Here is a 64,884-nt window from a genome sequence, read left to right as displayed (position 1 = left end):
AAGTCCAAACGCAAACTCAGGGCTTCCCTGGTGGCACAGTGGTTAAGATCCCGCCTGCCAATGCAGGAGACACGGGTTCGAGCCCTGGTTTGGGAAGATCCCACGTGCCGCGGAGCAACTAAGCCCATGCTCCACAGCTACTGAGCCTGCGCTCTAGAGCCCACGAGCCACAACTACTGAGACCCACGTGCCTAGAGCCCATGCTCTGCAACAAGAGAAGCCACTGCAATGAGAAGCCCGCACACCGCAACGAAGAGTAGTCCCCTAGAGAAAGCCTGCGCGCAGCAACAAAGACCCAATGCAGCCAAAAATATAATTAATTAATTAATTAAAAGAAAAACCCAAAGAACAAATGCAAACTCACTTTTAGAAAAGAGAGGGGAAGATTTGAGCCTGGGAGAAGAGCAATAGGGCAAGTGTGCCAAATGGGAGCCCATGTATGTTTGAACATGCATACCTATGTGTCAATATATGTCCTGTGTTCCCATGTGTCCCATAAGTGTCTCTGTGCCCTCTGTGTCCAGGAGTGTCTGCACATGTACCCCTGTGTACATTCCAGGGCTCCACATGTGTGCATGTGTTCCAGAGAGTGGGCAACCAACAATGCCCACCTCCATGTCTCAGAAAGTGAGGAGCCCCTTGGTCCTGAACAAGAAGGGCAATAGAGTCTGCAAGCACAGGACCCAGAAGCTTTGAGGAGCCCCCAAAGCAGCAGCAGACCATGCAGAACATCCATCTCCCTAGTAGCCATAAGTGAAATCATTCATTTATCAGGTGACTTCCCCAGATTATACCTGGGTTCTATGTCTAGCCACCCAGGGTCATGTTCACATGGAGACTTCCTAAAGGACCCCTCAGTAGGCTGAGGGATTCATAAACTCATCCATTCATTCATCTGTCATTTATTTAATAAGCATTTGCTGAGCACCTGCCATGTACCAAGTCCAGCACTAGACAAGACATATTTTCTCTTTCTCCTTTCATCTTCTTCTTGTGAACTGGTTCATGAGGCAGGAAAGGAAGATTAGGTTCAGCTGCAAGGAGCCTAAAATGCTGGTTACGGTGTTTAAAATTTTTCTCCCCAAAAATGAGCCATGAGGAGCTGTAGGAGTGTTTTCAGTCAGGAGGTAACATGGTCCAGTCATTTTTGTGGAAGAAGAGATATGAACGAAGGCAGGAGACCATTTGGGGGTGGGGGGTTGTTGCAATGGTCTAGGCAGTGGTTCTCAGACTTGACTTTGCTTCTGAGCCACCTTACAGGCAATAGCTGGGCCCCACTCCCAGAGTTACTGATTCAGTGGATCTGGCTGGGGTCCAAGAACTGGCAAGTTCTTCTAACAAGTTCCCAGATGTTGTAGGTGATGCTGGTCCAGGGACCACACTTTAAGAACTACTGGTCTATGAGGAAGAGTATGGTAGCTTAAGATGCTGACAGAGGATGGAGAGAGATGTTTAAGGATTAGAAATGAAAACACTCTATGAGGATTTAGCTTATGGAGGTGAGGGAAACGACAGGGGCTGGGATGGCTCTTCTTAATTTGAAGGATGGTGGTGCCATTTAAAGAACTATAGAACACAGGAGAAGAGGCAGGCTGGGGTTGGTGGTGGGGGGGAGGAAATGTTGAGTTCAGTTTGGGCCTTGGAAAGTCTCAGATGGATGCAACAAGGTGTCTGGAGGAAATATCCAGCTGGCAATTGCATCTATGGGTCTGGATTTTTGGTGAGAGATACAGACTGGAGATAACAAGGTTGGGAGATAACAGCAGACAGGTCATTAAAGTCTTGAGAGGGGATGAACTCACTACTGAAGAGTGTAGATAGGAAGAAAAGTCAGAAGCTGCAACTCTGGGAATGAATAACTGACCTTAAGGATGTGGGTGAAAAGAGGGGAGATAGAAAAGGAGACTGAGGGACTTCCCTGATGGTCCAGTGGTTGAGAATCCACCTTCCAATGCAGGGGACGTGGGTTTGATCCCTGGTCTGGGAACAAAGATTCCACATGCTGCGGGGCAACTAAGCCCACGCTCCACAACTATTGAGCCTGCGTGCTCTGGAGCCCACGCCACAACTAGAGAGAAGCCCGCGTGCCTCAACAAAGATCCTGCGTGCCTCAACGAAGTTCCCACATGCCACAACTAAGACCCAAAGCAGCCAAATAAATAAATAAAATTTTTTTAAAAAAAAAGAAAGAAAGAAAAGGAGACTGAGAAATGGTCAGATTAGAAGGGAGGAGAAAGAAGCAAGAAGAGGTTGTCTTAAGCTGCAGGGAAGTAGGGTGAGGAAATCCAAGGAAGCCACTGGGCAGGCAGCTCTTCCTGTCATTCTGGCCTTCCCAAGCCTACTGGAGAGAGCAGGAGAGCCCCAGAGCTAGGCACAGGCATCATCAGCCTCGCTGCTCCTGGACGTCTCCCAAAGGGGTCCACCGACCTGCATGCATTCACTGTCACACATACACCTGTCCTGGAGCCTGATGTCTAATGTCCTGTGGCTGAAGTTGAGGGTCGGGGGAAGAGGGGTCTCACCATTGACTCACATATCCACACATATAGACACACACACACACAAACATACTCCTGACCTCTGATCTGTCCTAGGCATGAGGTTGCAGAGCTGCCCAATTTTGCTTCGTGTACCACCCTAGCTGGTGGTTCCACCTTCTGGAAAGTTCTTAGTGGTGAAACCTTGCCTGCTTCCAGCCTCCTCATTCCCCCAAAGCCTCCCAGGCTGAGATGACCCAGACCTGAGTTCTGCACCTGCCGTGTGCCTTCTGGGATACCCTCCTCAAGTCTCCTCCACATACTTCCCATGGGTTAATGGTGTCACCTCTATCTCCCTTCCTCCTCTAATTTAGCTCAATATTTTTACCTTTACTTTCTCATCTTCCACTTCATTAGAAAGAGGCCTAAGAAACCATCTAGTCCTCTCTTCCTTCCCATACCTTTTTAAAAAAAAATAATTAAAAAAAAATTTTGGCCATGCCACACGGCATGTGCGATCTTAGTTCCCTGGCCAGTGATTGAACCCATGCCCCTTGCATTGGAAGCACACAGTCTTAACCACTGGACCGCAAGAGAAGTCCCCCTCCCATATTTTTTTATTGTTGTTGTTGAAGTTGCAGAAACTGAGGTCAGAGAGGAAAAATGTCTTGCCCAGAATCACACAGTCCATCGGAGTCAGGACTAAATTCTAGGCACCTGAGTCTAAGGCGATATAGAATAGTAATTCTGTACCCAGAAAGAGGCTAGAAGCAGACTACCCCAGCTGTGCCACTTAACTAGCACCTTGATCTTGGGAAAGTCATGTCACCTCTCTGTGCCTCACTTTTCTCAACTGAGAATGGGGATGATAAGGGTTTCTATCTCATAGGGCTGTTGTGAGAGTTAAATAACTCAATACTCATCAAATACTTAGCATAGAGTCTGGCACACTCTGTAATGTTTGCTGTGATTATTTCTACTCTGCCCTGGTCTGAGCATCTTCCTTTTTTTAATTTTTATTTTTATTACTTTTTTTTAGCACCTTCCATCTGCTTTCTTAATTCCCATTCCCCTTAGCATTCCTCTCATTTCCCTTTCTTTAATCCTTAGGAAGGAGGGTTGGGTTTTGAAGGAAAGAAAGATAGAGTGACTGCAGGAAGTGGAACATGCTTGAGAGCCAGCCAGTGCCTGCCATGGTAACACACAAACACACAGCCTGTGCATGTTAGTGTGATGATAGCACATGGTCCACATGATGTCAGTTACACACAGCTTCACTCAACATCCTCTGGGTATGACCAGCCCACACTCAGTCAGCCCAGGCCCTCATGGCTTCAGAAATATCTTGAGCCCTTCTCAGGTGGAACTCATGATGCCCAACCCCCGTGTCAGGCAACTCTCTCTGTCGGGCCAGTTTGTGTCTCCAACTTCCTCAGACCCTGGCTTGGCAGTGGGAGTTACCAGCTGGGGGAAGCCTGAGTGAAGTAAGCACCCTCAGAGGGGCTTTGATACAGAAACGTGCAGAAAGGCTGTGATGTCCCCCAACTCACACACACACACACACACACACACACACACACAGGTACTGACATATGTGTGCACATGAGCCAGCAGGCTTGAGTCTGCAGCTCACAAACTTCTTCCACCTTCAAGACTGCCCACCTCATCCATAATCCGGTGAGGCGGTTAGAGAAAGGACTGATATCCATTTTACAGACAGGGAAGCTGAGGCCAAGGAGGAGTAGTGCTTTGCTCAAAGGCAAAGGTGCAATAGAACCGATAGCAAACTAGGGCCCTTATGTCCCAACCTCGAATCCTTCTCTGTTTCAAGGTGACTGGGAGCTTCGAGCCTCGAAAGCGATCAGACAAACGCGGGTTGGAATCACATCCCTCTATCCTTCCCAGGGGGTTGCGCCAAAGCTACGCCTCCTCTTGGGCTGTCGCTGGGGAGCTGGGAGAAAGCGGCCCTAGCGTGTCTCTTTAATGCGCGCCCCCGGAGGCCCGGCGCGCCCCCGCCACTATAACTGGAGTGCATGGAGCAAGCTGCGTTCAGAGGAAGAAGGGCGGGCGCTGGGCGCCCATTGACCGACTTTTCCAAGTGCGATCAGCGCCCGTCCGGCCTACATCCCGCCCCCATGGACCCGCCTGGGGGCGCCCACTGCTGAGGACCCGATGCCTGTTGGGCTCCGGGCTGGGTTGCACCCCGCCACCGCAAAGTGACCCCCCGCGGGCCGTGCAGGCTCCCAGCACCTCTTCCCGCAGAGCTCGCCGTCGGGCGAGGGCTCCGCCGCCGCCACGCCTCGCGCCCCGCGCTGCCCGCCCCATGCTGGTGCACACTTACTCCGCCATGGTGAGTAGTCTCGGGCCCGGGGACACCGGGGCGTACCGGGCCGGGGATCCGGGAGCCTGAGGGCTGGACCTTCCGAACCTCCTCCTCCAACGAAATTTCGGAGGGAGGGGGCCACAGCGACTCCGCCCGCTGAGAACTGTGCGCGCCGGAGACCGCTGTCCCCAGCCCAAGGCTCCCACGCCCACGGGTCATTCAGAGATAGACCTCGGGCCTCGGGAAGCGGGCAGGACGGCAGCTGGCCCCTCGGGAGCTGAGGAGGGTCCTTTCGGGCTGGGTCCTTTCAGCTGCCGATGGGTCGCCTAACGCGCCCCTCTTCTTCCCCAGGAGCGCCCCGACGGGCTGGGCGCAGCGGCTAGCGGGGCCCGCCTGTCGTCGCTGCCCCAGGCGGCCTACGGGCCGGCGCCGCAGCTCTGCCACACGCCGACCGCCGCCGCCGCTGACTTCCAGCCGCCCTACTTCCCGCCGCCCTACCCGCAGCCGCCACTGCCCTACGGCCAGGCGTCCGACGCCGCCTCCGCCTTTCCCCACCTGGCCGGGGACCCGTACGGTGGCCTGGCGTCCCTGGTACAGCCGCAGCCTCCGCAGGCTGCCTGGGCCGCGCCCCGCGCCGCCGCCCGCGCCCACGACGAGCCGCCCGGCCTGCTGGCGCCGCCCGCCCGCGCCCTGGGCCTCGACCCGCGCCGCGACTACACCGCCGCTGTGCCGCGGCTTCTGCACGGCCTGGCAGACGGCGCGCACAGCCTGGCAGACGCGCCCCTCGGCCTTCCCGGACTGGCGGTGCCGCCGGGCCTGGAGGACCTGCAGGTGAGGCCCGAAGGATCCGGGATGGGCCAGCATCTGCTGCGGTGACTTAGAACCTGGCCGGAGGCAAAGAGTGACCAATGCAGGAACCCGGCTTTTCTCCCAGCCTGCCACTTCTTGCTCGTGACTCCCAGGATGCGTCCCACGTCCTGAGTTAGACGCTGCCTGGCCTTTCGGGCGGCCTGACACTGAGTCCGTGAGCAGGTGCCTGGATGGCGGTGACCCTTCGCCGAGTAAATGGGCAGAGGCCGAACCACTTTTGTCCCTCTCCGCTCGGCAACGTAGGGAACCTATGCCCAGTCGCGGTCTACTGGAGCAGCCTGTGCCTGGAGCGAAGCGAAGTGGAGGAGTTGCCTGTCTAAGGTTCCAAAATGCCCTTTTTGCACGGCATGGCGAGGCACCCAGGGCTCCAACTCAGCCGCAAATGGTGGAGCGCCGGTGAATCCTGGTCCCGCCCGTCGCCGGCCGCAGGCTGACGGGTGGTGCGCGTTGGGTGAAGCAGACAGGACAGGGACCGGGGACAGCAGGGGCTTGGGAAGCGAAAGGAGACTAGATCTACAAGCGCCCTTACCACCACCCTGTCCTATTTGCAGGCCATGGACGAGCCGGGAATGAGCCTTCTGGACCAGTCCGTGATCAAGAAAGGTAAGGAATGGCGTGCATCTGCCAGGGCAGAACCGGGCGAAATGGTGCAGGCCCCGGCACACAGACCCAGTTTCTTCCCCTGTGGCGCGTCCCTCCTGTGCGCCGCCAAGCTCACTCTTTACCAAGGCAAGGGCACTCTTTTGGATCTGGAGTTAATTTGCAAAACGAGTTAAACCACTTCTCTGTTTCCTAAGAGGTGTTAATGGGCGTGCGATTCCCGTGGATGTCGTCAAATGATTTCCACTTTACCAAGCCTTACCATTTCCTAGCCTGTCTGGTGCTTTCTGCCCCTCCCTTCCTAGCAGGGCCTTGGGGGCCTTGAGGTTTCCCTAGGGAATTTTTTCTCCATTTGGGAGCCTCTTTCAGCAGTTTAGGATTAGGGGAGCTGGTGTGTGACTATTGTGTCAGGCTGTGTGCAGGAGGATCAGGGCTTGGGCGTTGGTGTCCATGTGAGTTTGGGATCCTGTACATGTCTCTATGTTGCTTTCCCAGTATTTCTTGGTGTCTCTTGCTGTGAGTGTGTGACATGTGTGTGTTATGTTGGTGTAATTTCCATGTGTTTGGGGGTCAGGGTCCCTGTGGTATCCCAGAATTTGTTCTTTGGCACTGAAGATCTTTAAGCATGTAGGGTTGCTCCCTGTGCATTTTCAGGATGTTTGTGTCTCTCTGCCCTTGGAAAAGCCAGGGGTTTGAGATCTGCCCTCCAGTGGATTTTCAGGCCTGTGAGTTCTGACTGTGACAGGGAAAGGTGAGAAAGACAGATTCAGAGAGGCCCAGGGATAAATTTGGGGCAGGTGCAGAGAGGAATATGGAGGCACAGACAAGCCCGCTGTACCTGGGGCAGGCACTGCTCCCCTGGGATTGGCTCAAGTGGTTTTTCAAACAAGTGAATTCAAGCCTGGGCTCTGTTTGCCCTTCTTGAGTCCCCGGGAGGTGGTGGTGGTGGGGAGCTGGATTTCAAGAGTTGAGGCTGAGTTACCTGGGGCTGGGAGTTAGCAGGACCACCTGGTGTACGTGTGGGGAAGATGAGGAGAGAGGCCTCCCAGAACTTGGGAGAAGGGAGCTCCAGGTATTGGGGCTGTTACCTGGAGCTGGGGGTTTGGGGAGGCTGCCTGAAGCCCGGGCAGAGGTGTACACTCAGAGCCAGCTCTTTGCTGGCGGCCGCTGCCTTGCTTTAGTGGATTTTTTTGAGCCCGACAGAAGGGAGAGCTCGGTCTGCAGCGGCAACAGCCTACCGCTGTGCTGTCACCCGGAGATTCAGCCATGGTCTTGGTCCCCAGTTCTGACTCCTGCCCGGGCCCCACAGGCTACGGGGGCTCAGGCTCACTGACTCCCTCCGGGAGGCCAGGACCTTGCATTTGGGGAAGGAGCTTGGGGATTTCTGCCCTGGGGAAGGGTAGAAGGATCAGGTGGGGCTCTGAGTACCTTAAACCCCAGTCCCCTGGCCAGAGCCAGGACAAAAGACTGGCTACCAAGAAGGAACCAAAATTGCCTCGAGTTAGTTTCTCTCAAAGGACATCAGCTTTCATAAATCCCGGGTCCTAGGGGTGCGCCGGGATCCCCAAAGAACACAGTGAGTGCAGCCGGGACTGTCCCGAGTGCTGCGCACGGGCTCCGGCGGGTGGGGGGTGGACGTTGGGCGCTGGTGCTGTGCTGTTCGGGATGTCGCCGACGCGGGCGCGCACACCGGCCGGACACCAGTGTCAGCCCGTCGGTGGCCCAGTGGAGCCCGGCGACCTGAGCTGGGGACTGCGCCCTGGGGGCCCCAACCCGGACGTCGAGTCACAGCCCGGAGCAATGCAGCAAAGGGGAGGGGCGAGAGCCGCGCGGCTCCCAACGGAAGGAAGAGGCTGGTTCCTGAGTCGCGAGCTTGTCCTTCGGCTGGCGTGGCGAGCCTTTGAGGAGGAGAGAGGGTCATTGCGGCAGAGCCGATCTGCGAGGTCGGGACGTCGGGGCGGGGTGCGTGGGCGGGCGACCCAGCTGTGGCTGAGCAGGTGGCCCGGTTGGAGCCCTGCGCCCTGGAGCCTCCACGCCCCACGCGGCGGGTAATCTTCGTTCGGGCCCTCCGCAGTCACTGCGGAACTCCGGCCACGTCGCCAGCCACTTGGGCGCAGTTGATCAGCGTCCTTCTTCGCCCTCAGGCCTTCTGAAGGCATCGGGAGCCCCGGTCGAGTCCTGAAGTCCTCTGGCACCTGCCAGGGGCGGTGGAGGACCATCCCACTTAGACCCGGGCCCTGGAATTATAGAAGGTCGTTCTTGGCTAGCTGAAGCCAAGGATTCATTCCTCCAGCTCCTCCCGGCCCTGGCGGGAGGGGCAGCTGTGTCACGGGCGGTTGGAGTCCTAGGCTGTGAAAGGGAGGTGGCCTCAGCCCTACACCAGAAGCAGCCTTGCTACCGCAGGGAGGCCTCGGGTCTCGACTTCGACGGTGCGTCCAGGGAGGTTGTAAAATCTTCACTACTCCGGGCAGGGGAGGGGAGGCGAAGTCCCCGCCCCACCACACACTTCCAGGTCGGCAGCCCGTTGTAGCCAGGGCTGCGGGGGCAAGGATGGCAGATGGGGCTGAGGCTGACCCGAAGGGAAGTGGGGAGCCCTCAATTTTCTGCCCACATTTGTCACTTTCAGTTTTGTGACTTGTCCTAGGGGCACAGAAAGCAGGCGGCACTGGCCTGAGAGACAGACATGGACAGGAATATTTCCCAGCCAAGAAAGGCAGTGAACAGGGTCTGTATACCTTGTAGTGGGAGCTCAGAAGAGGAGCAGTGAGTGCCGGAACTTGGGAGGCTTCCTGAGGGAGAGACAGCAGGGGGCTCAGTAGGTGCTCAGGAGATTTGTTGAATGAACGGTTTTGAAGTCTGAGTGCATTTGGAGAGGGGGTAAGGGGTGTACAAAGGGCCGAGCTACTTTCGCTCCACCAGGAACAGCACGTGCGTATGCCCTCTCTTTGGAAAGCCAGACAGGTTTAAAAAGGTTAAACATCTCCGTGGGTTTCAGGCTATACAGTCACCGTTGGAGGGGAGTGGTTTGGGGATGGGAATTGAGATAGTCCTCCTTTCCTGCGAGGAGAGTGGGTAGTTGCCTACTTGGGGCTGGGGAATCCCTCTCTGCTGGGCTCTGTTGTCCAGTCTCAGGGCAGGGGATGATGTAAATTCTCTGCTGTCCCTGGATCTGGGGAAAGAAAAGGGAGATGGGGAGTTTCTGGGCTTCCAAGTGAATCTACAAGCAGGGCCAGGACTGGGGTGAGGTAAGTGAGGAACTCACCTGAGGCAAGATTTAGGAGGGCGCCTGAAAGCTCAGTAATCAAGATAAATAATACATCTTAGTGCACTATGTTTAAAATTTTTTAATGCAAAAAATATCCACAATAAACGAAATATCAAAATTTACGTAAAGATGGAATCTGACCCTGCACTTCTACAACCCTGCCTCACTTGCCTCCCAGGCTACCATTGGCCCCAGAATGAGACTAAAAAACTGGTGCCCATGCAGATAGACTGTGGACTGTACCTGAGGGCAGCACAGAGCAGGGCAGTGAACCGTAGCAGTTATATTTAAAAGAACCCCTCTACACAGGGAGATCAGCTCGGTGCTTCGTGACCACCTGGAGGGGTGGGATAGGGAGGGTGGGAGGGAGACGCAAAAGGGAGGGGATATGGGAACATATGTATATGTATAACTGGTTAAATTTGTTATAAAGCAAAAAATAAAAAAAAAATAAAATAATAAAAATAAAATAATAAAAAAAAAGAACCCCTCTAGGCGAGAGGGAAGAGGGGAGGGGGAAGATAGGAGTAGGGGATTAAGAGGTACAAACTTACTATGTATAAAGTAAATAAGCTACAAGGATATATTGTACAACACAGGGAACATAGCCATTATTTTATAATAACTATAAGTGGAATATATCTTTTTAAACTGTCAATCATCATGTTGTACACTTGCAACTTATATAATATTGTACATCAACTATACCTCAATTAAAAAAATAAAAATTAAAAATAAAAGAAACCCTCTAGCAGTTGGTGAGAAGGAAACTTAACCAGCAGGTCCCACTGGGGAGATGAGGGGACTCAAGTGGGCTGGGAGGAGGGTCACGACCCCTCCTGTCTGCCTTCCTCCTGCTGCCCCTTCCCCCTAGGCTTTGGACCAGTGGTACCTTAAGTGTGGTCTAAGGAACCACACGCATCAAATCCCCAGGGGTGCTTGTTAAAAAATGCAGATTTCCTGGGCACCATTTCACATCTACTGAATGAGAATCCCTGGAATTATGGCCCTGGAACCTCATTTCTTTAACTGATTGATTGAACTAAAATGTACATACCTGAAATTCACCCATTGGAAAAGTACAGTTCGATGATTTTTAGTAAATTTATAGAGTTGTGTAACCATTACTACAGTGTGTTTTAAGACATTTCCAACACCCCCCAAAATTCCTCCATTCCCAATTGTAATTAATTCCCACTCCAGGCCTTAGGCAATGACTGATCTGCTTTCTGTCTATATGTTTGCACATACTGGACATGTTATATAAATGTGCTGACTTTTGCATCTAGCTTCTTGTACTTATAATGTTTTTGAGGTTCATCTGTGTTGTAGGCTGTATCAGTAGATCATTCCTTTTTTATTGGTTAGTAGTACTCCATCGTGTGGATGTAACACATTTTGTTTATTCATTCGTCAGTTGATGGACACTGGGGTTGTTTCCACTTTTTGGCTAGGATAAATAATGCTGCTATGATCATTTACACGCATGTCTTTGTGTGGACATACGTTTTCACCGCTCTTGAACTCCTAGGAGTGGAATGTCTGGATTTTATGGTAAGTTTGTCTTTAATTTTTTAAAGAAACTCCCAAGCTGTTTTCTAAAATGGCTGTACTGTTTTATATTCCCACCAAGAAAGTGTGAGAGTTCCAGTTTCTCCACATCGTCATCTGCACTTGATATGTCTCTTTTTGATTATAGCCTTCCTGATGGTACCTCAGTATCCTTTTAATTTGCATTTCCCTAATGACTAATGATGCTGAGCACTTTTCCATGTGCTTACTAGCCATTCATATATCATTTTAAGTGAAATGTCTACTCACATATTTTGGACATTTTCTAATTGGGTTGTATATCTTACTATTGGATTATAAGAATTCTTTATGTATTCTGGATACACATCCCTGATAAGATATAGGATTTGCAAATATTTTCTTCAAGTCTATGGTTTGTCTTTTCATTTTCTTAATAGTGTCTTTTCAGGTGCAAAAGTTTTTGATTTTGATGAAAGCCAGTTTATCATTATTTTCTTTTATGGATCATGCTTTTGGTGTTATATTAAGAACTCTTTGCCTAACCCAAGGTCATGAAGATTTTTCTCCTATATTTTCTTCTAGAAAGACTCACAATTTTAACCAACTTTCCAACAGAGTCTATTGCACACTCCCCAGAATCAGTGGTCAGACCATATCTACAACCTGTGGACAGAGTGTGTAGACTTGTGTGTGTGTGAGTCTTGTCTGATAGATTGGCTAACTAGGAGCTCTGTCTGTAGGACACTCCTATGTCTGTAGGAGTGTGTACATGTGAATGGCTTCTGCGTTCATGACCAGGGGGACACCATGGGTAGACCACTTCAGCTTTAGGACTCACTGTGGTGTGGGAGACAAACGCTGGTCCCTGCTTTGCAATCTGTGCTAGTTAATTCCCACCTTCGTGACTGCTCCTGTCCCAGGCTACCTGCTTCCCTAACCCTGGCCTCCAAACCTCTGTCATTTTTGAAGGAAGAAGCTCTGAGGAAAAGGGTACAGAGAAGTGGGGAAAGCAACAATGTCTGTAATTCGTATACACAAACACATGTCCACCTGTCATGCACTACATTAGCCACACCTATGTTTGCATAAATCTGGCATATACTCTATGTTTAAATATATCAGCAGGAGCAAAAGCACTTGCAGATATCCTTATGCATGTTGCCACATTCTTGCAACAGTCGGGCAGAGCCTATGTGTATTTAGCTGGGGCTCGGTATTTGTTGTTGAGCAAGTGTGCATATGCACAGTCTCACCCTCAGTGCTCTATGGCAGGGCATGTAGTTTTTACGTATAGACGTTTGTGTGACACGTGTGCTCACATATGTCCCTGTTTGTACATGTGCAAACAGCTTCACCCAGCTTTGGTCTCTCTCCCCTCTCACAGTGCCTGGCCTCAGGGGTCCCCAGATTTTAATAAAAGCTGGATAGAGGAGGCTGCTGGGGGAGAGAAGAATTTTCTGTTCCTCTGACCATTCCCTCTGGCTAGGAGTCATGGGAGAGAGGACAGTCACTTTGCCCTTCTTGTTAATTTATTAATGCATAGTTTTAGTTTTTTAAGTCGAGCTTGAGGTATAATTTACGTATAGTACAGTTCACCCTTTTTAGATGTGCATTTCTATGAATTTTGACAAATGTAAACATATAGTCAAGATACGAAATATGTTAGAGAATGGTTCCATCACCCCAGAAAGTCCCCTCAAGGCAGAGGGACACAGGTGATGAGGGAGCCCAGCCCGTGCACAGGCCTGGGAGACACTGGGGTCGGGGGTGGCATGGCTGTTATTACTTGTCCCGTGTCAGTGTGTCTGTTGGGTCAGGACATTCTTGCTGCTCACTCTGGGGCGGAGGCTGGGACGAGGATAAGGGGAGTGAGGCAAGGTCGTGCAAGAGCAGGATCGGAGCCTGCTTCTATTTAAATTTTTGATATTTTGTCACCATGGATTTTGACATTAATTTCTACTTTTAAAAATATTGCATTAAAATACTGTTTGTCTTGATTGCTGAGTTGTTTGCTGCCTCCTTAAATTTTGCACCCAAGACAAACGCCTCACCTGCCTCACCCTAGTTTTGGCCCTGCTCTGGGGACAGGGAACTTGCCTGGGGTAGGGTGCGTGCTGCTACTCTCTCCACCTCCCCCCACCTCTTCACTTCTCCCACTCAGCCCCATCCATGACCTGTTGGCCCTTCCCTGGTGCCTGAATAGGGATGACCCAGGGAGGAAGGGCAGTTTTACCATCAATTGCTAAAAAAGGAATGAGGTTCCCTTAAAGACCCTCCCCCACCCCCACGCCGTGCATATATTGGCTGTGAGCCTTCACTCTTTCTCCCATTCCACGTTTCAAAGGCCCTTGCTTCCCTCATTTATTCCACATTCACTGACACCCCCTTGTGCCAAGACCCTGCTCTCAGGCACTCCCAATTGGTGGGGAAGACAGACGAGGAAGCAGACATGAGGTTCAGTGTGGTAAGGACAGCGACAGAGGGTGAAAAGGAGCAGGGGGTGAGGGCTTAGGAAGCTTTGCATTGGGGTGGGGGGTGCCCGGACTGAGGCTTGAGAAGGAGGAGGCCCCGCTTAGTAAAATGGAGAAGGGCGCCTGAGACAGACAGCAAGCAGTTCTGCGGGGCTTAAAGAGCCCACACGCTGGTGAGCTAGTCGTCCCGCATCCCAGGTGGTGCTTCACACGTTCCATGTGACCTGTCCTGGGTTTTTAAATTTTTGAATCAGTTGCCAACGTTTAAAAATCCAGGGACTTCCCTGGCAGTCCAGTGGTTAGGATGCTTCCATTGCAGGGCGCATGGGTTCAGTCCCTGGTCGGGGAACTAAGATCCCACAAGCTGCACAGTGCGGCCAAAAAATAATAATAATAAAATAATACGAAAGTAAAAATCCAGAGATTTCACCTAGAAATCTCAAATCCTTGTCTCACCAGCAAAAACAAAAACAAAAACAAAACAAACCAAGAGCTCCGGCAATGTTGGTGTATCCAGCATGGTAACACTCGGCCAAGTAGCAGGTCTCCCACATCTCACTTACTTATGTTAACTCCTGTGCTCCCCACTTTGAAGTCTAGAACTGTGCTGTCCACTGTGGGAGCCATGGGCCATGTGTGGCTATTGAGCACTTGAAATGTGGCTAGTCCGAATTAGGATGGGCTATAACTGTAAAATACGTGTTGAATTTTGAAGACCAAGTACAAGAAAAGAATGTAAAATAGCTCATTAAGGGATTCCCTGTTGGTGCAGTGGTTGAGAATCCGCCTGCCAATGCATGGGGCATGGATTCAAGCCCTGGTCCGGGAAGATCCCACATGCTGCGGAGAAACTAAGCCCGTGCACCACAACTACTGAGCCTGCGCTCTAGAGCCCACCAGCCACAACTACTGAAGCCCGTGCACCTAGAGCCCATGCTCCGCAACAAGAGAAGCCACCACAATGAGAAGCTCGCACACAGCAACGAAGAGCAGCCCCCGCTCGCCACAACCAGAGAAAAGCCCAAGAGCAGCAATGAAGACCCAACGCAGCTGAAAAAAAAAAAAGCTCATTAATAATTTAAAAAATATTGATTGTATGTTTCAGTGATAATATTTTTATTTTTTATTTATTTTTTAAATTTTTTAAATTTTTATTTTTATTTTTGGCTGTGTTGGGTCTTTGTTGCTGCATGTGGGCTTTCCCTAGTTGCAGTGAGCGGGGGCTACTCTTCGTTGCGGTGCGCGGGCTTCTCACTGCGGTGGCTTCTCTTGTTGTGGAGCACGGGCTCTAGGCGCACAGGCTTCAGTAGTTGTGGCTCGCAGGCTCTAGAGTGCAGACTTAGTATTTGTGGCTTAGTTGCTCCACGGCATGTGGGATCTTCCTGGACCAGGGCTCGAACTTGTGTCCCCTGCATGGGCAGGTGTATTCTTAACTACTGTGCCACCAGGGAAGTCCTGATAATATTTTTATATATAGGGTAAATAAAATATATTAAAATTGGTATCAACATGTTTCTCACTTTTTAAAAATAGGGCTACCAGAAAATATAAATTTGTATATGTGGCTTATAGTATATTTGTATTGGGCAGTGTGGGTCGAGGGCCTAAAGGGCAGATGGAGGACCAGGCAAAAGGGGTAGGCAGGGCCGGACCACAAAAGAGGGTGAAGGAGGGCATTATGACAGTTAAGAATGTGAACTTTAAAGTCCATTGTCAGAGGTCAAGACCCATGTCTGCTCCTTATTGCTGTACTATCTTAACTTCTTTGAACTTTTAGTTTCTTCATCTTGAAATGGGGACAGAAAATAGCATCTCCACAGAGTTGTTAATGTGAAGCACTTGGTATATAGTTGGCACTCACTGAAGGACAGGCAGCATCATTCTGCTCAGCTATGGAGCTGGAATTTAATTCTCAGGCACTGACGGGTTCTAGGCTGGGGAGTGACGGGTGTTTCAGAAAGATCCCTCTGGAGCAGGGGCTGTGCAGAAATGCAGGTGGGAAATGAGTGAGCGTCCCTGTACACCTGGAGAAGTGGCTGCATCCAGGGCACGTGGAGAAAAGAAAGCCCTAGTACCTGGTGATGGATGGGATGTGGTGGGAGAGGGCAGTGTGGAGGGCCTCACTGAGGTTTCTAGCTGGGCGATGGGATGGAGGGTTTGAATGTGCATCCAGAGAGGGAAAAGCTGGAGGGGCTCTGCCAGGCCAGGGACTGGGCCAGCCTTGCTTACCTCTGCCTTCCCAAGGCTTAGCACAGTTCCTGGCACACAGGTGCTCAGCAAATATTTGCCAGATGACTGGAGGGCCAAGTGCTGCCTTTGATACCATAGTCCAGGGCTTGCTACTGGTACTAAGTCTACCAGCTGTGTGATCTCAGGCACATTACTTCACCTCTCTGGGCTTCAGTCTCCTCATCTGTAAAAGGGGAATAATAAACATAGCCCCCTGGTGGGTTGTTCTGAGGATTCAGTGAGGTTATCTGTATGGTGAGTGCTCAGTGACTACTGGCCTCAGGCTCCCCACTTGATCCCCCTCCCCAGACACACAAGGCCTGCCTTTTCTACCAAGGCTCTCACTTCCTTGAAAGAAGAGAAGCCCAAGGGGAAGCAAGTGCCTCAGTCATTCTCCCTTCCCACTGAGGCTTAGCAGGAGAATGGAGGTTAGACTGCAGGAAGAACTTTCTTTTAGAGCCAAGAGTGTCCAAATGGGTGTTCAAAAATAAACTTCTCGTGCTTCCCTGGTGGCGCAGTGGTTGCGAGTCCACCTGCCGATGCAGGGGACGCGGGTTCGTGCCCCGGTCCGGGAAAAATCCCACATATTGCGGAGCGGCAGGGCCCGTGAGCCATGGCCGCTGAGCCTGCGCGTCCTGAGCCTGTGCTCCGCAACGGGAGAGGCCATAATAGTGAGAGGCCCGCGTACCGCAAAATGAATGAATGAATGAATGAATGAATGAATGAATGAATAAACAAACAAACAAACAAACAAACTTCTCAGGTTTCCTTCCCTGTCCTTCACAGATATTAGTAGATAATTAGAAAGCATTTGGGGGAGGGGGTGATAGGGTGTGTCTCTTCATTCTTGGTCTCCTTGAGCATCCCAGAATGACTTGGCAGGAAAGGGGCCAGGGCTGGAGGCCTAATGGGGCCATAACCTCCCTGTCCCTGGGATGTGGGAGTCCAAGGCCCCCAGGCCTTTCACTGATCTGGGGTTGTGGGTGAGACATGGGGATCACAAGTGAGCGGGGGTCATCCGGGATCGCTTGTGATTGCGCAGATCGGCTGGGCTCTGCTGCAGTGACCAGGAATCCTGCCTCCAGCTCATACTCCATTTCCTTATTTCCAACTCCCTCTCTGATTACACAGGGCAAAACTCCAAGACTGCTGAAGTTGTTTGAGTTTTAACAGGGAACCAGCCTGACTCAGTGAAAGAACAGGGGTTCAAGAGCCAGAGAATGTTGGGTTTAATGTCTACCACCCATTAGCTGAGTGAGCTAGAGCAAGTCACGTTACCCTCATCGTGCTTCAGTCTCTTCCCTTGTAGAGCAGGGACAGTAGAAGCTCCTTCCAAAAGGTGCTGGGACATACAGATGCAGCTGTGTGTGCACAGCATGCTGCTCATGCCACAGCTGGCTAGTGCCTGTGTCCGCTGGTCCCTGGCTCAGTGTTGTCTCTCTCTCCCTTGCTCTTGCTTCTGCTTCACAGTCCCCATCCCCTCCAAAGCCAGCAGCCTTTCGGCCCTCTCACTGGCCAAAGACAGCTTGGTTGGCGGCATCACGAACCCCAGTGAGGTCTTCTGCTCCGTGCCAGGCCGGCTCTCTCTGCTCAGCTCGACGTCCAAGTACAAGGTGACAGTGGGGGAGGTCCAGCGGCGACTCTCACCTCCCGAGTGCCTCAATGCCTCTCTCCTGGGTGGTGTCCTTCGCAGGTAGGAAGGCCAGCCCACAACTTCCTGCACAGTGTCAAAGCTAAAATGTGTGGTCGTTTCATACTTTCTCAGGGGATCGGAGGGGGCCGGCCCCACCCCAGGCCACAGGGTCATCTCCACCTCAGTCTCCCTGGGGGATTGTGCTTGCTCTCTGGGCAGGCCTAGGTCCTCAGCAGCTCCCATGGGTCTGTGGGCTTGGGGGTCGTGGGTAGAGAGGAGCCTGGGTACAGAGAAGGGATGGAGGACTCACCCACATTGGGCACGACGGACAAGGCTGGGTCTGGGGAAGGGAGAGTGCCATCTTCACCCCATCCCTCAGGAAAAGGATCCCCAGGACCTAAGGCCCATTCCCTGTGTCAGTATAGGCCTCTCTGGTGCGTGTGTTTTGGGGTGGGGAGCATGGGGTCCATGGTTTGTCTTCATAGTTGTGTCTGTCTCTCTCTGTGCATGTCCTTGTGCCTGGGTAGGGTATTTCTGCTTCAGGGCTATGAGCTTTGATATGTTGGAGGATAGTGTTTGTGTGTATGCATGTGTGTGTATATGTGGTGTAGGAGTGGCCGGGAGTATATGTTTCCGTGAGTGTGAGTTTCTTGTGTTATCTTCAGTGAGATGTGTTGGTTACAGTGTTCTACTCTGTGTGTGTATGTTGTGTGTGTGTGACTGCATGAGCACGTGGAGCTAGACATATGTGTGTTTACCGGTCTGTACCTTTGTGTGGGGCTGCACCTGTGCAGGTGTGGGAGTATCTCCTTATTCCTGGTCTCTTTGAGCATCCCAGAACGGCTTGTATGAGTCTGTGAATGTCTGTACAAATGTCCCTGGGATCCTGACTTGGTGTGAACATGTGTCTCTGACTGTGTCCCTGGGTGTTTGAGTCTGTGTGTCTGTCTCTATTGGTGTGTGTGTCTCTATTCTTGGCCCTCAGTGTGTGTTCATCTGTGTATGTGTCTATGTGCCCTTGGGCAGCTGTGTGTGTAACAGTGTCTCCCCATGTGTCTGTGTTTCCCTGTGTGTTTCAGGGTCTGTGTGTCCCTGGGTAGCTGTGTTGGTGTGCTCAGGTGGGAAAAAGGACCCTAAGATGCTGGTCCATCCTGCCCCACCTTGGGCTGTCCCTGTTATTGAGAGGATTAGGGAGAAGCGAGGGGTTCCTGGAGCTGCGTGCTAGGCCCCCCATTCCCATCTTGGCTGCAAAACCAGTGAGATTAGGAGGAGATTTGGATCAGGTAAATAGAGACCCCAGAGTGTCCCCAGGACCAGACCCAAGCCTCAGCAGGGTTGGTGGAGGCAGCAAGGCCATGTTGGGTCACTTAGCATACATGCTTCATCTTGTCTTCATAGTGTGTGTCTGTCTTTCTGTGTGCACGGCAAGGGCCAAGTCCAAGAATGGGGGCCGGTGCCTGCGGGAACGGCTGGAGAAGATTGGGCTCAATTTGCCAGCTGGTCGTCGCAAGGCCGCCAATGTGACGCTGCTGACTTCACTAGTAGAGGGTGAGGCCTGAGGGGACCTGTGTCATCCAGTGTGACTGTGTGTGGCTGTCTCTAATGCAGGAGGGTGTGTTTAGTCATGTGTGTGTTCTCTGTGCACCATGTATAAGTAAGGGGTGTGTGTGATATATGTGTACAGTCTTTAAGTGTATATGCAAGCACATGTGCATGTGCTGGTGCAGTAGAGAGCATGTGTGTGTGTGTGTGTGTGTGTGTGTGTGTGTGTGTATGGGGGGAAGAGTGGCCAGTGTTTGGATGTGGTAAAGAGATGAGGGGGTCAGAGTCCCTTCCTTGGAGGTTGGTGACTCTCAGCTTGATCATCTTGAGTTCAGGCTCTGGGACAACTGGTGGGCTCAGCTCCCACCCCTGAGCTCAGAGCCCATCTGAGGTAGCCCCAAGGGAGGGCAGTGGGGTTGCATCTAGAGCTGAGAGGGGAATCAAGAAAAGATATATATAGAAGCAGGATGGCCCCGGTCAGGGGTTGGAGTGTCAAGGCCATGCTCCAGGCTCAAAGGTACATCTGGCTGTAGTGACGGCTCATCTCTCTGCCTCCCCTCCCTCCTAGGAGAGGCTGTACACCTGGCCCGAGATTTTGGCTACGTCTGTGAGACCGAGTTCCCAGCCAAGGCAGCTGCCGAGTACCTGTGCCGCCAGCATGCCGACCCTGGGGAACTGCACAGCCGCAAGAGCATGCTGCTGGCCGCCAAGTGAGTGAGGGCGCCATGCACTGGCTGTCATGGGTGCCGTGTACAGGCACATGTTGGTGCAATGCACAGACACAGACACCAAGCATGGGCACAATGGATACCACTCGTGTACATGTGATGTACACATGGTACATGCAGCACTGCACACAGGCATACCTAGGTTCCATGCTGTGCACGTGACAGGGCACACATGGATACATGTGAACATATCTGGGTTCTATACATCAGCAAACACAGTGTCACAGACAGGCTTACATAAGTCCATGTGTGGGCACCACCAGCCCCAGTCCCGTCATGGGTCTGAGGTTCTCTGGCCTTGTTCCCCCTGCCTGAGCCTTGCCAATCAGCCCCTCTGCCCCAGTGACCTCCATCAGGGCACCAACACCCACCCAGACCCCTGGGTTGACCCCCCTTTGTCCTTACTTCACAGCTGACCCCTCTGCAAGTCTCACTGATGCCTCCCTCACCACCACTCGCATGCCACCTCAACTCTGGTCTCCCAATCTCACTCCTGGACGTTCACCCCAGCGCCCCTCTGTTCCCCCAGCCTCCCTGCACATGCACTGATCCCTACCCAAGAGCCTGCAATGGCTCCCACTGCTACTGCAATTGATTTTCAAACTAGGTTCTGTAGGGATGCCGCAGGGCCTGTTTAATGAACTGGTGTTCCATTAAGATTTAGTTTTTAGAAAGGGTCCCATTGCAAGAAGAGACAGACACGGGGGTGGGTTTGAAAACCACCATTCTGTCAAGTCCAGCCTCCTTTGAGGGCCCCCATAATCTGGTCTGCACAAATTCCACCCACTCCAACTGACCCACTTGCTCTCTCCTGCCCTCCCGTCCTTGGGCTTGCTCTCCTGCTTAGAACACCATCCAGTCTCCCCACCTAACACAGTCCTTCAAATCACAACTCCATCCTCCCGCCTTCAAGGTTTCCTCAAATCCCCTAGGCAGAATTGGAATCACAGACTCATGGGACTGACTCATGGGGCCTTTGTGGCTGCTCATATTGGAGCTGGAGAAACATATCTAGGGCAGGGCTCACCTCACTCATTAACCAACTAACTCACCAAGCACTTTCTGGGTCCCAGTCATGTCTAAGCTGACCAGGTTCCTTGGTGATGCACAGGTGAGACACAAGTGATTCTCCTGCCTGAGCCACATACAGGATGCATAGAGAAATGAATAATGGCTTCAAACTGGAGATGGAATCAAATCCCAGCCTAGTCACTTGGGCAGGTCATCTAACCTGTCTGAAACCACCCAGTTTCCTCTTCCATGTGATGGGAATGATAATAACAGTATAGATTTGTTGTGAGGATTGAGATGATACATACAGTGTGCTTGGCACAGCATCCAAGGCCTCAATTCATGTTCACTGCTAGCTATTATTTCAGTTATTTAAGGCAGATTCTGGATTGTTCCCCAATAATTTCATAGACAAACCTCTTGAAGCATTGGCTGTTTTGGGTGGAGGTGGCAGTAGGAGAGGGAATCAAGGAAAGTTTCCTGGATAAGGTAGGAGTTGAGCTGGACTTGGAATGTGGGCAGGACATCCACAGAAAAAGAAATCGTAGGGTATTGGCATGTGCTATTTACTAGGTGTGTGATATTGGGCAAATCAGTTAACTTCTCTGAACCTTAGTTTACTTTTCTCCAACACGGGTATGATCATCATTTGTAGACTACTGGGTCAGCAATCATATATATAATGTATATAAAGTATCCAGTATGTGGTGGGACTCAGACCTTTGTCCTCTAACCTCTGACCCTCCTTCCCCCACCAGGCAGATCTGCAAGGAGTTTGCAGACTTGATGGCGCAGGACCGTTCACCACTGGGGAACACCCGCCCAGCACTCATCCTGGAGCCCGGAGTGCAGAGCTGCCTGACACACTTTAGCCTCATCACCCACGGCTTCGGCGGGCCTGCCATCTGTGCTGCCCTCACTGCCTTCCAGAACTACTTGCTGGAGTCACTCAAGGGGCTGGACAAGATGTTTCTAAGCAGTGCAGGCAGTGGGCATGGTGACACCAAGGCTTCGGAGAAGGATGCCAAACTTCGGAAGTAACTGCTTCCCCCACCCCATCCCTAAGGGGCTCCCAAGGTCTGAAATGAGGTCTTTGCTCCTGGGGGTGGGCCTGACAGGATTAAAAGGTGGGGTTGGAGTCAGGCCAGAAAGAGAACATTCCTCCAGAAACCCATGAGTTAGGGGTCTGGGCTGGAGTAAGGGGAGGTGGCCTCTGTGGTGGTTTGTAGATAAGGGCCCAGGCGTCTGCCTCGCGTGTGCAATTTTCTGACCCTTGACTGCTGAGAAAGGCTTGGACAGGAAATTGCATGGAAAAGCCTGGTTCTTGGGGCCAGCGCTGCCCATTAGGGTGCCCATTAGGGTGTTGGGTGCTCCTAGAGGCCAAGGCCTTGCTGTTTTTACTAACAGCAGGAGAGGAATTAACAAACCAGAGGTGCTACTGAGGAGTTGGTGCCCTTCATCCCAGAATCTCCTACCCCCAGAAAAGGGGTGCTGGCAGGAGGCCCCAGTGGGCTCTTTGGACCCCTGCCACTCTTGGAAAGAAGTGGGCAGGAGGGGCCCTCAAGAACAGAGAAGATAAACACAAATTGGATAACTTGAATCCAGGCTGCACTTAAGTCCTGTTGCTGTCTGTCCTATTTATTTATGTTGTAATTAAATTTAAAGTTTAAAAATGTTTAGTGCAACTTATTTATCCCAATGAGTTGAGGACTCGTTTCAATGTCTTCTGCTTATGCACCAAGATGTCCAGCTGGACCAGGATGGAGAGGGTGTTTCTGCTCGCAAAGGGCCGGGAGGAAACAAAGATGTCAGGGACCCCGAGGTTGTTGCTGGGATTTTGTATTTGCTGTTGTTTCTCTTGACCCTGCAGTCAATGTACCTCCCCAACTCTCAGATTGCTTTCTCATTCTCTTAATAAAACCTTTTCATTGGATATGAAGCTCTCCCTGTCCTTCTTCAGCCCAGGCCTGGATTTGCCTCCCAAGAGGGCAAGGTCACAGGGGAGAGGCAGGGCCTGGGAATTGGGGGTGGGGGGTGGAGTGGGAGGGGGACTATAAGGGGGAAACCTCGGAAGGGGCCGTGGGCACCCCTGGGAGGGGGTACAGATGGTGGGTCTATCTGGCTTGTCAGTGTGGCTACTATTTGTGTGTGTGTGTGTGTGTAGTGAATCCTGGGGGGGCTGTATGTGTATTATTGTGACTTACTGGGCCTGTGTGTGAATGTGTCAGTCCAGCTATTAGGTCTATGTGATGTGTTAACATGACCGTTGGTGGTGGGTCTGTATGTGTGTCAATATGAATGCTGATGATGATTATGTGTGTCTATCTGGCTCATTCAAATCCAGCTCTTTTGTCTCCTTGAGGATTTCATTCTTGAGGCCACTTTTCTTTCCCGCACCTTTATTCTCTCCCTCGCTACTGAATCATCTATACTAGATCGTTCCCCAAAGGACACATATTCTATGATCTCTTACCTTACAAAACATAAATCCTTTCCCCATTTACTTCTTTTGCAGTTGGAGTTTTTAAAAGATTGCTACACCCCTACCTCCACTTCCTCACCCACCCCCAATTCACTCCTCAACCACTTTAATCTGTCTTCTATCCCTACCAGCCTATGGAAATCCACTCAGCAAGGTCATCAATGGCCACATGTCAAACCCAAAGGCCCTTTTTCTGAACTTAGCCGCATTTGACATGGCTGACCACTTGCTCTTCTCTGAAGTTCTCTCTTCTATTTATGTCCAAAATGGAGTACTTGACTCAAGTACTCAAATCTTGACCTCGCCACCTTCTTGACTCAGTTGCTCAAGCCAGAAATTAGGGAGTCATATTTGATTCTTTCCCTACACCCAATCCATTAGAAAGTCCACATCCTTTTCTATCTCCTCTGCTACCACCCTAGTCCTCGAGACTATTAGAATAGTCTTCCAACTGGTCCCTCTGTTTTCACTGGTACGCCTTCATACTAAAGCCCTGCAACAATCAAAACTTTGCCTACTTCTTCAGCCATATCTTAAACTATTCTCTTCATCACTCACTTTGCTCTAGCCACACTGGTTTCCTTTCTGTTCCTCAAATTACCACTTTTATGCCTCAGGGCCACTGCACTTACCATTCTCTTTGCCTGGAATTCTCTTCCCCCAGTTCTTTGTAGGTGTGCTGCCAGAGACAGATGGTCAGGTGTTTTGCAGAAATGAAAGGTCTGGGCGTCATCTCCCAGGGGAAAGGTCCAAAGATGTGATTTCTCCCAAGAAGTTTCCCTGCCTCAGCCCACACGTATGAAAGGAGGATTGGAGGAAAGGCTGAAAGTATGTTCTGCTTTAACAAAAGCCCCGGGCCTGCAAGAGACATTCTACTACTAAAATTATTTTAGACTATGGGAAGTTGAGGGGATTAAATGAGGTTAAGACATATGGCACTTAAACTATTTCAGCACCCTCTTCCATCTCTTAGGGGTTCCTTGTCGGCCTCCAGAACCTCTTCACTAGTCAGAGCTAAGCTTCCCTACCCTGAGGCAAAACAGGTGCTCTCTTCTCCAACCTATCCCCTCTCACCTCAAGCCTGGGAAGGAATAAATTGTTTTCAGTGTATTAATCACCTGAAAGCAGATGGGAACCAATCGGGAGACCATTCTGAGCAGTGTTTGGCCAGGAGTGTTAAAGCATCGGGGTGCATTCCCAGTGTTTTTCAAACTTGAAGAAATTGATTTAGGACATAGCTGGCATTAAAAAAAAACAAAAGCTGGTAGAAAACAGATTAGAAAATATCAGAGTGCACTACATCACGACTCAATCATACATATATACATACCTGTAAGAAAAGTTCCAGGAAGCAATGCTTACCCTTCTTACAGTAGGCATATATATATATATATACAGGCGTGAAGTAAAAAATGTATGCTGAGGCCATATCAATTCAGTTGGGTCATGGCTTTATGAGGTACAGAAGAGGGAAAGGAAATTGGGGAGTTGGGTTGGTAAAGGATTATGAAATGTTTAGCATGTCAAACCAAGAAGGTGGGCTTTATTCTATAAGCAATCAGCAAAGTTTTAAGTGAGGAGAGGAATGGATGATCCAATTTTTAGAGTACCGAGAAAATACTGGAGAGGGAGGAGATTAAAAGGAGAGAGGGCTTCCCTGGTGGCGCAGTGGTTGAGAGTCTGCCTGCCGATTGCCCCGGTCTGGGAAGGTCCCACATGCCGTGGAGCAGGTAGGCCCATGAGCCATGGCCGCTGAGCCTGTGTGTCCGGAGCCTGTGCTCCGCAGCGGGAAAGGCCACAACAGTGAGAGGCCCGCGTACCGCAAAAAAGCTGTTAAAATAGTCCAAGAGGGACTTCCCTTGTGGCGCAGTGGTTAAGAATCCGCCTGCCAATGCAGGGGACACGGGTTTGAGCCCTGGTCCGGGAAGATCCCACATGCCATGGAGCAACTAAGCCCGTGCACCACAACTACTGAGCCTGCACTCTAGAGCCTGCAAGCCACAACTACTGAGCCTGTGTGCCTAGAGCCCATGCTCCACAACGAGAAGCCACCACAATGACAGGCCCGCACACCGCAATGAAGAGTAGCCCCTGCTTGACACAACTAGAGAAAGCTTGCGCGCAGCAACAAAGACCCAATGCAGCCATAAATAACTAAATAAATGGGGAAAAAAATCCAAGAAAGGGAGTTCCCTGGTGGCCTGGTGGTTAGGATTCCAGGCTTTCACTGCCATGGCGTGGGTTCAATCCCTGGTTGGGGAATTGAGATAATGGAGATGGAAATTTTCATTAAAAGATTTAGGAAGGTAAAGCAAGCATACTCCAACAAAAAATAATAATAATAAAAAAAGATTTAGGAAGTAAAACTGCCAGAACTTGGTGACTATGTGAAGGTTGGAGATAAAGAAGGCATCAAAAATGATGCCCAGCTAAATGCAATATGGTATCCTGGATCATATCCTAGAACAGAAAAAGGACATTAGTGGAAAAATCAGTGAAATCTGACTAAAGGCTGGAGTTTAGTTAATATCAATACTAATGTGCCTACCAATGTTGGCTTCTTAGTTTTTACAAATGTAACATGTTAACGTCAGGGGAAACTAGGCGAGGGGTATAAGGAAACTCTGTGTTATCTTTGCAACTTTTCTGCAAAACCAAATTTATTCCAAAATAAGCTTATCAAAGATAAATGATGCCTAGGTTTCTGGCTTGGGCACTTGGGAGCTGGGGGCTGATGGTAAGGCTTAGATTTAGACATGCTGAGTTTGATGTCCCTATGACTAGAGGGTGAGATACCTAGAATTAAGTGTATCTTGAGCTCAGAAAAGAGATCTGGATTGGAGAAAACAGACTGGAAGTCAGGGTGGGCTGGTGGGCTTGCCTATGAGACTGCCCTGGGGACACTTATATTCAAAGGCAGAGAACAATTTCATTCCTGGTGAGGCTTGGATGCAGAATAACAAGTTTATCAATAATTATGTACTTATTGAGCACTTCCCACATACCAGGCCCTGTTCCAAATGCTTTATATTTGCACATGGAATCCTCATACAATTTTGACCATTCTACAGATGGGAAAACCATGAAGCAGGACTGCTCATGCCTTAGTAGGGGCACTCAACTGGGGCAAGCATAAGAATCACCTGTGGAGCTTTAAAATAGATGCCTTGGAAAGAGATTCAGGAATCTAGCCAAAAGCCCATACCTATGCATACTGATGGTGGTGTTTGATGATGAACCAGCTGTGGTCATGTGAATCATCCCTTTTGCCCATTTATTCAATGATTAGCTTGCTTCTTATGGTATAAAGCATTTACCATTGGTGTATTAAAAAGTGTATGACATTCAATTTGATATTAATCCAATACTGTTAATACAAATGTGCTGATCTATACGGAGTATCTTAGAGAGATGATATATTTCACCTCAGATAAACCAAAAACCTATTGTATGTGGTATTAAGAGCAGCACAGAATGGAATAAAGTAGGGCTTACCTTAGTTTAAGACCAAATGGTGCTCACAGTATGGTTCCCAGACCAGCAGCATCAGCATCAATCGCAAATATTAGAAATGTAAAATCTCAGGCCACACCCTAAACTACAGGAGTAGGACCCAGCAAGCTGTGTTTGTAAGGAAGCTGGGATGCATGCTAAAGTTTGAGGACCACTGCTCCAAAAAAGCTTCAATCTGGTGGTTCTCTATCATCACCTAAGATTAGAAGCTTTAAAAAAATATTCCTAGTCTAGGCCCCAAACCTGTTTGTTAGAATCCAGGAGTGAATGCAGCCTAATCATGTAGACTAAAAAAGAAAACTCCCCAGGTGACTCATACATACATCTGGTTAAGAACCACTGTCTTAGTGGCACCAATCAAAGAACATCTACATTACTCATTTCCAAAAAGCTAGGTTAGGAAGTAAAACAGATACCTGGTTAACCACCTACAGTAGTACACCAATTTCATGGAATATTATGCAACAACAATAAGGTAGCTATTTAGGTACTGATAGAAAAACAATCTCCAACACAGTGTTAAATGAAAAAAAATATGCAGAACATTTAAAAATATTTTTTAAAAGGGACATGTGCATGCACATATTTTATACAAGAACAGCGTATCTCTTAAAGGTTAGATAAGAAATTAGTAGCTGAAGTTTCCTCTGGGAAAGGAAGAAGGTGATTAAATTATAGGGATGGGAGAAACATTTTTACTGTGTGTTTTTGTACTGTTTTCATTTTTTTTAATGGCCCAATAACAATTATTTTTTTGGGGTGGGGGGCTCTTCTAGATGTTTTACAGTTTTACTCTTTATGTTTCTTTTTTTTGGGGGGGTACAGTTGTTTTACAATGTTGTGTTAGTTTCTACTGTACAGCAAAGTGAAATAGAGTTCTCTGTGCTATCCACCTGGTTTTTATTAGTTACTTATTTTATACATATTAGTGTATATATATCAATCTATAGGTTCATGTATTACCTATTCAAATTAATTAAGTTAAAAATGTTTAAGCTTAGGGGCAATAAAGAACCACTGCTTTAGAGGGAATGAAACATTAGCAAGCAAGCTGTCAGCTGCTAAAGGGCAATCAGAGCATTAATGAAGGGAAAGGGGCAGGAGGAAAGACAGTCCTGGCAAAAAGTCCAATGCAGGTAATCCTCCCTCCACTTCCTTCCTGAGGTGATGTTAGGTAAACTGAGACTCAACCCAGAGCACTCAATTTATCCATAGTCAGCTTTATTCTGAAATAACCATCTATGGAGAGCACACGTCAAAAGAGTAGAAAAAAATAAAGGAGCCCATCAAAAAAAGTTCCCTGGCAAGTAGGAGGGAGGGCATGACGTTAGGAGCCCTGTTTAGGGAAGGAAATGTTGTCCAGGTCGTGGATGCCATTCCTGTCAATGACTCGAACACTGAAGGCTGGCAGATTCAGAATGAAGCGTTTCTGGAGCTGCAGAGAAACATGAAGGAAATCAGTCAACAAATTTTTATTGAGAACTAACTGTGGTCCAGGCTCTGTTCTAGGCACTGGGCATATAAGCAGATAATAATCTCTGCTTTTGTGCCGCTGGTATCCTATTGGAGGCAGTTGGTACTAGGACACTGAGGAAAGCCCAAACGCAGGTGGAGGCTGACTGGAAGGTAGTGAGCAAGAGCTGAGGGCTTGACTCTGGTCAGTCAGCTGATGAAGAATGAGACAATCTAATGCTCTATTCCTCACAATTTGCCACCAATTAGCCTGGTAAACACAGACTTCTCTTTTAAAGTGTCTCAAGGTAACAAGCCAACCAAGGAGCGACTGCCCTAGGAATAAGCTTTGGACCAAAGCCATGTACTCTTAGGTCCCAACAGTTTGCTCCAGTCACCCGCCCACATTATAAGGACCAGATGTGTATGTGTTTGTGTGTATAGCTGGGGGGTGGTGGGAAGGATGGTCTCAGAACTACTCTTGGAACAACTCCTGCTTCTGTCTCCTCCAATACAAGCTAACCTGTCATTAAAGAAACACCTCTGGGCTTTTCATGAGACTCTCTGCTCGAGAGGCTATTCCAAAGGAGCTGTGGTCTATGTGCATAAAACCAGACGGCCCCGTTAACCTGGCTGGAGATTACTCAGAAACACAGCTGGAGGAAATCTTTGCTTCTGTGGGCGACTCTTCCTGGACACCTCCCTTAATCTCTAGATAGAAGGCACAAAGCTCCACGTGCTCCCTTAGGGGCATATCCTGGAAATGTACACCTCTCCAGGCCTAGGCCCTCTCTCTCTTGATGTTTCCCATCTCCTTTACAGATGAGGACTGGACAGCAACAACCATTTCCATTTCTATACTCCTCTCTGGCTGATGACTCCTGTGTCCAGAAACCAGCTCCAAGATCAAGAAAAGGTGACAATAAGGAAATGTGGGTTTATAAAATAATCATATTTAGGATCCTTGGGGAATAAAGTCTCAAAGCATTCGATATTCCAGTGGTTTCTTCCTGGCAGCCCCTTGCAACACTTGGGGCTGCTGGACTAATACAGCCTCTTGGCTGAATGGTTAATAAGAAAAGCACATGAGTTTATTCTCAGCTTCTGCTTTGGAAAGGGGATTTACAAACAAGAGGAAAAAGGGGCACTATGGACTGAAAATGACAGGCTTGTGTAAGAGGCAAACTGACATTACTGTCCAATGCTACCACCTGCTCTCAACCTCCTACTGTCTTCTCACTAGACCACGAATTCAAGTTCATCCTTAGGCTACAAGAACAGTAATAAAAGAATTAAAAAGCCTACAGGAGCTGCTTTCTTTTCCTCCTCATCTTCCATTCATACCCCAGAGCCTTAGACTCCTAGGAGTAGTATTGGAATGGGCAGGGCCTGTGTTCCTGGCGTCATAAACTAAGGGCTACTCTCCCCTACTGCCCAAAGCCTCTTAGTTACCTTCTATGGCCTCCTGAATTCCCAGCAGAGGCTTTCCCTCCCAAACTTATGTACTGTTAAGGGAACAGACTTTTTTTTTTTTTTTGGCTGCATTTGGTCTTCGTTGCTGTATGCAGGCTTTCTCTAGTTGCGGCGAGTGGGGGCTACTCTTCGTTGAGGAGCAGGGGCTCTAGGCACAAGGACTTCAGTAGTTGTGGCACACGGGCTCAGCAGTTGTGGTTCGCGGGCTCTACAGTGCAGGCTCAGTAGTTGTGGCACACGGACTTAGTTGCTCCACAGCATGTGGGATCTTCCCAGACCAGGGATCGAACCTGTGTCCCCTGAGTTGGCAGGCGGATTCTTAACCACTGCACCACCCGGGAAGCCCCCAAGGGAGCAGACTTTATGACAACTCCAGGTAGCACAAAAATAGAGCAGGTATAAAATCTAGCACAATAGTTCTTAAAGTATGGCCCCAGTTACCACCTGCAGGAAAATCATTTGGGACTGTTGGTTAAAATATTCTCAAGATCTACACCAGGACCACTGAATCAGAATTGGGTGGGGAGCGGGGTGGAAGGCATGAATCTGCCTTTTTTAAGAAACAAGCTCCCCCCTGATTTTTTTTTTTTTTTTTTTTTAGCGTGTATTGGGTCTTCGTTTCTGTGCGAGGGCTTTCTCTAGCTGCGGCAAGCGGGGGCCACTCTTCATCGCGGTGCGCGGGCCTCCCACTATCACGGCCTCTCTTGTTGCGGAGCACAGGCTCCAGACGCACAGGCTCAGTAGTTGTGGCTCACAGGCCCAGTTGCTCCGCGGCATGTGGGATCTTCCCAGACCAGGGCTCGAACCTGTGTCCCCTGCATTGGCAGGCAGATTCTCAACCACTGCGCCACCAGGGAAGTCCCCCCGCTGATTCTTATACATGCTAAAATTTGAGAACCACTAGTCTGGATGAACCAAAAAGAAAATTAATTAAATTATAAAATTGACATTGATGAGAAGGTGACCCATGAGCGAAAAAATAAGCTTGTTATATACCAAACTCTACCCCTGGTAGCAACTTCACATCTGGTTAGTGGATATTTATTATACCTTCTGACAGGGATCAGAAAAAATGCAAGTGAGGAACGGGAACAATATTGGCAAACAGAGAGACAAAACATTCCTTTCAGGATCCCATGGGAGCTACTCACCTCCTCCAGACATTTCCTAAGAAGCTCCACTGCCTTCTCACGTGAGATAGCTGAAAGAGAACACAGAGGCCAGGCACTCAAGGTGCTGACATTAAGTCCAACTCTCTGCTGCAACTTTTGACTAAGTTTCAAACTTTTTCAGGTCAGCATGCCACACAAATGCCACACAACAGAAAAGGCAAAAAAAAAAAAAAAAAAAAGCCTAGCCTTCTGGCTTTCAACAAACTTATTCCATATGCAGTTGAGGGTGCCCCACACCCAATGCTCAGGCAGCCACAAGCCATTGCAAATTGATTTGCTACAGAGAAGGGAGAGCATGACGGAATTCTGCCTCCCATGGCCAGGGCTTGCCTCTAGAGAAGTCCAGCGGCCTGCCTCCTCTTTATAGCCCATCCCCCAACTCCCAACGCCCCCAGCCCCCCTTTAGACCAGGGCTTAAATCAGCTCCATCTGCCCTAGCCAGCTGCAAATCAGGGAAAGGGAGGACAGGGCCAGTTTTTAGCCTCACTTTGCCAGCTGGGCCTCAGTTTAACAATGGAAAGAGAATTCATAGGATGGGGCTGAGTCTCTCATAAAATAGGAGCCAAAGGAACTGTCCACAGGCATGGCAAACTGGGATGACATATTATGCAGTTAGGCTTCAGGGGTGGGTGGTGGTTATTTTGGTGGGCAAATCAGCTGTATTACTGACAGATGCCAAATCAAGAAACAGTCACTAGGAGGCCAGGCTAATTCTTTTTAGGATGTGGCCTGGAGCTCTGGCATGGCTGAGAGGGCAGCACCAAAAAAGGAATGAACAAGCCAGATTCTTACTATACTGACAGGGATGAATGGAATGTAAGGAGAAAACTGGTTATCTGTGCTACATCTATAGCTTGTAAAAGCTGAGAATCCAAACTGCCTATTACTCACAGTGGCTGAAGTTGAGGTTAGGATTGGGGTCAGAAAAGAGAACTTAACACAAAAGCATCCCAGTGTCTGGAGGTTTGCCAAGCTGATGGTTCATGGACAAGTAGAGAGCCAGCTTTTTCTTGTAGGAGGGGGTAGCCATTAGGTGATAAGAACCAAGGGAACAGCTCAGGCTATGGCCTTAGAAAGCTTTGATATTTAAGAAAAGAAACGCTCAGTTGTCATGCTGGAGACCTGTTCATCACCACAAGCTCAAAACAAACATACAAACCACTTGGTTTACTTGCTCATTCTTTACACCTGAGAAGCTAATGAGCACCTAACTAGGGCAAAATGAGTGAAAAAACTGAACTTTTGTAACTGAAGAGTTATAGTTTTACTCCAACTCTCCTTTAAAACAAAACAAAACCCAGCTCTGGGCATATGCAATACCTCATTTTATCTGGCAGAAGAGGGAGTTCAATCAGCTTTTCCATAACCCTAATGACCTACAGGAGAAAGCTTCCAGAGGGCACCTGCATGTGCTTCTTAGGATCCATCGTCTTTTCAAGCCCTGGCCACTCAACTCCAGGGGGTTGTGCACAAAACCAGGAAACAGCTGAGGACAGGGCTCTGCTACTGCTCCCTACACTTAGAGAGCTGAAACTTACTTGGTGTGTAATACCGGTCCAGGATACTGAGAGTCAGGAAGGCACCATAGCCATGGGCTGCAAAAGGGGCTTTTGCCAAGGCTGCCAGGTAGTCCATGTAGTAGAGCGCTGGACCATCATGCTCATCATAGCCAGCCAGGAGGAGGTTGACATGATACGGGGTCTGCAAAGGAAAGACACTGCAAAGTGATGGTCAAAGCAATAACACCAACACCTCTCCTCATGGAAATAGGAACGTTCCAACTCTTGATAAATAAGAAAATAGCAGCAGCTGAGTAAATCATGATGAAAGTAAAGATTTAGACAAATCTAAAGGACCCAGAGTGTGGTCAGAGGTAAAGTGAGGTCAGCTTGTTTTCCCTGAACAGAAGAGCATTTGGAGCACTTTAAGGTATGTGAAAAAGCTGCTTCTTAAAGCCCATGGATCAAAACCTGTTACAAAAGCATTTCAAAGGCAAAGCACGGGTGTTCTTGCATTGTTCCTAATAGGTGAAACCAACACACAATTCTGAGAGTGTCAGGCCACAGGCTAAAGAAAGCTACAGCTCCAACCACTTCATCCAAAATAAGAAGGCTCAGTCTGGACAACTGGACCAAAATCTCAAATGGTAAACCGGAAGGAAAGGGAATCCTCCAATACTGTTGGTGGGAATGTAAACTGGTGCAGCCACTATGGAAAACAATATGGAAGTTCCTTTAAAAACTAAAAACAGGGCTACCATATGATCCAGCTATTCCACACCGGGTACATGTCCAGAAAAGACAAAACTCTAATTCAATACACGCACCCCAATGTTCATAGCAGCACTATTTACAATAGTCAAGTCATGGAAACAACCCAAGTACCCATCAACAGACGACTGGCTTAAGAAGATGTGGTACATATATACAATGGACTATTACTCAGCCATAAAAAAGATTGAATTATTGCCATTTGCAGCAACATGGGTGGACCTAGATAATACTTAGTGAAGTAAGTCAGAGAAAGATAAATATTATATGATATCACTTATATGTGGAATTTAAAAAATAATACAAGTGAATCTATATACAAAACAGAAACTAACTCACAGACATAGAAAATAAACTTACGGTTACCAAAGGGGAAAGGAAGTGGGGGTATATATTAGGAGTACAGGATTAACAAACTACTACACATAAAATAGATAAGCAACAAGGATTTACTGTATAGCATAGGGAACTATATTCAAAATCTTGTAATAACCTATAATGGAAAATAATCTGAAAAAAAAGTATATATAAAACTGAATCATTTTGCTGTATACCTAGAACTAACGTAATATTGTATATCAACTATAAAAAAAGAAAAGATAAAAAAAGAAAAAAGAAACAAGTCTTGCAGTAGGGAAGGGTAGAAAGTCTCACATATTTAAGTCAAATCACTAAACTTTTTTTTTGGCTGTGTCACACAGCTTGCAGGATCTTAGTTCCCTGACCAGCGATCGAACCCACGTCCCAGGTGATGAAAGCTTGAAGTCCTAACCACTGGACCGCCAGGGAATTTCCAAATCACTAAAATTTTAATGCAGACAGTAATAATGGAAGTTCATAAATACAAAGAAATGTGGTAACTCTAGAAGAACTGTAGATTTAGGTGAAATGCTAATATTTTTCTAATATAATAAGGCTCTGCTAAGATAACTAAGAAGTAATTTTTATCAGTGAGATAAATAAACAGTACTTATAATAACCTATTTATAGGTATTCTTTCTTTGTATTACCTGCAAGTCTAAAAATGCAAGTTTCTACAGAGAACCTTAACTAAGTCTACCTTGCTTTTCATCTCCAAATGGATGATTCTTTTTCTATACCAGGTGGGCCATTTACCATGGCCTGTCTATGCTCCCAGGCATCAGCGGTGAGACTCCCATGTAAAATGACTTCCTTTTTCTCTGCAAAGTCTGTTTTCCCTCTTGCATTTGCCACAGTGGCTAGTGAGCAGGCCTTGCCCATGGTTATATGCCCATCCCTAAACTTATATATTCGATTAAATGTACATTAAATGAAATCAAATACATTTATGCATCCTATTATGGGGCATAAAGTAATAACAGCTAATAGTCTTAAAAGTGATGCTTTGTATTCTTTGAACACTGATTAACAGGGGCACTTGGCAGCCTGAAGAAACATTCTAACTCATGTTAGAAGATCACATGAAAATATCATATACTTACTTGGAATTCCAAGCCAGCTGTGCTAAGTAATATTTCCCTTAGACTACAGAGTAGCCCTAACCTGCAAACAAGTTTCTGACTTGGGGATAAGATGGTGAATAGTCTCAGGAGTTAAGAATTGACCAGCAATAGTCAAGTCTTTAGAGAAAATAATCTGCCTATCACATTTCCCAGTAAGTAGTGTGCTACACTTTGCCAGGCTCTGGAATTCTCTGCCACATTCTATGACTACATTCTTAGTAAGTCTGACCTTAGGCAAGACACTTAACCCCGGAAGAAAAAAATGCTACCTGAATTCTTAGTATATTAGCTATACCCCAGTCTCCTTTTGACAGCTTACCACTTTAAACAACAACAAAACTGTCTAAATTACCTAAAAATAAAAAATATATAATATATTTTTAAACTGTGAGAACACTAATGCAAAACCATGCAGACAAAGAATACTGTAGCGTTCTTATAGTTAAAATTCGAATAGCAAAACAGAGAGAAAAATATATAGCAAGGAGATTCTAACTGGTTTCCTTCCCCAAGAGGTTTAATAATATAGATTCTTACCTATCACAAAGTAAGTTCATCTTTTTGCTAAGAGGATAACTCTACTCTTCTCCATTCACTGGAGAATACTCCTTTTACGGCTAACCAAAACAATTTTATCAAGTTGCAATGGTATATTAAGGATCCACCCAGATAACTAGAGACCTAACTAGCAGAACCTACATATGCTCTGTCTCCAGTGAGGCTCTTGCCCACACTTAAACTGTATTTAAAACAATTAATATGGGGCTTCCCTGGTGGCGCAGTGGTTGAGAATCTGCCTGCCAATGCAGGGGACACAAGTTCGAGCCCTGGTCTGGGAAGATCCCACATGCCGCGGAGCAAGTAGGCCCGTGAGCCACAACTACTGAGCCTGCGCGTCTGGAGCCTGTGCTCCGCAACAAGAGAGGCCGCGATGGTGAGAGGCCCGCGCACCGCGATGAAGAGTGGCCCCCGCTTGCCACAACTAGAGAAAGTCCTCGCACAGAAACGAAGACCCAACACAGCCCTAAATAAATAGATAAATAAATAAATTTAAAACACATAGTGCCATGTCCCGCCCCAGAATTCCTAAGTCAGTGGAGCTGGGGTAGGATCTGAGAATTCGCTTTAAAAAAAAAAACAAAAAAAACCCAATTAATATGATCTTTAAAAGCCACCACCAAAAAATTTTTTACATGAAGATGTCAACGGAATTTCAGAAGCAAACTGTATTGCTTAACTGGTCTATATAATATCATTTATTTATGCTTAAGCATCTGACACACACACACATCAAAGCTGGTATTCAGAAGCTATAACACGTGGTATAGAAGATAACTCATAAATTATTATGTGACTTTGAATCACCAACTTTTGCATGTGTGAGATGCTTAAGCATAAATAAATGGTGTTATTTAGACTAATTAAACCAATACATCTGTTCAACAACTTGCAGTTTCTGAAATTCTTTTGATAATGCTCCATCAAAGATCTCTGGCTCACACTATTTTTTTTCTTTTAATTTCAAATGAAGTCTCGTATACTGCCACTCTCTTACTCCTCTAATAATCATGACATTCAAAGTGACAAAGCCATAGTGATGGGTTTCTTGACTGTTACATTTCCTCATATTCTTGATGCAACAGTGTTTTCCTGGAATAAGACAAATTCCAAGCCATTCGATTTTGTGAAACTCTTAACAGCATATACATGTGTGACTGTGCTGTGTTTAGGGAAACACATAGCATGTGTAAGACACAATCCACCTATTCAAATATTTATACTGATTATAAACTCCATGAAGGCAGGATTGTGTCTGGCTGGTTCAGTGATGTATAAGCATATAGTATATGTTCAGTAAATATTTGCTGAGTGAATAATAATGATACCAGAAGGCATTATATATGTTTTCTTTTGTTTGTTTGTTTTTTGCGGTACGCGGGCCTCTCACTGTTGAGGCCTCTCCCGTCGCGGAGCACAGGCTCCGGACGCGCAGGCTCAGCGGCCATGGCTCACGGGCCCAGCCGCTCCGCGGCATGTGGGATCTTCCGGGACTGGGGCACGAACCCGTGTCCCTTGCATCGGCAGGCGTATTCTCAACCACTGCGCCACCAGGGAAGCCCTGAGGTAAGCTTATTTTTAAAGTGAAGAGCTTTAAGTCATTTTGAGATTTCCTCATCTATACAACAGGGATAATAAGCGTATCCATCATTACGGGGTTATGGTAAGGTTGAAACAAATAAATGTAAACTGCTCGTTGAAATGCCTGTTACATAGTAATAACACCACCACCACCACCACCACCATTTTTAGGATCTGACAGCATTACTAACAGATCTGATTCGATAATAATAAGATCAAGAAGATGTACCAGGGAATTCCCTGGCGGTCCAGTGGTTAGGACTCCGAGCCTTCACTGTCAGGGGACCGGGTTCAGGTTCAATCCCTGGTCGGGGAACTAAGACCCCACAAGCCGCGAGGCGAGGCTCAAAAAAAAAGAAGAAGGAGGAGGAGATGTACTACCACAGAGTGCCAATAAATTATCCACCTTTTTGTGGTTGCTAAAAGGAATACAAGTTAAGCCAGGGGAATTAGCCGATAAGCACATCTCTTATGTTCCTCTCCCTGGAATTGAAATGGACTTCCTAAGCACCTCTGAGCCCTGCAGAACTGAGTTCAGTTTCACTTTGTACATCTGAGCTCAGTTTCCTTGTATATTTGGGAGTGGGGGGTGTACATGGCACACACATGCAAACTTTCCTTCAGTTTGATGGAGCATTTCCTTCCCTCTAACTCTTGTGCATACAACTCCTTGTATATTCCCTCTCTCATGAAAAAGAAACACTGTAGTGATTAAGAAGAGCCATAACTTTTACAGCTCAAGAGAACAGTTGTGATAAATACACTGAAACAACAGAATCAGTGAAGAGAGTCTGGGCGGTGACAAGCAGCGGTGTGACATCTGGCGGAAGCCAAAGTCACAGCAAAGGGGAGAGAGGTGGGCGTGAGGAAGCATCCTGCCGAGCGTGGACACAGAAAAGGAGAGGAATTGACAGTCTCCCTTTGGAGCCAGGCCAGCCTTTGCCACCTCTAATTGAACAGGACGACGTCGCTATGAGTGAGGTGCCTCGGAGAAGGACGCAGTTTCTTTTGCAATGTGCTGCACACCTTGGAACATTAAGCGTGTGAAGCATAATCCCATTCCTTGTGGGTGGGGAATTTGGTAGGAGAGGCAGAACCACCAACGGGACAAAGGATTTAGCTAATGATGACAGTGTTTCAATAAACAGACTTCTAAACAGAGACTGGGCTTTGAAGGAAACAGTGCCTGCTATTTCATTTAGTCCAGCCGATTGCCAAAGCTGCCTAAAATTCCGTCTTTGGCACAGAGAATATTTCACAAAAACGCAGTTTACAGAGTTAGAAGGGATCTAAGAGCTCATCTAGTTTATCCAATGTCCCTCTCACAAATGTGGGGACTCGGGTTCAAAGAGGGGACAGTGACTTACCCTAAACCACAGGGCTAATTAGAGTCAGGACCAGAATTCAGGCTTTCTGACTTGTGTGCTTTTCTAGGAAACGATGCTGCCTCCACAAAATGGAAATCAGTGTGAAAATATGATTCAAAATGTAAATGTCAGTTTCACACTCAAATAGTTCAGAATGTACTAGTTTGCATACCAGCATCTATTGTCCTCTATTTCATGTATTACATCTTATATGACCAATAATATTTTAACTTTCAAAAGGGCAGGTTTAACGTCAGACCATTATGACTCCTCTAAAGGGTCTACAACTATGCAAGATATGTAGTAGGTACTAAATAAATATAAATAGATGCCAACACCTTAACCGCTTTGCCAATGTCCAATTTTTCAACTTTGTTAATAAATAAAATGGATCCACTGTTAAGTTTCTTACACTGGTGCTCTGAACTCTGAATCAGGAGCTTGTTTCCAATAACCAACAGAATTTATTAGCTATCTGCTTTGGCTGGGTTTGGTGGTATAACTTTAAAATTTCAATGTCAATTTTGCCATTTTAATTAAAGAAAGACTTTGTACCTATACTGGAATTTCAATGTCCACTATTTCAAACACTTTTTTAAAATCTAAAAGATTTCAGCAGCTTCCAACTGTCCTTGTGACCAAGTACCCAGCTCTAAGAGATTATGGTTCTATGGGTGGAGATAGGGCTGGGAGGGGGAAGAACTACTTATCCCTAATGCCTAAACAATACAGAATCATTTGTACCTTGATTTTTTTTTTTTTTTTTTTTTGGTGGTATGCGGGCCTCTCACTGTTGTGGTCTCTCCCGTTGTGGAGCACAGGCTCCAGACGCGCAGGCTCAGCGGCCATGGCTCACAGGCCCAGCCGCTCCGCGGCATGTGGGATCTTCCCGGACCGGGGCACGCACCCGTGTCCCTTGCATGAGCAGGCGGACTCTCAACCACTGCGCCACCAGGGAAGCCCTGTACCTTGATTTTAATCCTCTCTGACAGAGTCCTTTTTAAGGAGACCCATCAATCTCCTTTTCTAGTAACAGTGGTGACTATGCCTTAAGCAAAAACATATCTGAGTTTACAAAAGGCCTCAGCCAAATCCTGCAAGAGTTCTCCAAGACTGCACAGGATAATTATGAAATGAGTGAATGCCCCAACCAACTTCACTTTTGCATGTGGAATGTGAATACATTATAAATTCAACAAATGTTATTGAGCATTTACTATGTGAGAAGCATTGTGCCAGGTGATAAAGATGGAAACCTGGATCTGGAAGGAGCTGAGAAGGTAGACTGGAGTAGGAAAGATTTCAGATGGAGGAAACAGCATACGTGAAGGTAAAGAAACATGGAGGAACATGGAATATTTGGGTATTGGTGAATATGGGACACGTATACTTAGTGAATTAGGTGATTTCAGTAGGAAGCAGAGAGAAGTGGGATAACAGAAATTGAAACGATACTTTCACTGGCTTCCTAGACTAAAGAACATGAACTTCAGGGGAGTTCCCTGCTGGCCTAGTGATTAGGATTCTGGGCTTTCACTACTGTGGCCCAGGTTCAAACCCTGGTCGGGGAACTGAGATCCTGCAAGCCATGCGGCTCAGCCAAAAAAAAAGAATATGAACATCAGTATGTAAACCATGGAGAAACCAGTGAAAACTGCTCCCATTCCCTTGACGATACAAGCCTTTTTCATGTGTTAGAACACTGTAGAAGCAGCAGGGATGGAGGGGGAGATATGGAATATAAGATATATCGATATTTAGAAAGTAGAATAGATAGGAGTTAATGAATAGTAGAACAGAAGATGAGGGAAAAAGAGGAGTTAAGAGAATGCTCAATAAAGGGAAAGGTGGAGGAGCAATGTAAAAAACTCAACTGAGGGCTTCCCTGGTGGCGCAGTGGTTGAGAGTCCGCCTGCCGATGCAGGGGACACGGGTTCGTGCCCCGGTCTGGGAAGATCCCACGTGCCGCGGAGCGGCTGGGCCCGTGAGCCATGGCCGCTGAGCCTGCGCGTCCGGAGCCTGTGCTCCACAATGGGAGAGGCCACAACAGTGAGAGGCCCGCATACCGCAAAAAAAAAAAAAACTCAACTGAGACCAAATGAGGCTTAAGTTGAGCTGTTCAGAAGTAGCTGGAAAGAAAAAATAATGTATAGCTGAAATCATGAGATTGAATGAAGAGTCAGCCAGTTGATAGGTTTTATTTATACAAACACACATTCCTAAGTTCCCATGTGGAAGACAATAAAGGAAACAATTACAACAGGACACTATGGCAGAGGTATTTGTAGGTTGCCGTGAGAGCACAAAGAAGCCCTCATGAGTGACGAACATATGTGGAGAAATACAGAGTTTCCCTGGAAAATGATAAATTGAGTTTTAACCAGCAATTAAGAGTTAGCCTTTGGAGACGTGGAAGTACATTCAGGGGAGAATGACCAGCAAAGTGCTGGAGTAGGCAACGGCAGAGGAGAACACACAGCAGGTTAGGGGAAGTACAAGTAATTCAGTATGAAGCAGAGAATGCCAGTGAGAAAGGGGTGACAGGGAGGTCTGGAGACAAAGCAGAGGAATAAGTGAAAGAAGAGAGATGAAGCAGAAAGGCTAATTTCGAAGGCTGTGAACACCTAAGTTGAAGAGAGCAGTTCTAGGAGCTGAGAAAAAACTGGCCTATTGCTCCTTCATGATCACAAGCTGGGACCAGTCCTGTTACCTACTGTTACCACTCAGAGGAAAAAAAGGAGGTACAATGTTGGAAGTTGAAAATAGTTTCCTCTTAATCTTGTGATGGAAAAAATAGTATGAGTTTAAACTGATCAGAATCAGAATACTAGACTGAGCTTCACCACAGAGAAGTTAAACTGACTGACTTTCCTTGTTCTTTCCTGCTTCAGATACACTCATCTTCTGTTGTGCTAAAACACAAACCAGCCCATGTTTATAAATTCTCACACTGAATTAAAAAGTAAGGAAGCAAGTGTGCCTCAAATGAAGCAAACCTTTTAATTTCAGAAGCCCAAGACAAAATAAAAGAAACTTACTCTGAAAATGAGACTGTCTAACCAAGGTTTCCCATTTCTTTTGTGCGCCTTAGTTCATTCTCTGAAAGTGTATTTGGCATACTCGTTTGATGCTGGCAGATGCAAAAGCATAATATAAAAACTGTCTTCATTCTCCTTTAACAATGATTAGCTCATGTTCAACTATTTTTGCTTAACACACTGGCAAAAATTCTTATAATGGATGATTTCTTGAACTTAAGCTCAGGAACGTCACTGCATTTACAACCAACATTTTATTTTATTTTTATTTTTGGCTGCCCCGTGCAGTTCCCTGACCAGGGACTGAACCTGTGCCCCTGGCAGTGAAAGCGCAGAGTCCTAACCACTGGACCGCCAGGGAATTCCCACAACCAACATTTTAAACTTTAAAAGCAAAACACCTTTTAAATTATTATTTGAAAAACCTATGTTTTTAAAATGCCGTTAAGTCAAAAGTTAGGCATGTGTTTTTGTGAAAAAAAATAATAAAGGCTCAAGGTCAAAAGTGGCTTTATCGCTTTACAGTTGTGCTACAAAAGACAGTCCACTTGGCCTTGAAGTCTCAAGTGCCCCATCTGAACGTGGAGGACAGTATTGCCTCTCTGATAGCTGTGAGGAATGAAAAGTACTCATCTGTGTTAAAGTTCCTAGAAGAAGGCCTAGGAAGTAGTAGGTGCCCAATAAATGTCAAATGAATCTGAATTTTAGGAGCAAAAAGTTAAACATTGTGTATATCTCAATTTTTAGCAAAATTATATTTTAAAGTTACCCCACAATAATTATGAAATTTCTGTAAATTTTCCTTTCTAAAACCATCACTAACCACAAGTTTGAAAGGTTCTTCTATAAAAGTTGTAATCTTCTCGTAATTAGAAGTTTAGAAATTTAATGAGTTGAAATGCAACAAGGAACAGATGCCTTATTATACCAACTAGTTAACACAGTATTTGTTTCCTACATTAACTTTACTTGCTAATCAAAACTACTGCTTTCTCCCAAATAACATCAAAATAAAATTGCTGATTGTGCAATGGTAAAACCAACAATACCATGTCTGCAACAAGGCCACTTGAATTTTTTTTCATGAGCTGGTAGTGTCCAGGGAAAATATAAGACTCCATATACCTTTAAGTCAGTTCCCAAAAAATTCAAGTGCAGAAGCCATGCTCTGTACACCCCAAGGCATATGTATATTAAGTTGTACATGCTAAGCATGCCCATGAATATCTTTGTTTTGGGGGGGGGAGTTTTGAGGGGGGAGTTTGGCTATGCCACTCGGCTTACGGGATCTCAGTTCCCCAACCAGGGATTGAACCTGGGCCACAGCAGTGAAAGCCCGAAATCCTAACCCCTAGGCCACCAGGGAACTCACACCCATGAATATCTTTGCATGTTGAACATCTGAGCTGATTCATCTCCGAGTTAAGAAGTAAGTCTGCTGGAAAAGACTATTTAGGACTATACATAATTGTATATGTTTTCAGATGTCCATAGCAACTAGGAAATCCTGGGGAAAAGACTATTTAGAAGCCCTTCTAGGGACTTCCCTGGTGGTCCAGTGGTTAGGACTCTGTGCTCCCAATGCAGGGGGCACAGGTTCAATCCCTGGTCGGGGAACTAAGATCCCGCATGCCGCACAGTGCAGCCTAAAAAAAAAAAAAAGCCCCTCTATTAGAACACAGTGCTCCCCATTAGCAGCCTAGGCTCAACACAAGTTACTCCTACCTCTTCAATGGACATGAAAGCTCCTCATTGGTCTCCCTGCTTTCTTCTACTTTCCCTAAATGCTCTACCAAAGAGTAGCCAATGATCTAACCAAATCTCCTCTGATCATGTTAACCCCCTCTCAGCCAACAAGCTTCCAGAGAGGCCCATTGCTTTTAGCACAATGCTTTTTCATCAAAGTCCTTGTAACATGGACTACCTCTCTAGTTTCAATCTCTTACCATTCCCCTAAAACCCTGAGCCATATTTAACAAACTACTTTAGATTATGGATTTTGTATACGTGTTTATAGTAAAAACTATATAAGGATATTTATTTCTATTTGTTTTCCCATCAATAGAGCCCTACTTTGTATTCTGTACTCCACTAGTTAAAACAGATAAAAAATTAGGAATAGGAGGCTCAGAGAACTATTTGTGCCTGCCCCAAACATCATGAGAAAATCACTGTCCCTAATCTAACCTGCTCTCTCACACTCCTTCAGGTCTGCGCTTCCAGTTTTCCTTTCTGTTTCATCTTTGCTTTAATGACAGCTGGTCCTTCAAAGCCCAAGTTAGGCTCTATTCGCAAAGCAACTACCTGTAAGGCTACTGCAGTACTTGTCACTCTGCAGTACAGTTGACTATTTACTTCTCTATTGCCCCATCTGAAGGCACACACTGAGCTTTGCACCTCTGTTTCCTCAGCCCCAAGGACAAGGCAGGCTGTAGATTTGTTGAATGGATGGCTATCAGCACCTATGGAACTTCTCAGCTGTACAAAACTGTACAAATTAGGAGGCATCAGAAAGGGAAATGTGGAATTCTGGCAGGGCATTTCAGTTTATAAAGATTCAGAGATTATTTCCTCTCCCTTCCCTTTTTCTTTCCAATCTAGTTCATGCTATCTGCTCTATTGTCTACACTCAAAAGTAACGGTAAATCTGAACGTTTTTTCATTTTTAGCTCTTAAAAAATGTGTTATGCTTTCCTACCCCTTTACTCTTCCATTTTATTCTCTTAAACTTTTGGGGGGGAACAACACACTCACATAAAAGTACATAAAATATACATGCACAGCTTAATGAATAAAGTGAACATACATATAACTACAACCAAGGTCAAGAAATAGAACAGTCAACTATTTCTCCCTCCAAAGGCTTTCCATTCCCCTTCATTTTATTATTTTATTTTATTTTTTTGTGGTACGCGGGCCTCTCACTGTTGTGGCCTCTCCCGTTGCGGAGCACAGGCTCCGGACTCGCAGGCTCAGCGGCCACGGCTCACGGGCCCAGCCGCTCCGCGGCATGTGGGATCTTCCCAGATCGGGGCACGAACCCACGTCCCCTGCACCGGCAGGCGGACTCTCAACCACTGCGCCACCAGGGAAGCCCCCCCTTCATTTTAGATAACTGTGGGAGAGAATAAAGAAAACCTCAGTTTTTTGGATCAGCCCCTGAATTCATATATCTGCATGGTCCTGGGCTATGGCAGGTAAAGAGAAGCACTAAGATGCCAGGGTACATGTGTATTTCTATCTGTGAGTATGTGTGAGGGCATGCCCACACAGGCCAAGGCACTGGTTTAAAGCAATCTTAAAAGGTAGGGTAAATCTATATTTCTAATGGTAAACACTCTGCTGCTTAGTAAAACAGTACTCTGCTGCTTATAGCTTAAACCAAACCTTAACAGGAAACCACATAATTTTCAAGACACAAGTTTCGGGCTTCCCTGGTAACGCAGTGGTTGAGAGTCCGCCTGCCGATGCAGGGGACACAGGTTCGTGCCCCGGTCCAGGAAGATCCCACATGCCGCGGAGCGGCTGGGCCTGTGAGCCATGGCCGCTGAGCCTGCGCTCCGCAACGGGAGAGGCCACAACAGTGAGAGGCCCGCGTACCGCAAAAAAACAAAAAAAAAAGACACAAGTTTCAAAACAACACAAATTTAAGACCAATTACCTATATTTGCTTCATCCCCATTGTGGATAGGAAAGATGCTTTAAGTGAAAAGTTGGCATTATGGGGTCACACAATCCCAGCCACCCAATAGGCTCATTCTATTCAACCAGAAGAGGGGTTCTCTATGCTCACAGCAGGCATACAACAGGGTAGCACATATATGCTCTCTGAGTGAGAAAGCAACACCTTCTCACATACAACCCCCTGGAGAGAGATGGGGAAGGGGAGGCGGGAGGACTTTACACCTGCAAACTCCTAACTATATCAGCGCTAGGACTGGGAAAAACAGCACATATTTTAAAAAAAGAAAAAACGTTTCCTGATAAAGCCAGTAACTTTTAAAGCAGGATGTTCTTAAGCCATTTTTTTCTAGGAGACTAGTAAGTGTAATGACTCAACATCCAAGTCTTTGTCTCCCTAACAGACTGAGTCAAGCCCTAATGACTGTATAAGCAAACTGCTTAAAAGGGCAGCTGTCAGAATTCTTATTCTTCTTGGCAGAAAAACACTATAAGTACAAAGTGTCGTCATACTAATTAAGGCATCTCAACTTCAAGGCACATCTGTCCCTGGGCCTTTGGATAATCAAAACGACCACTAAAAATAGAACAGTGGTATCTCCAATGGGGCAGATATGAGCCACTCCCAATCCTAAGAGATTCCAGTGAGATGTGACCTGGGATGCACATGTCTTACAATACCATTGAATGTCCATCTATATGTAGCCATATGTTTTAAGTTTTTACTTTATGTTCTATTAAGGTTAGTAGACACAAGTAATTAACAGACATTTAACTCTTGGCCCATAGTGAAAATCCAGCTAGCTGACTAGCTGAGGTCTGGCAGGGAAGAAAACTGCTCTCCAGGTCTAAAAAAAAACACTGCTTGCATTGAAACTCCCTGAGTTTCATGATGAACATCTTGGTTTTTTTTTTCAATTTCCCCATCACCAAAAGCAAGCCAGCTCTGTCTGTCAAGATGCCCAGGCTGCATGGCAGCAGTGTCAAAGGCTGCCATTTGCTTCAAGGCACTGCCATATGCAGGAGCCCAACATTTTGTCTCTGGAAGATAAACACATCTGCCTTTGCCAGTGTCCTCCCACTGTGCCACCCATGTGGAGCAGGTGAGCTGGAAGGCAAGCCTGGGCATGGGTGAGACGGGGGTGAGCAGGGGAGTTGAGGCCTCAAGGGAGATGGCACATGGAAGAAGAAGGCAGTGCTGTGTCATGTCACATCCTGCTAACCACGTTTGCCAAAAAGCTTGTGAAATTACCCTTGTTAGTGATATTTTAATCACATGTAACAAATGGTTGGTTGTTTTTAGGGGACAAGACCTGCAAAGTCAAGGTTCCACCTGGGCCATCTGTTCACAAGGTCACATGACCTCACTGATACCAATAAACAGATGATATCTTTGTGCCAGCCACCAAAGGCACGAGGACAATATTGTCCTTTGAATAGAAGGCTCAAAGCAACAGGGGTCTTCTAGGACAGGACCACACAATACCTGTCTACTATTGACCAGACCAAACACACTCAAATTCAAGCCAGATTGCTGAGACGAGTCACGTCTGGAAATGACTGATACCTGAAATTCTTTCCTTTATATTCTTTCCCTTTCACTGAAAAAAATAAATTCAAGTCTGGTTATGGTCCTGACATCAGATCTTTTTTTAAACTGAAGTATAGTTTTGATTTACAAGATTGTATTTCAGGTGTACAGCAAAGTGATTCAGCTATATTTTTTTTTTCAGATTGTTTTCCATCATAGGTTATTACAAGATCTTGAATATAGTTCCCTGTGTTATACAGTAAATCCTTGTTCCTTATCTGTTCTATGTAGAGTAGTTTGTGTCTGTTAATCCCGTATTTCTAATTTAACCCCCACTCGTCCCCTTCTCCTTTGGTAACCACAGTTTGTTTTCTAACTCTGTGAGTCTGTTTCTATTTTGTATATAGGTCCGTTTGTATTATTTTTTTAGATTCCACATATAAGTGAGATCATAAAATATTTGTCTTTCTCTACCTGATTTCATTTGTATTATTTTTTTAGATTCCACATATAAATGATATCATAAGATATTTCTTTCTCCACCTGACTTACTTCACTTCATATGATATTCTCTAGGTCCATCATTGTTGCTGTGAATAGTGTTATTTCATTGTTTTTTACGGTTGAGTAATATTCCACTGTGTGTATATACCACATCTTCTTAAACCAGCTGTCTGTTGATGGGCACTTGGGCTGTTTTCATGTTTTGGCTGTTGTAAATAGTGCTGCTATGAACATCGGGGTACATGTATCTTTTCGAATTAGAGCTTCTGTCTTTTCTGGAAATATGCCCAGGAGTGGGATTGCTGGATCATATGGCAACTCTATTTTTACTTTTTTAAGGAACCTCCATAGTGTTTTCCATAGTGGCTGCACCAATTTACATTCCCACCAACAGTGTACAAGGGTTCCCTTTTCTCCACACGCTCTCCAGCATTTATTATTTGTAGACTTTTTGATGATAGCTATTCTGACTGGTGTGAGGTGATACCTCATTATAGTTTTGATTTGCATTTCTCTAATAATTAACAATGTTGAGGGCTTCCCTGGTGGCACAGTGGTTGAGAATCTGCCTGCCAATGCAGGGGACACAGGTTCGAGCCCTGGTCTGGGAAGATCCCACATGCCGTGGAGCAAGTAAGCCCGTGCACCACAACTACTGAGCCTGTGCTCTAGAGCCCGCGAGCCACAACTACTGAGCCCGTGTGCTGCAACTACTGAAGCACGCATGCCCATAGCCTGTGCTCCACAACAAGAGAAGCCACCACAGTGAGAAGCCCATGCACCACGACCAAGAGTAGCCCCCACTCGCCTCAATTAGAGAAGCCCGTCCGCAGCAACAAAGACCCAACGCAGCCAAAATTAAATAAATACAATAAACAAATTTATAACAAACAAACAAACAAACAATGTTAAGCATCTTTTCGTGTGCCTGTTGGTCATCTGTATGTCTTCTCTGGAGAAATGTCTATTTAAGTCTTCTACCCACTTTTTAATTGGGTTGTTTGTTTTTGTGATATTGAGTTTTATGAGCTATTAGTATATTTTGGATATTAACCCCTTGTCAGTAGCGTCATTTGTAAATATTTTCTCCCATTCCGTACTCTGTCTTTTTGTTTTGTTGACGGTTTCCTTCACTGTGCAAAAGCTTTTAAGTTTGGTTAGGTCCCATTTCTTTATTTTTGCTTTTATCTCTTTTGCCTTGGGAGACTGACCTAAGAAAATATTGCCACAATTTATGTCCAAGAATGTTTTGCTTATGTTCTCTTATAGGAGTTTTATGGAGGCATGTCCTGTATTTAGGTCTTTAAACCATTTTGAGTTTATTTTTGTATGTGGTGAGAGGGAGTGTTCTAATTTCATTGATTTACATGTAACTGTCCAGCTTTCCCGATATCACTTGCTAAAGATTGTCTTTTCTCCACTGTATATTCTTGCCTCCTTTGTCATCGATTAATTGACCATAGGTATGTGGGTTTATTTCTGGCTCTCTATTCTGTTCCATTGATCTATATGTCTGTTTTTGTGCCAATACCACGTTGTTTTGATTACTGTAGCTCTGTAGTATTTGACATCAGATCTTTAAATCATGTTATTTGGGAGCTGGAAGAAACCATAAAAATTACCCATATGCTTTTTCTCCCAAGGTTTTTCATCTAGCTCATGGGAGAGCTAGTGCTATACCTCCTGCAGCAGGGATCTTTCAATTATACTAGTTTTCAAACTTCAGTAGGAAAGGGACAGAGAAGTCACTTTTTCAAATAAAATCTTACATGGAATTCCTATATATAAAATAGATAAAAGTTGGGAATTCTCTGGTGGTCCAGTGGTTAGGACTCGGTGTTTTCACTGCCAGAGCCCGGGTTCAATACATGGCCAGGGAACTAAGATCCCACAAGTCATGCGGCACAGCCAAACAAAAACAAAAAAAGCAAAAAAATTAAAATAGATAAAAGTTGAGCTGATCTATATGAAGCAGAGCTAAAGTTTCACTACACTGGTCTTCCTTGGTGAGTTTCCTGAGGCAATTTCATGTAATAAAGTTTGAAAACCACCATACCAGGCTGGATGATATTTTTCCAAAATTATTTCTATTGTTTGCTTGCTAAGCATTTACAGGTATAGCCCCATAAGAAGATAAATTACCAAAGGCTCATCAAGCACTTCAGAAAAGGTTCTCTGAAAACACTTTGGCCAGTGAATAGCAGTAGTAAAGTCCTGAAGATTACACACCATGGAGGCCAGCATTCTACTCGAAGCCTTGTCACAAACTCTGCATTCCCCAAGGATATCAAATCCGGCTGGTTCATCTCTCAGTTCCCACATATGTAAAATGGAGATCTCCATGGATAATAACAGATAATTTTAGGGCACTCATATGGACTACACCAAATGTGCCACATAATTCAGTTCAAGCAAGAAATAGCTCCATAATTTATCACTCTCCCTTCTGTAGTCCATTAATCAAATCATAAGAAGTTAAACAAGCATCACGCAAACTATGCCTGTAAGTCATTACAAATTTTTCAAAATAATCCTGTTAAAAATCTAGCAGTTCCTTAATGATGGAGTCATTTATTAAATACTTATTATTTTTCAGGGAGTTACCATTCACTCATTCAAAATATATTTTATTAAATTTATTAAACCAATGGCATACATAATTTGCCACAACTGATCACTCCTTCCTTCTTAACAGATGAAGAAAGTGAGGCTCAGGAAACATAAGTAACTTATTCAAGATTATACAAGCTAGTACATACCAGAGAAGAGATCAGAACTTTGGTATATTTGACTCCAAAATCCATGCTCAAAGAAGCCTCATAAACATTTAAGATTGGGGGGAAAAATATTTGAGATTGGGGAGTCAAACCTATAGCAAAAGCCTAATAAGCCCTTTCCCTGCTCGTTGGGGTCTAACCAGGAGCAGACCAACTTAATTGTACACATGCATCTAAATAAAAACTAAAACGAAGGCTCTTGATTTTTTCCTCCAATCTGTGTGTCTTTTTCATCTTCTCCTGCTGATTTCATATCTTTAATTCTTACATGAAGAAGTAACACCTATTCATTAAGAATACTTTAATAAAATTCCCTTCCAGTGTATAAATGCACAAAAACATTTTCAATGGTATATGTAGACCTCAATGGATGACATTTATTCAGTAAACATTTATTGAACACCTACCATGGGCATATATTTATACCTTAACTATATAATCCTATGTGGGGATCTTGACTTTTTAGTAGAACTGAACATTTCATGCCTCCCCAAATGAACAAGCACACTTGTACATTAGTCCAGTAACTAATAAAGGAGATAGTATGAAAGAGTATGATATTTGAAGTAAGAGTCTTACTTCAGCCTTTTATAGGCGATATATGTGCCTCTGGTATACCTGGACACATAAGAGAAATATTCCTCTGGTATACTTGGACACATAAGAGAAATATTTAACCCTTCTATTAACAAGTCTTAGCATCTCTGTAAGCAAAATGGGACTAACTCATCTTATGGTATCATAAGAAGCATTAAATAAGGTCCCATATATGGTTATCTAGGATAGCACTGTCCAAGAAAACTTTCTATGATGATGAAAATGCTCTATATCTGTAATGTCCAATATGGTAGCCATTAGCCACACGTGGCTACTGAGCACTTGAAATGTGGCTAATGTGACTGAGGAAACAAAGTTTTTTAAAGAAACAAAAGTTTATTTCTCTTTCAAAGTCCAGGAGACTCCCACCTAGGAAATGAATTTTAAACTAAATTGAAATAATATTTTTTATTGAAACATAGTTGATTTACAATATTACATTAGTTTCAGATATCTAACACAGGGATTCAATATTTTTATACATTATACTCCATTTAAAGTTATTACAAAATAATGGCTATATTTCCCTGTGCTGTACAATATACCCTTGCTGCTCATTTATTTTATACATAGTAGTCTGTATCTCTTAATCCCATACTTCTATCTTGCCTCTCCTCTCTTCCCTCTCCCCACTGGTAAGCACTAGTTTGTTCTCTGTATCTGTGAATCTGTTTCTGTTTTATTATATACATTTGTTTGTTTTATTTTTTAGATTCCACATATAAATGATAAGAGTACTTGTCTTTCTCTGACTTATTTCACTAAGCTTAGTACCCTCTAGGTCCATCCACATTGTTGCAAGTGGCAGAATTTCATTCTTTTTTATGGCTGAGTAATATTCTATTGTGTGTGTGTATATATATATATATATATATATATATATATATATATATATACCATCTTTTTTATCCATTCATCTATTGATAATTTTAATTATTTTAAATTTAATTAGCCACATATGACTAGTGGCTACCATACTGGACTGCGTCAATCTAGAAAAAAGCCTAGCACATAATAGATGGCCAGCAAATCATTTCAACTAAAATAGCACAACAAACAATCTCCAATAGGAAACTAACCTATAGCTATTAAATTGCTTCTTCAACCAAACAGTAAGAGCAGCATAAAAACAAAAGTGAATCTATTAATTAGGTCTATGTGCCATACACTGTGCTAACAACTTTGCATGATTACCTCATTTAATCTTTATAATAACTCTATGAAGTAGGTGCCATTATTTTATAAGTAGGGAAATTAAGCTTAGAATTTGTCCAAAGACACATAGCTAGCAAGTCAGTGGGCAAAGACTTAAACCCAGGCAGTGTAATTCCAGACACTGTGTTTAACCAGCAAGCTAAACCACCTACATCTTAAAGAACCAATTTATATAAAATTGGCAAACAGCACAGTACACAGAAACTGGAAATCAAACAATTTGAGCTACAGACACAAAGTTACACATGCTAACTGGCTGACTCAAAGTAAGTCTCATGTGCCAACTGGTGTGACTATTATATGTATGTACCAAATCTAGTGACTTTTTAGTTATTAGGAAGACTGAAAAACCACCATCACCTCTCTCCCCATAATAAAATGACTGAAATACGAATTAGTATTTTAGAACTAACAATCTATTTTGACTGGAGGGTGAGGGAGCAGGGATTGGACCTAGAAGCACAAGGCAGAGGTAATCAATATTTACAAGAGCCCCATGCCACTGTCTACAAGGGATATTTATTTGTTAAGACATCAAACATCTCTGCTAGATTAATCGGATTCACTACATTTGCATGAAGCACATTGCCACTCTTATCTCAATTCTAAAAGAAGCTTAACTCACTTATGTCTGTAGCATTTAAGACAAAGTGTTTATTGTGCCCAAAGCTGGAATTCTTATTCCAATTCTGCCTGACAAGTCAGGAATATTTTACACACCAAGCCACAGCACACTCTTTACTGAACACCACAGGAACTTCTAAGTGGCAGGAAAGGTCATACGTGATTCATTTTCCTCTCTCGTGGAGAAATGAACAAAAAAGGCCACTGACCTTTCACCCAGGTCAAAACAATGCATGTAAATGTCTCCTCTCCCCTATCCATCATGTTTCTAGCTTCTCTTCAAACTTCATAATCCTTCATATTGCACAAACCCCCTGGTCAAAGACAGCAAAAAGAGATCCTATTTATTGAAGATAACTAATGAGAACCTACTGTATAGTTCAGGGAACTTGACTCAATGCTCTGTGGTGACCTAAATGGGAAGGAAATCCAAAAAAGAGAGGATATATGTATATGTATAGCTGATTCACTTTGCTGTACAGTAGAAACTACAACATTGTAAAGCAACTATACTCCAATAAAAATTAATTTAAAAAAGAGGTTCGGGGCTTCCCTGGTGGCGCAGTGGTTGAGAGTCCGCCTGCCGATGCAGGGGACACGGGTTCGTGCCCCGGTCCGGGAAGATCCCACATGCCGCAGGGCAGCTGGGCCCGTGAGCCATGGCCGCTGAGCCTGCGCGTCCGGAGCCTGTGTCCCGCAACGGGAGAGGCCACAGCAGTGAGAGGCCCGCGTACCGCAAAAAAAAAAAAAAAAAAAAAAAAAAAGAGGTTCTATTTATTGAGTTCTCAATTCAGTATTATTAGGCACTAGAAAATAAACTGCTTTAAAGATCTGTAAAAAATAACTAAAATAAACCAAAAGCCTGTATTTGTTTTGATTTCTGTCATAACTCAGCTCAAGCAAGTCCAGATGGAAAAAAAAAACAACAAAAAAACCTATGTTCTAGAAACATTACTGAAAATCCAAGGAGCTGTCAAGGCAGAACATGCAGTAATTATGGCACCATTAGTGTAGCTTTTGCCTGACCTGCTGTGTGACCTGGAGCTAATCCCTTTGCCACTTATGCTTTTCATTCCGTATCATTGATAGAGAATTAACTGCTATATTATCTCAGCGGACTAGTGAGTAGATTAAATTATTAAGCAAAATGCTTTGGGCAAAAGTCATATGAATGTTAAATATTATGATTTACAAGCATTCATTTTCTTAGCACTCCTGCGGAGTTAGGAAGTTATCTCGATTTCATAGATGAGTAAACAGGCACAGGGGGTAAGGTCACATGGTAAAGCTCCGTTTACAAAGTCCCTGTGGGAAGGGAATAATACACACCTTCAGCAATCATACTAACATTCTTAGCACATCCTATACAATCTTTAATACAGTCAAGCCTTTTTTTCCCCTTTCTTTCTTTTTGCATTCAATCCTTAACTTAATGTTGCATCTTTTAACATGCTGTCAATGGAACAGTAACGGCTCTAAGGTAACAACAAGGCCAGAATAAGTGAGAAAGAATAATTCTGTGTGCATAGGCAAGAAGAGTCATTGAAAGACACAGTTAATCTCAAAATGAAATTTGTATTATTATTTTTAAGGTTTTATCTCTACTACCGAGTAATTCAACCATGGGAAATAAGAAACATGGTTTGCTATGAAAACACTGAAAAAAAATTAAAAGGCCATCACAGGGCCTTCCTGTTGGTGTACCCCATCCAAATTCTCTGCAATGTATATTCACCCTCTGGGCTTTAATTAGCAACTATGCAGAAAGAAAAAACAAATCCAACAAGACTGAAAAATAACAAGTAGTAATGGTAAGGGCTCAGGAAGGCCAAATAGGGCAAAAATACTACTCGTGTGAAACAGGAACAGAAAAGAAGCACAGATTTCTCTGCTCCTAAGGCTGCTTGCTATATTGCTTACCCGACTCCGAAGATAGTCAGCCAGGTTTCGGCGAGTGAAATTAGCTGCTGCTGTAGGAGACAATTCATAACCTGGTATGAAAGATAAATAATCATATTTAAAGTGAAGCAGAAGGAATATCAGTACCCAAATCCTTCCACTACTCCTGTTCTTACAGCCTACCACCCTCTGGACATTCAGAGTATACACCGAATAAAGAGTACAATCATACTTCTTGTCAACGGTTGTGAAATAGCTAATTAGTACTGGCAGTAATTACTGTTCATAAAACAGAACCAAGGTAACTATTCTACAGCGAGATCAAATTCATAGCCTTGCTCAAGCTATTCCTTCATCAACAGACTGTGGTTTCCTCTGTAGAAGGAAAGAGGTACAAATACACAGGTGTTGGAAAAAAAGAAAGAGGTCTTGAAATGGCAATTTTTAAAATTTATATAAAAAACGATATCGGGAAAAGAGCAGCTGGAAATTAGGATAGCCTCAGAGACATACTTTATAAGGTTTTCTTTTCTTAAAAAAAAAAAGACATTTTATTAAGAAGTGTAATATTTTTAAAAGTACAAGCCACAGGGAAAAAATGCTTCTACCACTATCTACAATATTTAAAAAATAGAGGATCTTGGGCTTCTCTGGTGGCACAGTGGTTGAGGGTCCGCCTGCCGATGCAGGGGACACAGGTTCGTGCCCCGGTCCGGGAAGATCCCACATGCCGCGGAGCGGCTGGGCCCGTGAGCCATGGCCGCTGAGCCTGCACATCCGGAGCCTGTGCTCCGCAACACGAGAGGCCACAACAGTGAGAGGCCTGCGTACCGCAAAAAAAAAAAAAAAAAAATAGAGGATCTCCAGCATAAAACCTCTGAATAAAGTTGTAATGCCAGCAAAAGTACAGCCCAGAGGAATGGCGTTAGGTGTGCATTAACAGTGCACTCACTTTGGGAATTAATACCCCAGTAAAATGAGGCTAGTGCCAAAAGACACAAAAATGACCCACAATTCAGTAGACCCACACAGAATATGCCAGTTTGGAAAGATAGCATGTGGTTATTTCCTACAACATTCCAAACACCAGTGTCACAGCAGGTAAGATATAGATTAAAATTCTAACAAATATTTATGCAACAGCTACTATGTTTCAGGGTCTATGCTAGGTGCTTTCACATACATTACTGAATTTCATCCTTATAAAAAGTCTACTAGTACATGTTAAACTATGATGGAAGCAATTCTGAATAAGCAGGAATGCTTTTCAATTCTCTACCTAACCCTCTATAAACAGTACTAAGGATTTGACAATTATCTTAATGGCAGAAATGTCTGGTGCCTGACCATCTGCATATAGATTTTTCTTTCTTTCCCTTATTTTGGCTTAGCTCTTAAATTTTAATATGCATAAGAGTTACTGTGTAAGGATACATGCACAAAACTATACTTGACAGGTAACTTAAGGGGTTGTTTTTTTTTTTTTTTGGCTGCACCACGCAGCATATGGGATCTTAGTTCCCCAACCAGGGATCGAACCCACGCTCCCTGCATTGGAAGCGTGGAGTCTTAACCACTGGACCACCAGAGAAGTCCCCGGCTTAAGGGGTTTAGTCATACACAATTTTTAGTATATAACTTACCTTAATTTTAGTCATATACAATTTTTGTTTTATGCACTGAATTTAGACCCTGACAGCTACGTAACAGAGACTCTCTGGTTTATTCCTCCTCCCTCTCCCTGGGACAGGACAGTGAAGTATTGCTCTACTGACTGTACTTCAGAAACACTGGCATCCTTCGCAGGCCATGTAGGCAATAAGTAGAGTTGTTAAAAAATAATTATTAAACTATTCTAAACTTGCTTAAACCTAAACACCATGTACTTTAGGTTCCTGAATGGCAGGAACTGAACCATATTCATCTTTGAATTCTCTGTGGTACTAGGCAGAGTGCTTATCATAGATGAGGCCCTCAAAAATATTTACAGAATTTAATGCATGATGCTAAGTCTGCTGCCTAAAAAACTATATAAATAGATCATATCTAGTCATTTTACACATACAATTATATTCAAATTAAGCTCCTTCACAGTGCCACATTATAGCAGTGCTGTGTGTAACAGTATTATTACACTGTGAAGTAAGTAACTGGAAGGAAGGTTCTTTCTGCTGCAGCATCACTATAAACTTCCCTGGATCAGAGGGCTAGTGGCTAGTATTATTTCACAGGGAGGCTTTCCCAGTGGATTAGAGTTCATCAGCCGCAGAGAGAGCTCACAAAATATCTCACAAAAATCCTAATTATCTCCCTAGACAAGAACCTACCAGAGAGACAAGGCAGAACCCTTTTATGACACAGTAAATCTCCTACAATTACACAGAGTTTAAAGTTTACAAAGCATTTTCATACATATTATTCATTAATATTATTATAATACCATTTTATTTGTTTGTTTGTTTTTTGGCCATGCCACATGGCTTGTAGGATCTCAGTTCCCCGACCAGGGATTGAACCCGTGCCCCCTGCAATGGAAGCATGGAGCCCTAACCACTGGACCGCCAGGGAATTCCCAATAATACCATTTTAGAGATAAGGAAAATAAAGGTTCCGAGAGAATAAGTGATTTGTCACATAAAAAAAATAGTAAAACCAAGTTTAACTTAGGTCTTTTAGCTCTGAGATTTCAGATATACTTTAGCTCAAATCACATTCTCTAACACTTAAAAAGTCTGATATTAACATGCTCATTTTTCAAGATGGTATTAGTTTTATCCCCCAAGTATTAGTGTTGTAATGGCTCTCTTTTCTGCTCTGGGATTTTTGTAGAAAATCTTTAGGATCAGAAGGAGGATCTAGCTAAGGCTTTAAAAATAAGAAGACTCAAATAAAAATAAGACCACATTGGTCCGCTCATGTATAGAACTGTCAGTAGAGAATATTCTCTTTCAATACAAATTTAAAGACAAACCCACCAAAGCCACTTTCTAAGTATTACCCACCATTTCGCATCTTATAGAGCTGCACGTTTTTCTGAATATATTCTGCAAACTGTACAGTGTCTCCAGACTCTCCAACACATAGGAGTAAGATTTTTTCACTCATCTTAAACATCTTGTCATGATCTGCTCAAAGAAAAAAACACAGTGTTAGAAACTGCCTTATCAGAAATTTATTCTTATTACATAGGCAACCACAAACAGGTTTATCAATTACTATACTGAATAATTTTATGAATCACTGTTTTTAGAAGACTTTAATGGGCAACTGTATCAATTACTCTCTTTCACTCTGCATGTTAAATTCATCGCCATATTTTATTAATATCAATTTCAGCTGGAGAATATATGTAAAAGCTGATAACTGAAAATATACATAAAAACATCAAGGCACTTGAAATGCAATGAACAACAATTAAAGAAACTGAAGGAATCAAGCCAATGGCCATTATCTTTAGGCTCATGATTACAAAGCCCTGAAATGTCTCTACAAATACAAATGTTAATTATTACATATACACATAAAAAAACATATATGAAAACTACCGGTGCTACAATTAAGGAACCATGTCAAGAAAGAACAAAAAATCAACTGAGAATATAAATCACCGTAGAAAGTAAGCCAACTCCATTTCCAAAGCAAAGAGAAAGTTAAAATGAATGCCAAAGCAAAAATTCTAACAAATATTGTAATACTAAGCTATTTAAAAATACCTCAAAAATCCCAATGCTCTAATCTTATCTAATTGAACCAGACTCATTCAGATTAAACAGATAAATAAATATTCAGATAGCAATTAATGCCCAAGGAAGAAAACTCCATATTCAGTCTGTAGCTTCAGAAAAAGGCTAAATCTCCCTATCTTACTCTCACTTTCACTTTTCATTTTTCAAATAGTGCTGAATAATCTTCTCTGGGAGACATGCTTCCTGTTTGAAAGCTTCTGAAATGTCAAAATCTCTTAATAGGATTTAAAAAACAGAATGCTACAGTTAAGTACTTTACAAGTGTTTGAGAGTTGTAGATACCAGTAATTTGGTTTCCTAGACTTTGCGGGGGAAGAGGGGGAACCACATAAAATGTGCCTGTAGATAGTATCAAATTGCCTTGAAACTCCTAAATAAACACACTTTTATTTGTTACAGGCTACAGGAGATTTAAAGACTATTAATTTGCAAAACTGTTTATGAAAGAAAAAAATTCACTTATAAATATATTATCTATGCAAAGAAAAAGAACCAAAAGAGAATTAGATGCCACTGACATCTGAGTTCTTGCCAGTGACAAAAGTACAGGCAATTTTTATTTCCTTCATTATGCTTATGAGTATTTCCTAAAATGTCTATACTTAATACGTATCATCTTTGTAAGAAAATATTGCTTAATAAGTTTACTTTATTATCATAATGAGAAAAAAAGCTGTTCTTATTTCAGGGGGCGGGGGAGCTTGTTTACAAAGAATTTATGTTACAATAAGAAGAAATGCTAAATTTTGAGACAGTAAACTGTTCAATTTTTAAATGAACTTAATTCAAGGCCAAAAGTGTTTTTTAAACATCTATTGTGTGGCCAGTGATTGGTGAAGGGGGATATAAAAAAAAAAAGTGATAGATGCTAATTACTCCTTGAGTTATGCAGGAAATAGCCTATGTAGCTCTAGGCAATTTCTGATCCTTGACAAAGAACTTACAAGATCCACAAACATGATACAAACAGACAACAAAATAAGCAACATGAGTGTACAATACTCTAGACTGGAACCCAGTAGACCTTGGTTATAATCTGGGTTCAGCACTCTGAACTCGGGCAAATTATTTGCCCTTTCTAAGCCAGTTTCCAAGTGTGTAACATGGTAATACTATCACTTACACCTGCCTAACTCATAGGTGGGGAAAACAGTACATATACAATATTATCATACTCAGTGTGAGACAATGTAGTTCAGATTATACATGTTACAGGAATTCAGAAAAAAGAGCAATCTGTGTGGGCTGAGGTACTGTAATTTAAAAGCAATTCTATACAGGCCAGAAGAGAAATGAAATGTGGCATATAACCACACTGAAGAATTGTGCCATTTTAATAAGCAAGCAATCTCTGGGAAATATCTCCTCTATAGCATCAAAATATCTTACAAAGTGACAAACCAAAAAACTGATTGGAAGTATCACTCTCATTTTATACCTGGAGAAAAATGAATCTCAAAAAGTTATTCATTTTCAGCATTCTTGCCTACTCTACACAGTTCCTTCATGAAAAGAAAGGTAGGAAAAAGTCCTCATGCTACTCCAAAGCTTCTACCATAAACATTTTTATATCGAAAAACACTATAGGGAAAATCAGAGCTGAGTACAGTTATTTCCAACCATTTTTCAAGAACTAACTCAAATTCATCTTTCTTCTACAGACCACAGTGATTTCTTTTCTCTGAATACCATAAGGATTTACTTTTGAAACCACTGATTTAAAAACTAACCTAATACTTACTAGTGATACTTCTTTCATCATACAAAATCATCTTGTAGTATTTATTTCCTGGTTTTTTAATGTCTTAGATCCCTTTATGGATTATACCCAATACACTGCATACCCTATAACACCTAGAAGTACTGTGTATGTATGTAGGCTTAAAACACATTTTATTTTTCAAAATGATTTCATATTCATTAATGTGATGAAACAGAACACCTATAAAGGTATTGACTTTGTTATAGCTCTATCTAGACACTACCTCATGCTAAACTCACTTGCGTGTCAAAGGTCTTAATATTGAAAATAATGGACAGATTTACCCTCAAAAAAACAAATTGACTCTTTTGGAAAACACGGTTTACAAATAAAATTTCTACAAACTAATCATGGAATTTCATAATTTGACTCGAGGAACAATCCATACTATAAATGTTTTAAAATTTAATAATTTTTCTTTCTTTAAGCCCAAAATGAACTGTTATCTGCCCTCAAAGCTTTCCCTAGTCTCTACAACTAGAATCTCTTCTTCCTCTGGTGTACCTAAAAACAACTCTGCTTCCTCTGCACTACCTGAGAAGCTTGATTGTACTTTTCATATGCAGCATCATTTTCTAGCTTGTGTCATAATTATTTGTACACATATCTGAATCCCTTATTAAATTGTAACTTCTAAGATAAGGGCCACATCTTATTCTTCTTTGCATCCCTTCAGCACCTAGCACTGTAATGGACACATAGGTGCCCCAAACCTATTTGTCAAATGAACATTAAATCATCTGAGCCAAAGTATAATACTCTTAACAGCAGTATGCCTATGATCAATCACAAAAACCCACTCTTCAATTCCACAGATCAGCAACCAAAATCTTTTAAAAATTATTTATTGAGTACTGACTGTAGGGAGACAGTATAGTATAGCAGTTATGGCAAAAGATATGGAGTCAAACTGCACAGGTTTGAACCTGGGTTCTGCCACTTGTGGCCTTAGGCAAGTTTCTTAACCTCTATGCCTCAGAACTGTCATCTGTAAAGTGGCAATGTAATAGCACCCATTTCAAAAGGGTAAATGAATTAATGTAAATTGCTTAAAATAATACATACATAAGTGCTTAGTATGTTTACTACTAAGTATTTGTCATGGTGTTAAACATTTGCACAAAACTTTTTCACTCAATCCTCCCAACAAGCTTTTGAGGTTGGTATTACTAACCCGATTTAGCAGATGAGGAAATCTGGGCACTGAGAAAAAAACTTGTACAAAGTCATAAAGCAAATAAGTGACAGGACTCCAGTTTCCTAACTCCACTAGCTACTTAAATGTAAGGAAAACTAGGCAGCCAGTGCCCTGGAAAAGAAGGATCAGAGCTAAGACTCGGGAAGATACAGGCCGCGGAAGGGAAATGCCAGGTTTCTAGCCCCACAGTCTCTCACTCTCCCCAAGATCCCACCTTATGCTGCCAGCAAACTAACGTCATCAGCCCGACAACAGGAAATTTATCAGAGATTAGGGGATCTAGGAATCCTGGAGCCAGGCTGGCGCTCAGACTCTTAAAAACTTAATTCCCTTAAGCAACTCTTGCCCAGCAAGCACTCGGCAAAAGCCAGAGAAGAGTACTGACCCAGGAGCCCTGGGAGGAGCGAAAGTCAAGGCCCTAAACTTGTCTTCCTGTTTCCTAATTCTAAAACTAAGCAAGTGCAGACCAGGGCAGTCGGGGTTCCACCTCCCAGACCTCCCTGGTACTCACCCAACCGCCCCCACCCCCCACCACGAACTCCTCCCGGCTGCCCCTATACCCAGGCCCGGGCCTCCACTGTTTCCTCTCACCGTCCTTCATCTGGACAATATTGCTAGCGGCCACCCGGTCGGAGGCGACAAGGACATAGTCAGGGCCCTGGATGCCGATGAGGTACTCCATGGTGGCACGAGGCCGGGGACTGCAGGTTCGATGGAGCGCGGGACTGGCGGGCTTCTCGACCTCACCGGTGAGACAGCACGACCGAGCGAAGATCCGCGCGACGCAGACTTCGCTACCGTCCCGGCCATCGGCGCTCTTGGATGACGTACAACTGTCGCGAGAGTTTGGAAAGTGGGCGTGTGTGAAAATCTTTCCTCGCCTTTTGGCTCTGTCCAGGTCTCTTGCAATCCCGGCAGTACACACCGCTTAACTTATGTAATGCCTAGTTTCTTTATTTATAACTGAGAGTTTAAAACTCGCTTGAGGAGGGAATCATGCACTATATATAAGGTGCCGAGCACACGTGTTTGCCAAAAGGCATGCGTCTCTGGATGGCTGTTTCCCTTCGGTGCTCGGTAAAATATCGCCAGAAACCCCTTCCCTGCAAGCTAGTAGGAACAAAAAAACTTGAAGGACCCCTTTTTACATGTTTAATAAAAGTAAAATATGAATGAGTTAAAGATCTAAGCATGAAGACTAAAATCGTAAAAGATCTTTCTATGATGTTCCAACCTCAAATTATATGTAGTTGCTACCTCTAGTAACGGTGATTCGAAGGGAGCACTTTCACTTTTTATTTTGTACACATCTGTATTATTTGAATGTTTCACAATGCTGACGTATTACTCATATTTTAATAGGAAAAAGCACAGCCATCCCTTTATATGTTGCAGCCATTCTGGGGAAAGCTGATATATTCCATGATTAGTTTGTGACATTCGAATGGTTTCACAATTGAGTCTTCATACTAGCCATACTAGCTGCCTCAGAAATGGAAAACCGGTTGCAATTGTATCTCCAAACACAACCGTGCAATTCACTTGTTTCTGCAGAAATGTGTAGCCCTTACTCCCTTCTGAATGTTTCTTTCAGCTCTCTGCCCATGAAGGAATATAGAGCCTGAGGAGTTAGGGGCAGCCCATCTATCACGGGATGATGCCAGAGGCAAGTGAGGTCATTAAGTCAAGCATTCCACTATGAACACAGATGCATCCATCATCCTAGAAAGATCCTTTTTTAAACACCACTGGGAAAGAAGTCTCTCAAGCCTCTCTCCCTTTCTCTTTCTCTGTCATTTTGCTTGCGTTTTACAATTGCAAAAATTACATAGTTATACTATACACACACATACACAAATAATACAGAAACGAAGAGTGAAATATTTCTCCTCCTCCCGCTCAAGGTAACTACTCACCAAATGTCTGTATCCTTCCAGACCTTTTTTCCTTTGTATATACCAATATTCATTCATTCATTCATTCATTCATAAAGGCTGCAGAATTCTGAATTGGAAAATCTAATTTTTAAAAAGGACCCAAGTATCTTTTAAACCGGCTCTTTCCTCCTCCTCCCCAGGATTCTTGAAATCCCCTCTAGCTAAGTCAAACTAAAGATTCTCTAAGTTCTCATTAATATAAAAGAAAGTAGATTTTCAAGACATAACTTGTTCTATTTTACTAAGAATTAGGGAGAATCCCTCCTTCAATTAAAGTCTTAGAATAACCAAATCTTAGATTAGAAAAAGTGTCTGTGGAGGTTCCAGAAACAGCATGATGTAGTCAGTTTTTCTGTAAAGGGCCAGATAGTAAATATTTTGGGCTTTGTAGGCCATAAGGTATCTGCCACAACTACTCAATGATGCCATTGTAGTGCAAAAGCAGCCATAGCCAATATATAAATCAGTGAACATGCAATGTTCCAATAAAACTTTATTTACAAAAACAGGTGAGGGGGAGAGGTGGATTTGGCTCATGCAACATAGTTTTCAGACCCCTGAAGTAGTGGGAGACCTGTAAATCAACAAATAACTCTGGTCCCAGCTCCACCTCTTCCAACCTTGGTGCAAAATTCATTGAGCCTCAGTTTCCTTATTTATAAAAGGGACATTTAGGAGAGAGATTTGCTTTCTATTTCTCTTGAGATGGGAAGGAGTTGCAGGTTTGATTGGCTCCATGAGTATAAGAAATCATATCCTGCTCCTTCATGAACCCTGGGAAGTTTAGCAGGACCATAAAGAAGAATGACCACACTGTACCTAGGGAATGTGGCCATACTACAGGAGGCTACCAGCCTTACCAAGACTCCCAAGCTTGACATGGAAGCATCAGAAACCCCATACTCAAAAGACTCTGTGAGCTTAGATAGTAAGGTTGGGACAAAGATAGACTGGAAATCAGTGGCCCACCCCTAAATATTCAGGGATGTTAAGGTATCAGATACTGTTGATGCCCTGCCCATAACCTTTTTACCTATTCATGGTAGCTGCCATCCCCTAGCTGCTGTAAATCTTGATTAATAACAACTCACAGCTTTGCCTTTCTTCAGAGAATTTCCCTCAACCACATGAGAAGCATCTTCGCCTGCGAAGCTATGCACCTACTCCCACTCCCCAGCCATTGACTGACTGACACAGGGATAAAAGGTCAATTCACTTAACTTAAAGTGGGATATAATTTGTCCTCCAGAGTTTCCCTGTGGATCAGTCTAAAGCTAAGCTCCAGCCAAGACCACATTCTTGCTTAGCTTTATTCCCTGCCCTATCTTGCTTCTGTTACTCCCCTTCTCCTACTACAGACGCTAAAAGGAATTCTTTAGCAGATATTAATGTTAACAAGCTGCTGTGTCTAAAGTCCTTAGGCAAGAATCTCTTATGGAACAGAAAAACAAAATTATGGAGAGGTTCACATATTACATCATAGGTGCACAAAATCTGGCCCCCAACTTCATATTTTACATCAATTAACATCACAGGGAAATGGAACAATTTACATCTAAGCTAAAAGAAAACACAGCCTGGCTATCTAAGGTAGACTCAAGGAGTTGTTTGAACATGTTTTCTTGGTAAGGCCTGAGAAATCTTGCATCACACTTCTCCAGTGACTTCAAAATTCTTTTTATGAGTTTTGGCTGAGTGAAAATCAAAAGGGAAAACAGAATTTAAAGGTACCCACATTATTATGAAAAGACTGATTGTTTTCTGAGGTGATGGTATCAAGCAAGAATCTGTTTCAAACCTGTCTAATCAATAAATGAGAGTTCTATACCCTTGGTAACAAATCACCAGAATGGTTTTTTTAATCAATCAATATTGATATATCAATTACCTAACGAACATGTTTTTGCAAGCCAACCACTCAGTGACAACTCCTTATCTCTAAAAGTCAGCCAATCAAGATTTGACTGATTCCAATGAACATACTTCTGAATGCCAACTAATGAACAGACCCACCCAAGTAACTACACTTATTAGGATTATGTCAACCCCCTCATGCCTCTGAAAATCCACCAATCTCTGAATTCCATGCTTTCCCAAAACTCTAAGATCAGCAGTCTGCTCTTCTTGGAGAAACTAAGCCTGATCAGCATGTACTTAAGTAAGCAATAAATTAAGCTTTGTATTTTTTGTTTTAGATGTTGATTGGTGGTCTCATCTATTGACATGTGGAGGGTCTCTAACTTTGAGTGGGTCCAGAACAAGAAAGTGCTCTTCAACAGTGTCAAGCTACAATATAAGCAGCCTGGCTACTTGGGCCATTTGCTCCCAGTTGACTGCATGT

General features: G+C 44.5%; 2 protein-coding genes across 2 annotated transcripts; one reads left to right on the top strand and one right to left on the bottom strand.

Moving 5' to 3' along the window:
* Positions 1–4,800: 4,800 nt before the first annotated feature.
* TFAP2E (transcription factor AP-2 epsilon) lies at positions 4,801–21,723 on the top strand (the record flags this gene model as incomplete). The annotated part of the gene is made up of 7 exons (XM_081224844.1): positions 4,801–4,827; positions 5,152–5,631; positions 6,222–6,273; positions 17,239–17,461; positions 18,831–18,949; positions 19,512–19,653; positions 21,441–21,723. 7 exons carry the CDS (start codon positions 4,801–4,803, stop codon positions 21,721–21,723), a joined length of 1,326 nt encoding a protein of 441 aa, XP_081080970.1.
* Positions 21,724–27,877: 6,154 nt separating this feature from the next.
* On the bottom strand, positions 27,878–61,427 carry PSMB2 (proteasome 20S subunit beta 2). Its single transcript, XM_081223706.1, has 6 exons — positions 61,198–61,427; positions 56,903–57,025; positions 53,922–53,992; positions 32,313–32,475; positions 30,754–30,803; positions 27,878–28,112 (listed from the first exon to the last, which is right to left on the bottom strand). Exons 1-6 carry the CDS (start codon positions 61,286–61,288, stop codon positions 28,005–28,007), a joined length of 606 nt encoding a protein of 201 aa, XP_081079832.1. The 5' UTR covers positions 61,289–61,427; the 3' UTR covers positions 27,878–28,004.
* Between the last annotated feature and the right edge of the window lie 3,457 nt (positions 61,428–64,884).

Source organism: Mesoplodon bidens, assembly GCF_964165515.1.
Source record: "Mesoplodon bidens genome assembly, chromosome: 2".
In the NCBI taxonomy this organism is placed as follows: Eukaryota; Metazoa; Chordata; class Mammalia; order Artiodactyla; family Ziphiidae; genus Mesoplodon; species Mesoplodon bidens.
This window is presented reverse-complemented; position numbering and strand designations above follow the sequence as displayed.

Coding starts and splice junctions, on each gene's coding strand:
- PSMB2 (XM_081223706.1), bottom strand. CDS start 61,288: ATGGAGTACCTCATCGGCATCCAGGGCCCTGACTATGTCCTTGTCGCC. Junction 57,026..61,197: donor TATTGTCCAGATGAAGGACG/GTGAGAGGAAAC, acceptor TTCTTTGAGCAG/ATCATGACAAGATGTTTAAG. Junction 32,476..53,921: donor CTGACTATCTTCGGAGTCGG/GTAAGCAATATA, acceptor TTTCCTTTGCAG/ACCCCGTATCATGTCAACCT.